Source organism: Sitophilus oryzae, unplaced genomic scaffold (genome assembly GCF_002938485.1).
Source record: "Sitophilus oryzae breed Bouriz unplaced genomic scaffold, Soryzae_2.0 scaffold_1576_pilon_pilon, whole genome shotgun sequence".
NCBI lineage: Eukaryota > Metazoa > Arthropoda > Insecta > Coleoptera > Curculionidae > Sitophilus > Sitophilus oryzae.
In genome coordinates, this window is record NW_022146254.1 from 7,821,090 (window position 1) to 7,879,279 (window position 58,190).

Below are 58,190 nucleotides of genomic sequence, written 5' to 3' on the forward strand. Positions count from 1 at the left end.
AGCGGCAACAACAGTAATACCCCTCACATCGGTAATGGTTTCTCTCCATACATGGATATGAGTGGTAACAATTCCACTAGAGAAAACTACATGGATATGTCAGGGTAAGTTTAATAACACTATAGAAGATGTCCCAGAAATAGCAGCAAGTATTTTATCGGGTGGTAGATCTGGCCAAAAGAAAGAAATTTTCTCTTTACCATTCTTAAAATAAATTAATAATAACTGAGTTATTTAACTTTGAAAATTTAAAAAAATAATGGAATTATTTTGGCACCGGCAGCAATCGATAATCAGCTGCAAATACCAAGCAATTACCTGGATCTCGGCTTGTTTGACGCCCAGTGTTGACACATCGTTAGACATTGACTAGAAAGATTTAAAAACGACTTGGGAAATTCAGATTCAGATAGATCGTTTTATCACTTTACCAAAAACTGCAACTCTACACTTATAACAACTCTTCATTTCACTGCGATTCTTGACAGCACTACGCTTAAATGCCCACGTGTATTTAGCATAAAATACATTAATATGGCATCTGAATTCGGATTATTTTTTGAGAATTTAAACTCCTCTGTTTTTCCCACGCCTCTGTCATCTCACACTCTTGTTTTGTGAATACACACCAAAATAATTTATATTTCTACTTAAGTAATAAAAGTATTTTTAGAGGCTTATCTTACATTCGCCTATTTTTTTTTGTTTTGTCAGAGATTAACTGTTTTGAACAAAATCTCAAATGGACTGGATAACTTCAAATTCAAACAGCTGATCTGTTAAATGTAGGTCAAACGATGACTATTTACATACCTAATAGAGGGCGCTGATTCAAAAAGTTCGAAAAGAAGGTGAAGAAATATTTGATTTATTCAGTAGTGTTCAGTATCATTGGACTCATCGGTGGGAGAAGACTACGTCTTGATGCAATGTCAATCTCGGAATATTTATATCATAAATTAATATGCCACCGCACCGGTTCAAAGTTGTGTAAAGAAAGTTTTTATTATGTAGATATTAATGTAGAGTTGTTTGATATGTAAAAATTAAAATAATATTCTGCGAAAAGTTAAAATATGTGATGCTCAGTTTAATTGTTATGTAGATGTGTACGTGTTTGCTTAAGGATATGTTGGAGAAAATACAGGTAAATTCTGATCCAAAGAGTAAGCACTATGAAAATATTTCGTAATATGGCGAAAAAAAGCTGCTATAATTGTTCATTATTTAGATTTTCATTATTTCAGTTTATTAAACTGTAAAAAAGGTATTTAAAATAGTAGACGTTGCACTATACTTAATAGTAATCTACAATGATAAAAAAATCTACACTGGATAAAATTAATTTAAGAAATTTTAAAAATGTGAACTTAATTATAAACATACAGAATGTAGATAATGTAAAAGGTGGCAACATTGCATTCTCTCGAAGCACTACAAACAAATAACCGGAAACTGAACAAGCGACCCTCAAAAGTTTTTCAATATTTTCAGGAAAATGTCAAGAAAAATATAAAATTTTCAACAGCTTCCACTCATGGGCATATTTCTGAGGTTGACCTATACCGGGTGGTGTATCGTCGTTGGGAACATAGGAAATCCCATGCAAATTTTAAACTGTTTGAATATTGCCTCCCCTATTGATTTTATTATGTAGTCGTAAAAAGATTTTTTAAATAACCTAACCTAACAATCAAACACTAGTCAAAAATCGACATACCTTAAGTTGTCAACGTCGCGTCGTTTTGAAATGTAACTTAATTTTAATAAAATTGTAATACCCAGTACTAGTAATTATTTATTGTTATACACATCAAAAAAAGTGAGCATGCGAAAATGACACTACGCGCTGAAATAGCTTAGACTGTATATCTGACATTTTTCGGTTAATTGCCCCTGAATATTAAAATGTTATTAAAATTAAATTACTTTTGTCAATGACAAAATCATAGTAACCTAAGGTAAGTCGGTTTTTGACTGGTGTTTGATCGTTACCTGTTCGGTTTTAATATAGAAATAGATGAAATATTTCTTAAATTACACAAAATCGACTGGTCCAAAATTGTTCAGATTTGGTTGTATTTGTATATATACCTTTAAGAAATCCATTTACGACTTCTCTGTAAAATCAATAGGGGAGCCAATATTTTAACAGTTCAAAATTTGCATGGGATTTCCTATGTTTCCAACGAGGATGATTCCTATGTTTCGAACCCGGTATATACTACCAGTTAAAATACTTGCACTTATTTTTGAGACACCCTGTATATGTATATATTTTAATAGTTACTTAACGAAAATGAATTACATACAAATATAAATATTACATGTATGTTTTTTCTATTGATTTCACTTAAGGGAGATTAACTGAAATTAGATATTTTTATAACTTTTAGTGTGGTTTAAAGATAGGGGTTCAGAAAAATTATCTATGTACGAAAATAATAAAAAGGTTAAATAAATGTTATTTTTATTTTTTTTCAGATCTAGTCCAGCCCGCAACAGTCCCCGAAATACAATGCCATTAGCGGAATATGCTCGGCTATTTGGAAGGGCCAATTTGCCCGAGAATCATCGCACCAACGACTACGTGGACATGAATCAGACGAGGCGGCGAGCCAATTCGAATTCGTCATCGTCGCGCGCTGTCTCCTCTCCAGGTTTCTGGAACAACACCGCCGACCACAACGCAGACTACCTTGATATGTCCGGAAGAAATCGTCGGCCCGACAGGACAAGTTCATTCAGCTCTCAGATGTCTTCATCGCCCCAATTAGAAACCGCGCCCCAGAGATATATTGAGGCGGAACCTCAACCCTCCTCTCACAATATCGATGGATACGTCAGGATGATCCCTGGAAATATTCAGCATCATCGACAGAGCAGTTTGGATAGCTGCGTGGACCCGCACGGTGATTATTTGAATATGTCCGGTGCGCACTTGAGTGGTGCGAAGAATGCGGATGCAGGAAAGGGAAGGTCGCAACCGAATCCATTCACACGACGTCGAATAATCAAGGCATGAAAAACTCAAGTCCTTTGTCCATTACGTCTTTGTTGGGAGGGAAACTGTCGCCTACCAGTACAACGTCAAAGATGCATCTCCCATTAAGTTCATATTCCAGTCTTCCAAGACAAAAGTCTCCGAGAAAGGCAGCTGTAAGTAATATCATAAATATGAAATGATGACAATTTGAAAAATTGCAATCCGGAATTTCAGGAAGATCTGAAATACTGATACACTGGTTTTTCTAACGAGTATTTCAGAATTTTATATTATTTTTGTCTAACCTAAGGTGCATTACTAGATTTTAAAAACATTTTTTAAAACACTTTTAAATACCGACATATGAAAAAATCACGCGATCTAAACTTTGCTGAAAAACTTTAAAAGAAAGAGGTGTGTGCTTTAACTAGTGATGGGATCACTCGAGCGAAATTTCGCTCGAGTACTCGATTATTGAAATAACCGACATCGCTCGATTGTGAACGAGCGATGCAAGTGACGAGTACCAAGCGACGAAAGCATGCGATCCTAGAATGAAATAAATTAAAATCCGATTTTAATGTGACATACTCGATAAAAAGCGGAGCGAATTTTCTACATACATTGCAGGTAGCAAATTTATACGACGCCGTATATATATTTATCCGTTGCGTATCTGAGAGAAAATTTTACGACCTACATCGACAATGCTTTGAAATAAACTAAATCAAGCGATCAAGCGAATCGTTCGCCGCTTGCTACTTGCCATTCATCACCGATAGAATATGTGCCCTACGCACGCAACTTACTGCTTGGCGCTTGGCGTTAACGAGTACTTACAGTACGTCTGCTGTGTCTATGAAAGGAATGCGGACAAAAAACATTTAAATAAACAGCAATATATTTTATACGTCGACTTGACGAGTCCGCCACCGCAAATCGCTCCGCCCACTCGTTTTATTGGCTACTTGCAAATTTGTCGAATTTTTATTGATGGGACGGGTCGTCTAATTTTTTACAAAAAACATCGAGAGAATATCGTTTCCCCTCTCACGGATACCCCGTAGCTACAGAACGGACAGACGTACTGTACAACAACCGACGCACGGGTGAAAAACCGTATATTTAAATACGAGTGATTCGCTCGAGCGAGCACTCGGTTATTGCATTCGCTTGAAACTCGAGTACTCGATTATTGAAATTAATCAGTTTTCCCATAACTAGCTTTAACTGTGCCAATACAATGAAAAGTTAGTAGTTAGGACGGTTTGCCTCTAGAGGTAGGGTGAGTCAATAAGTACTTCATTTTTTTGCCTCTACCATCCTCTCAAACACATATTGAAATCTTCCTAGCAGTATTTTTTGCCTAAGATATATTCCCGATTGCTACTTTTCAAGTGTAATATGTGTATAATAGAGGGTGTCCCAATATTCCGTGGACATAGAACTACTACGTAATTTTGGAATCAGAATAAGTTCATTGGGCACCTCTATACAGAAATACTTCGTTTGGCCGTTAGAGGACATCAAACTTTAACAAAATAAACACATTTTTTAGGTCAATGTAAAACCTCTGACGAGGGGTAGGGGACTCAAAAAACTCACAATCTTTTAGGATGTTTATTTAATTTGATTTAAAAATTGGGGCGATATGTTTCGGGATTCATTTAATCCCCCAATAGTACCCCAATTTTTAAATCAAATTAAATTTTGAAATAAACATCCAAAAACATTGTGAGTTTTTTGAGTCCCCTACCCCGCGTCAGAGGTTTTACATTGATATGTACTCACACTGGGTTGGAGAACGTTTAGTTTTAGACTTTTTTTAAGCTATTTTAAGACCGATATTCCGATTTGAATGAGATTTGGGGTGCCTATGTTTGGTTAATTGCTTTAACATTTGACTTTCACAAAAAAAACAAGAAAAAGTATGGGAATTGTGCAAACTACCCCCACTCCTACATAATTTTTAGTAGAAATATTTTCCAACTCCACTGACGACTGATTTTTTTCGTAAAACGGTCCTCCTAGTATTTACTACATTTTTTGTTTGCTGTAAAAAAATGTCTATGTCCACAGAATATTGGGACAGCTTGTACAAAATTACAATTAATCCTGACATGACAAACATCCTGAATTTACAGACTAATGGTTCAAAAAGTAACTCCAGCACTAGCTCCAGCGTAACCACTACACCTTCCAGCTCTTCGACGATGTTTCCTCTTAGCTTAAACAGCCCTAGCTCGCCCGCTAGTACTAGCAAGGCCGGTACGCCTTCATTTTCCGGTGTCAAAGTACCCGTATCAATCCTTAGCGTTCCTTACAAGGCTAGCAGTAAGAAGAGACCGGACGAAGACGCCTACGCGATGATGGATTTCGAAACAAACTCGCAGCCTCTGGAGGCGAGCAAAGTGGACGAATCTCCATACATGAATTATTGTCCTCCGGGTGCCAATGCCCCTAAGGCTCCCGTTACTTTAGTATCTCCGTGCGTCGATACAGTGGGAGACTACGCGATTATGAAACCTGGAACGCTGCCAACAAAATCCACGACATTACCAAGAACGAAAACGGGTACCGGCTCGGGATCTGCCTCGCCTTTGTCTATGCATTTGTCAACGGTGGCCTTAACCGACAGACAGAACTTAGGTTTTAGGCCAATAAGAGAAAAGGACGAGAGGATACAAAGTCCGAGACCGGGAGATCAGGTTCCAGACAGACTAAGATTAGGTATACATTCAGAGAGTTGAATAATAATTCTAGATATTAACGTTTTATTTTTTGTTAGATGACAGAGTTCTGGAAGAAGCCAATATGGATGTAGAAGATGACTCCCGCAGGTCAGTTTCGGGGTCAGTCTCTCCAGCTGCCAAAATTTCCAGACCGAACTCTTCCAACTCTGAGAACATTAAGACGCCACTTCAGAGGCCGGCATCCATATCTGGATCGGAGAAGAATTCAAGGCCGCCTTCGGTTTGCTCAGAGGGACTGGCATCACGTCTAGGTTCGTATATAAGAAATTGATATTTTTACGGAAAATTGATTAACTCGTTTCAATTTCGATCTCATTTAATGAGTAAAAAAACGATTTTATATTCTAAAATTATATGTTTAGTCTATCTCTTTACCCCATCTGAATAATACAGTATATCATATCTTATTCAACCATTTCCAATTATGGTGTAGCCTCCCTCACATATTTAGATAATATCTTTGTAGTTGGGCCCATTATTATATGTATATTGTTGACTATGCGGGCCCAAGTTATCCCTGCTAATTCCTAATATCACCGTCCCATCTCAGGTTCGGTCTTCTTCGACATCTCTTAAGAGGGTTCTCCTAATTCCTCGTCGGTACCATGCTGTAATTTTTGTCGTCCGTTCTTATTGCCATTTGAGGGATTTGAGTCTGTGGATGACTCTATTACCTGGGTGTTTTGTCGTATCCACTCTATTCTTTTATGGTCTCTCTTGGTTATTCCCGGCATAATTCGTTTCATTGAGCGTTTTTATGATGTCCGTTTTAAGTGTCCAGGTTTCGCATGCATGGGTCATGACTGGTAGTACACATTGGTCGAATGGTTTCTATTTTAGATAGAGTGACATTCTAGATTTGAATATGATTGAGTTTCTTCCATAAGTACTCCATGCTAACTTAATTCTTCTGTTGATTTCTGGTAGTAGAGATCCCGAGCTGTGTATTAGTTGTCCTAATGTTCTACTATTTCCAGTGTTATGTTGTTTATTAGAATGTCTTTTCTTTCCACCAGTTCCATTACTTTAGTTTTTAGTTTTTGCTAAATTCATTTTGAGACCCACTTTATTGATGGCTGTAATTAGTTCATTAATTTGTGCTTGTAGTTCTTGAGGACTATTGGCAATTAGGACTATGTTATCAGCGAATCTTAGATGGTAAGATATTCTCCATCTATTTTTAGTCATTTGTTGGTCCAGTACAGTTGACGGAATATTTGTCTGTCGTACTCCTGCTTTGCCAGTTGGGAACTCTGGGGTTGTTTTATTACTCTTCTTTCGCTTCTTTGTATATTTTCGCCTGTCCGTACCTTGTTTCGCTAGGGCTTCTATTTTTGCCTTAGATATTTAGTCGAAAGCCTCCTCAAAGTCTATAAAGGCTATGGCTAGTGGAAGTTCATATTCTTTTGCTCAGCTGATAGTTTCTCTTAGTGTATGTATATGATCAATCGTGCTAAAGCCGTTTCTAAAGCCTGCCTGTTCTCGTGGTTGTGCAGCGTCTAGCCTGTTTTGTATTCTGCTGTTTATTATTTTTGTAAATATCTTGTATGTTACCAAAGGTAGGCTTATTGGTCTATAATTTCTGATACCTTCTTTACTTTCTTTCTTATGAATTAGAATTATGTTGGCGCTCCAGTCTTGTAGTATATGTTTTCTCCTTAGACAACTGGTGTATATGTTACAGTTAAAGTTCGATATCCGGTTAATTACAACAAGTTAATGTTTGGGTTTGGTTTTATTTTTGATTGTTTTGTTTTGTGTTATTCTCGAGATTAACTGGGTAATATTGAGATTAACTTTATTTCGGCCCTTAACCGTAACATATATATATGCTAGGATTTTATTAAGTTATCCTACCAGCGTACTTAAGTATTTCAGCTGTTATTCCGTCGTTTCTTGCTGCTTTTCCATTTTTCATATATTGAAGCTCCTTTTCTACTTCTCTAACGAGAACTTATGGGGCGTCATCTTGTGGTAGGGGCAGTCTTTCTTATTCATGTATGTTTTCTGAGGCTTTATATAGATCACAGTAGAACCTTGGTATCATGTTTATTATTTCGTTTTTATCTGTTATTCTGATGGTGTTGTGTGTTAATGCGATTAGCTGCTTCTTTCCGATCATGAGGTATTTTTTAGCGTTCGTATATCTTTTTCTGTTTTCGATTGCAGTTTATACAACTTTTTTATTGTAGTTTTTAATGTCTTCTGCAATCCTCTTTCTTATTGTCTTACATAAGTATATTAAGTGTATTCTATTTACATTATTTATATACAATAAGTGTATTCTATTCTATTTATGTAGCTCTCGGTTTTCATTCCTCTTCTTTTCTTGAGAAATACTTCATCAGTTTATTATCTTTGTTACGCCGCCGCCGCTTTGGGCTGAATACTAAGGGCTGGCAAAGGTTAGTCTTGGGTCGAGATTTCCGTATTTAAGAAGAGTACAATGGGTTTATAATGTACTGAACAAAGAGAGAACAATAAACACGTTGCCAAACGTATGAACTAAACCGAGAAACTGCGCATATTGTTAAGAGACGTGGAAGGGGATATAGCAGATTTGTCGCAGTCCACCGGTCGACCTAATCAGTACCTCTGTCAGTACTTAAAGTTCTAGGGAAAAGTGTACATCATGCGTTCAGCTTCACGATTTAATTACGTCTCGCGATACTTTATTTGTTTATTTATTAATTCGTTGTCGTTGTAGTTTTCCCTATAGCTTAAAAAAAATAAGTGCAAGTTAGAAACACTTGCATTTTTGGTAAAAATAAGTGGAATTGAGTTGGTGTTCGACAGTGGTTGCGCTATTTGAACTCTGAATTCAAAATGAATCGATATCTCAAAATCTATTAAAAATAATTGATTGTAGTTTTTTCAAAAACTTTCATAACATTTCTGCTATATTTTCTTCGCGGAAAATCTTTATAAATAAAAAAGTTACACGATTGCTGAAAATTACTATGCACTAAAAGTAAATGGATGGGTTGTTTAAAATTTTTGAATAGAAAAACCAATCTTATCGATTTTTTCTTATTTAAACATATTGTAAAAGATCCGATCTTCAAAATAAAAAAAAGTTTCAATATCTAAAGTGGTTCTTAAGTTATGGCGTATGTTAAAAAGTTCAGTTTTTAAATTATCGCGATTGCTGACGTTTTATCGTTATAAAAAAATGGACACACTAACGATATATTTATAATACCATTTCAGATGCTCAGAAACATATCTAATGATTTTATCTAGTTATCTTTTGGAAAAAAATTCGTTTAAAAATAAGCGGTTTGGGATCGTGATTTTACTTTACCTGATAGGGAAAGGCGTACCGGTAACGCCGCTACAACACACCGTCGCATTTCTCTCACTCCGACTTAATAATATCCCTATGCGATTTACTTCCACACATGTAAGTACCGACCCAAAAGTAACAGTTGCCAGCACGGTATGCAAATAACTATATTAAATGTAGAGTTACAACAGTATTTATTCTAATATGTTTTTAATTTAATTATTTCTATTTTCAGGTTCAAACTCCAGCGTGTACTCTTCAAGCTCATCCGCCTCGACGGTTGTAGGCGTGCCGACGCTAGCCGACCTGGCAAGAATCGATCAGGCGCACCCCGTCAGGCTACATTATGCCAGTTTAGATCTTACCAACCCCGATCCAGAGGACAGGAAAAGCCCCAGAACGGTGCGAAACGATTCCGCGGCGCCCTCAAACGAAACCACTTTTGTGTACGCAGACATAGACTTTATCAAAAGCGAAGAACTGAGCAAGAACAATAGTGGCAACGTCGCTAGTACTAGTACCACCGTCAAAAACTGAAATTAGGTGCGCTTTTTAAAGTGGCCTAATGTATATGTCGTATACAAATATTAGAATGGTTTTTATTTTAATTATCGTTAATAGTGTCTAAGTAGTGTTTTTACGATTGTAAGTTTTATTTTATTTTGAAATGCCGGAGACCGCTTGGTCTCGGTGAATAAATAAATATAGAACTTTTTAGTAATACGCTTATTAAATTTAATTTTGTTTTTGTAGTTGATTAGTTTAAGGTTAAAAAGCTCTGTTGCCGGGTATAGAATAAATTCTACCGCGTGTTGGAAATGCGCGTGGTGACATAAAGCGTGAAATGAAATTTTGGTATGAGCTTGCTTATTTCTGAAAGCTAAATATCTTTACAGCAACAGTAATAATTGTTTATGATTAAGATCTTTATCAAAGCATTTAAATTAAGACAACTTTCTAAATTAATTGTGGAAGGCTCTATTCCTGAGCCAAACAAGGATAAATGATTTTTTCTTGTCACGTTTTATTTTCTGTTGAAGAATGATACAGGTACTTGTATTGTAACAACTGTTTTTTCCTTAGATTTTTAGAGCATTCAATAAGATAGAATAGTCTTCTTTGGTAAATCGGACTATACATTTTTACCTTTGGAAATTATTTTTATATATCGCTGTTTTAACATTTTTTATCAATTATTTTATTAACAACGTTTTATCGTTGTTTTAACATCTTTCAATGACTTCTAATAACTCAGGCCCAAGCTGGAAGGAACTCCAACAACAAAGTTATTAACATTAGTAAATCTCAAACTGAAATGTCACTTCTGCGCCTACTATGACGGCGTTTCTATTAGATTACACGATATTTCTATATTGTATTTAGGAATAAAAACTAGGAATTACCTAAAACTTGTATCTAATAAATGTAAATTAGTAGGTACATGGTTGATAAAAATCTAAAAAAATTGATTATGCAGCAGAGCTTATTTTAAATTAATTTTTAAACTTCTGTTACAAATAGACTGATAAATTATTACTTAGATTGAATAGGTTTGATTTGAACACATATCTATAAAATATGTAAGTAAAGGAGATTATGCGCAAAAAGATTGTACTTGTTAGTTGTCTATTTTATGGATATGTAAAATTGAGATACAACATCCTTAGAATATTTTTCAGTAAATAAATTTACAAATGGAAGAAAATGTAAGCAACTTTCATATAATTCGTCGTATTTTTACATCTATGTAGAAAAATGTTTATAGTCTTAAATTGTTGTAAACGTTTAAAACATATCATGTAAGTAAAAAGTATCCTATTACAGTAAATTAACTCGATTAATGTAGTAAAATATTTTTAAAAAATAAACTCTTTATATAGATATTTCGAAATTTAGTTTAAGGAAGTTTAGATTTTTTGTAATGTGTGCCTAAAAATTATATAACCTTCATATTGGACAAAAGAAAAAATTTAAGAAAATTCGTAAATATATAAGTCTATAAAAGTAATCCAATTTCAATATAGAGCTAGCTCTTGGTTATATTTGTAGTAATTTACACTGTTGCAATTGGTCATTTTATTATTTCACTTACTAAAAATGTATTGGAGCAAACTTACCCTTAGTGACAAATTTTGATTTATTTTTAGTTTGTTCTAGGTATACGACTTTAATATAAGATGGTAGATAATATCGGGAGCTCTAAAAATTTTCATTGATTTACTACACCCTGTATATTATAGCTTATTATCGTTTTATCAAATATTAACCATTTCGGGTGTAAATTTAGTTGTTTAAAAAAATTAAATTAAAATGAAACATAACAAATATTGTACAGTATTTTATAAACAAAGAGTTTCGAACGCTATATACAGGGTGGTCCGAACTGTATTCCGGAAACTTCGGCAGCATATTCTGCAGATAAAAATAAGTAAAAATGTTCGTATAGATGTATGTCCAAAAATGTTTAGTTTCGGAGATACAGGGTGTAGAAGTTTCATTTTTATTTCGAAACATGTTGACTAAATAGTTATTGGACTGAGATCATAAATTTGAAATGTTTTTGTACCAAAAGTTTAACAAAAACTGTTTTATCATCATTTTTTTGCAGAAAAAGATATGATTAATTTAAAAAAATAAAAATTTCGCAAATTTATTATTTCAGTGAAATAACTATCTACTCAACGTGCTTATTTTTCGTCAATAATGGCATGTATTAACTATTTCCATTCTAAATATCTTGAGAACGGTTGATCGTACCGATTTTTACAAAGAGATATTTTTTACGTAAAAAACCACAGAGATGTATATTTTTTCCCACGGTAGTTTTATACAGGTACGGACAAAAAGTTATTACGCTTCAAAACAGTTAAAACACATGTAGGTGGCGCCCTCTACCAGTAGGAGTCATATTGACATCAAAATCAAATTTCTCATGTCAAAAAACTCCCAGACACCAATTTTCATCTAAATATTGACGTTACTTCAGAAATTATTTGGAAAAAATCGAAATAAAAATGAAATTTCTACACCCTGTATCTCCGAAACTTTATACGAACTTTTTTACCTATTTTTATCTGCAGAATATGCTGCCGAAGTTTCCGGAATACAATTCGGACCACCCTGTATAGTAACATTTTTAAAATTAACTTTAAAATCAAGACGATATTTTTGAAACATTATTTTATCAAAACTTACGGAAAACTCCATGATAGAAAAAAAAGATATTTTATTCTGTTTGAGGGAAAAGTCCAGGTGTATAGTTGAATTATGTTAGAAAAGGTTTTTGTCGTTTTACAATATTAAGAAAATGTTATTAATATTTAAACATAAATCTAGACTAATATTAATATACTATGTGTAATTTTTTATATTAACCTTCGAGGCTCAAGAATGTATTCCTATAGTAATAGTTTTATTTTTTTTATTATTTTTAAGATTTGTTTTTATTTATTTGTATTTCACCTACTCTTTGTTCTCTTTTAGAACACATTTTTTGTTAATAATACAATAAGTTTTTAAGAGCATTTTAGTTACTTTTTCTAAGGTAAATACGTATACTAAGTATTCCATAAGAAATATTATCAAAATTTTGACTTATTGCATTTTTAAGAAAGAAAGTGTTTGACAAATGTTTTAACATATATTTAGTATAAATTATTTATAAAAGAATCAATAGTTCCAAAACTGTTTACTGCCTTCCATATAAATAATAAAATCTGTTTAATAAACTCGTTTTTTATTTGGCTCTATTAGAGCTCTATTAATTGCTCTATTTATTGCCTCTAGTGTAATACTAATAACCTTTAAGTAGTTGTTGAATATACTTGTATATTAACTACATACAGCATATGATTATATTATGTATATTGATGTCCGATTTCGTAGTAATCTAATAAATTATGCCAACAGTACTATTATACACAAAGTTTACAGAATTAAAAATTATTATTGTTACGTTTTTCGTCGGTTCCGTGTGAATAGAAAGTCTAATTTATTTAAACACAATTTATTTTACACTAACAAAACAATAACGATAAAACTACTTAAAGAATTATTTATAACTTATTTACAATTTATCTAAAAGGAATTTATTTTGAATTTAGCGCGGCAACTGTACGCGTCGACCGATCTGTTTGTTTTCTCTCCTCCTCACACACACAGGCCCCAGGCGTCAGTTTATGTATGAGGGAAACAGAATAAATAGACAATCTAGATCTTACTCGAATTCTCTGTCTCTCCAGATTATTCCACTCGCTTTCGAATGTGAGTCCACACGGGTCCGCAACATTATTATTTTTTTTTAATTCTGTAAACTTTGCTCAGGCAAATATTTTGATAAGTTAAATAGAAAAATGTATATTAAAAGAGTTGAATATAGGCATTCGAAATTCCCCCTTAGAGATTCTGGGGATACAAAATTTTGCACAAAGGTTCTTTAAGGCACGAAGTAATAAAAAACAATTTTTGGAAATTTATCCCCTAAAGCAGTGCTTCTTAACCTGTGGTCCGCGGACTCCTGGGGGTCCGCGTGTATGTGTATGGTCGTCCGCCGTCTTATCTATGAACATGAACATTTTAATTAATAACTGAATGCCAGCAAGTTGACGAAATTATCAAACACCACCGTTTGAGGTCATCTTTTCGGGAATATTTTTCAGAACCCGACAGAAATAAAAACTGGACAGCAGACCCTTTCAACGCAGATGTTTCAGATATCAACGGCTTGACAACGGCACAGGAAAATCAATTAATAGAAAACGCACCAATTCAAAAAAACATCTTTACCAAATTTTTGGGTGAATTTAAAAAAAGGTTTTAAAGAAATATCAGAAGAAGCACAGAAACATTACTGCTTTTCTCATCCACGCATACCTCGGTGAAAAGGCATTCTCTACTCTTGTATACATCAAAAACAAATACAGAAACAGATTACAATTGGAATCAGATTTGAGATTACAACTAAGTAAAAACATCAACCCGAATATTACTAATTTATTGCAAGAGAGCAGCACCAACCTTTACATTGATATAGTATTTTTAATTTGTATAAAAATGTATTTTTTTGTGCTAAAATAATTTGTCCTAAAACTTCAGTTTTTTTTTAAGTAGGGGGTCCTTGAAATTGTGCTTGATTTTTTAGGGGTTCTTTTAGGCGAACTGAAAAAGGTTAAGAAACGCTGCTCTAAGGGATTGAAATTAATCGTGATATTTTGTACAAGAAATTACTAAAATCGGTTCTAGGATATGAAAATTTGCACAGAATTGAAAAGCATTTGCACTTAACTGACTGCATAACAGTAAATAACAACATAACTAATAAATAACAGCAATTCTTGGAAATTAATTCCTTCATTTATGGTGATATTAGAAATGAAATCCCTAAAAATCATAATGTCACAAACTAATTTAGATTGTCTGGGATAATGTCTGCTTTAGAACTATAAAATTGTGTACAAAGATTCCTTAAATGACATAATTGAACTTTGAAAAAGCTATTTTTTGGAAATTTGTCCTCCATATATTTAGCCAAATATATAATTAGGCAAATAAAATAAAGTCCTCCTACTCTGGGTGCCCGCTCACCAAGAGATAGAAGGCAATGAAAAAACAATCTAGCTAGAAAAGGAGCGAACACTCCACTAACTGGACCAGAACCGGAACCGTTATATTTTCCAAGCGGAACTCAAGAACCTGGAACACTCCATCCGTAACCTGGAATGGGAATCCTCCAACAGTCTAAGACACTCGAAGAAATTTCTCAGAGCTTACGACCGAGAAAAATCAAAGATTTTCCTTGATTTAAATGAGAACAATCTTCGGATTGTCAAGGGGTTTTTAACAGGACACTGTTTCCTCAGCGAACACCTTAGTAGATTGAAGCTGAGAGACAACGGCCAATGCAGATTCTGTGGGGAAAATGGGGAAACATCAGTACGCCTTATCACTGAGTACGCCGAGACGACAACCGTTCGTGCCATAAACTTTGGTAGGACTGATGCCGCCGATTTCGAAGATGGAGAGCTGACCTCTGTGCAGCCGTCTCAGATTTTTGTCAAGGAGTAGTTTTGTGGCTCTGAGACAGTATGATGAGTTATAACTCGTTATAACTCAAGAAAGGGGAACACATAATAGATCTGTAAGGTCGTGGTGATTACCCCCCCCCCCCTTAAATAGTTACTAAGATAAATACAGTGCATTATGATATGTGCATGTAATGCATTATTCTCAAAATATCAATAATAAAAAAGTGTTGTACTAAGACAATCCGGGGACATACTGTATGATACTACAAAAAGATTGCGGTAAGAACCGAAATTTTGGCCGTACTTAATGAATATTCATGACCAATATAAATAAATTTCACACTACAAAGAAAGTCCTTACATCATAATTAGTAATATATCCTAATTAAACCCAGCGTTAGACAGTGAATGAGTTAGTTGTACTTTTTTATTTTAATTTGTAGAAATAAGGCCGATTGAACGCTAACTATAAAAAAATCGAACTATCTTTCAATATTTAAACTGTACTATCTTCGAAATTTGAATGAAAATTGATATCTGATTTCTATTCTGTTGAACCTTTTCCACACATAAAATTCCAAATTTATTACTTCAGTCGAAGAAATATCTAGTTTACATGCTTATTTTTTATCAGTGATGACATCTCTTGATTATATCGATTCCAAACATCTCGAGAACGGTTGTTCTTACCGACTTTTACTTTTTTCTAAGACCTTTTTTGCGTAAAAACAGTGTGATTTGAAATGAAATGTAATTTTTATTCAAATAACGACCTTACCTTGGAAAATTATATACAATACCTGACCTTACATTTGGAAAATTATTTGGAAAAAAACTAAATAAAAATGAAACTTCTACAGCCTGTATCTTTAGAACGAACAATTTTAAGACACTGTAGATTGTAGAATGTATAGGAGGGGGATTAATCACCACGACCTTACAGATTTATTGTTTGTTCCCCTTTCTTGAGTTATAACGAGTTATAACTCATCACACGGTTTCGGGGCTTTGGCAAAAGCCAGTAGTTTCAAAAGCCAGTAGTCCAGTTTTTGTTGTAGTAGTATCCACAGAGGCCAGCTCTCCATCTTCGACATCAGCCATACCAAAATTTATGACACGCACAGTCCAATAACAATTTCCCCACAGAATCTGCATTTGCCGTTGTTTCTCAGCTTCATTCTACTGAGGTGTTCGTTGATGAGACAGTGTCCTGTTAGAAACCCCGTGACAATCCGAAGATTGTTTTTACTTAAATCAAGGAAAATCTTTGATTTTTCTCGGTCGTAAGTTTTGAGGAACTTTTTCGAGTGTCTTAGACCGTTGGAGGATTCCCATTTCAGGTTTCGGATGGACCATTCCAGGTGTTCAGTTCTGCTTTAATTTGGTTTCCGCTTGGAAAGCAGAACGGTTCTGGCCCAGTTTGTGAAACGTTTACTCCTTTTCTAGCTAGAACGTTTGCTTTTTCATTGCCTTCTATTCCTTATTGAGCAGGCACCCAGAGTAGAAGGACTTTATTTTCTTTGCCCAATTTGTTCAGCTTCTCTAAGCATTCTTTGACCAACTTCGAATTGATGGTTACTGAGTGATCGCTTTTAGTGCCGCTTGACTATCGGATAAGATGGCTATTTCCTGTTTTGGATAGTGCCTATAAAATAAATTGTACGCATGCTTCGATAGCGTAGATTTACCGTAGGTACCCATTGGTTCGGAGTTTTTCGTTTTCGGCCCAAATACTCCTATCCCTGTCCCTGCTTTGGTTTTGGAAGTATTCCTTTACCACGTTATGGTATGGTCTTTTACATACTGAGCAAATTTTTCTCTCTTGCAGTCCTTTTTATTGCTCAATACCATAGTGAGGTGTTTCTTAAATTGTAAATTCTTGGTATGTTATCCACTGGGACACACATTTTAGGACGTACATTTATACGGACTTTTTGCTTATTTTTAACTGCAGAATATGTTGCCAGTTTCCCGATTACAATTCGGACCCAATTAGCATTATTTTTTTCTGAAAAAGTGGTAAAAACACTAAATGCAATAAATTAAAATAATTTTAAACCATAAGGGCGAGAAATAAAAATTTCGTTATTTATTAGCAAAAAAAATTTGATTGTATATAAAAATGTAAGACTCTTGTCTTTTTTCTTGTCTGGTCTTTATAATGCTGGTCTTGGTCTTGCGTCAGTTTTGCACTGTCGGTCTTGGTCTTGGTTTTGCAGATAAAACGCTAGTCTTGGCAAGACCAAGATCAGTCTCGCTCATCACTATTTACGTATTAAAATATAAAATTATGAAATAACCAATGGTCAGTTCAAACGGTCTTAATTATACGACTGTTACACATAAAAAGTGTCTCAAGGTTGGTGATAACTCTTCTCTTTGGTAACTGAAGCACGAACGTACCATCCAACTGTTACATAAGTTATTGGGCATCAAGCATCAACATTTTGGTAACACTCGATTAAGTAAAAGTAGGGTGTTGGCCCCAGTTGGAACGTGATAAAATTATTGTTATTTCTTTTTAAAAAAAATTCGCTGTAGTATTATATGGAAAGTGATGATTAGTAATACCGGTCAAAAATGTCATCAGACCCCTCCACTGCTTAAAAATTAGACAGGTATATAATAACAAGAGTTCTTGGTAAATCAACACTGTCCACTAACGTTTCAAAGGATTACTTTTTGTGTTTTAACAAAATGAATAAAAGAGTAAGTCTATTTGGGTACCTCTATGAATTAATAAGATCTGCTTCCTAATATGTCATATTTTTCCAGCTTCTTATCGGTATCAGTATTATCGCTTTTACCGCAGCATATCCACAAGACAGCCAAAATGCAGCTGCTCCTTCTGTTGCACCACCATCTTCACCACTTATAGGCGTTCGTTTTTCTGCAGCTCCTGATGTTTCCCATATCTCATTTAACTCTCCCCTAGTTTCTTACGGATCATCACTGGCGGAAATTCAACTTCCAGCTGCACCAATTGAACCGGCCAATCTAAAACAAGCCGCTGGACAGTCGGAATATCATGAAGATCAACAACAGGATGCTGGTAAGCTTAAAAAACTAGAAGTATTTCAAATGTAAACAGATACCGGGGGCGTCTCAAAAGTGGCTCACCCCATAACTTTTTTATTTTTTCAGATAATAAAACGAGATTTGGTATGTTAGTATATAACATAAATTAGGATTGACTAACGTATTCAATTGTTTTCGTTGACTTCCTGTTTCGCCGGAAATGACTACAACTTTTGATTTTTAAATTGCACTCTCGGTATGTTTTTACTTTATTTGGTAGAAAATGACATTTTGAATAGAATGTCATATCGTATGTCAACTTTTGAATAAACAATTATTGTATTTTAAATTTCAATCTAGAGTTCCATGGTTATTTTAAAAACACTAATTTTTAATCAAGAAGCATTGGAAAAATAGATTTGATCGTCTAATGTTTACAATGTCTTGTCCTGGCGATGGTGGGTTAAAATATGTCCAAATCGTATTTTTAATCATATCTCATTTTTTTTAAAATGGAACGAGGGTGACTCAGCATATTTAGAAAAATCATTTTTTTACTAATAATTTGATACCACACACTTTTTTTACAACAGGTATTTCGTCTCAAATTGTCGTTATGAACCACATGTTACACTTTCGAATAAACCATATTCGAAAATATCAAAAGTTGACATATGATATGTCATTCTATTCAGAGTATCATTTTCTATTGAATAAAGTAAAAAAATACCGAGATTGTCATTTAAAAATCAAAAGTTGTAGTCATTTCCGGTGAAAAAGGAAGTGACCGAAAACAACTGAATACGTCAATCAATCCTAATTTATGTCATATGCTAACATACCAAATCTCGTTATTTTAACTAAAAAATAAAAAAGTTATAGGAGTGAGCCTCTTTTGAGACACACCCGGTATATATACAGGGTGTTTTTCAATAGTGACTCACACCATATTTTTTATATTTTTAGATAGAAAAACGAGATTTGGTGTGGTGGTATATCAACTTCTCATACTTACACGAAAAAAATATTATGTTAAATTTGAATCTAGAATGTCGCGACAATAAATATAACAACAATTTGACTCAAAAAACCAAGTATGCGTGGTACAAAACTTTTTGTGAAAAAATGTTGTTTTTAAATATGATGATGAGCCACCAGACGTTTTATTTGGAAAAATTGAGTTTTGATTAAAAATATAGTAGGTATAACTATATTAGGTAGATTTTTCACTAGCCAGGAAAAGACACGAAAAACGATCAAATCTATTTTTCCAAATCTCCTTGATTAAAAATTAGCGGTTTTAACCCAGTCAGGGCACTCTAAATTGAAAATTAAATTAGCATTTTTTTTCTAAGAGCCAATGCCAAAACTTGACATATGATATTATGTCATTTAATTCAGAATGTGATTTTCTATCAAATAAAGTGGAAAAATACCGAGAGTGCCGTTTAAAAATCAAAAGTTGTAGTTATTTCCGGTGAAACCAAACCGGAAATTGAATATGCCGGAATGTGAACTATTGCCGGAAATTGAATATGCCAGTCCATCCTGATTGACATATTCAATACTAATTGAATATGCCACAATGTCATATGCTAACATTCCAAATCTCTAATTATCTCCAAGTTATTAAAGAAGTTTATGAAATTTCAAATTTCTTTCCTTTTTTAATCACATTTTTTTCATAAATTAGATAATAAATAGACATAAATTCAAAAAAGGCTTGATTGAAAAATTGTAAATATCCTATTGTGACACTAAAAATGTATTAGCTATAATTCTTTCATTTTTTTTTCAGATAACCAAGCCCAACAGCAACTCCAAATTCAGCAGTCCAACTTACAAAACTCCCAATTAATCCAATCCGGACAACCTCAAGTTGCGCAACCAATGCGGCAAATTCCTCAACCTCAAGTTCAAGCAAATCCCCAATTCCTTTCAATACAACAATACCCATCAAACCTTCAACTGCGTGCCTCTTCATCTGCTCAACCACAACAAATCATAATTAGTCAAACGTTACCCGGGCCTCAGCCTCAAACTTATACACCGAACGTGTACTCTCAATCTACTCCACAGCAACCTCAATATAATCCTCAGTTTACCTATCCGCAAAATACTGTACCACAGAATTATCCCACGAACATCAATCCTTACTTCGGCCAACAATATCCTGCCGCAGCTGATCCTAATCAGTATGCTGGTCAGCAACCTGTAGCTTCATTTCCAGCACAGTCTGTTCCTGCTAGTTATCCAGCTACTCCAGCGAGGACAAACACTTATTTTGCTACAGGACCTTTTGCAGCTCCACAACCTGTGACGCCTGCTCAGTACACTCCTAACCAATATGCTCCTATACAATACGCTCCTCAAGGATTACAAGTCGGATATCCTGGTAATGCAAATGGAGCATTGGTATCTAGGGTGACTTTCAATGCTCCAGGTACTGGATTTACGTATGGATTTTGAATTAAGTTGCTAAACAAATTGAGTAAACAAGTGAATTAATTATAAACTCTGTCGTAAATTGGATCTGTAAATATTGTTCCTATAGTTAAAAGAAGTGTGTATATATTTTAGACTGTTGTACATATAATAAATAATATATTTTTTAAATTGATTTATTATTTGGACAAGAATAAAAAGAGAAGAAAATAAGTTATCCCGGTATTAGTCTAAAAATATTACTTAGCTAAGAAAGCATCTGATAATAATATTGCTACCTCATCTATTCGTTCTTTTAAAACTAACCAGCAATTTTGCAAACTAATTAAAAACGCCTTTATTTTGAAGGAATTCGCCCATTCTTGCAAAATAGCTGCTAACCAGTAAGTAGTTAGTTTACAATCTAAATCGAGCTAAAATGGGTATTTTATTTAAAGAAGGCGTCCATTTCTGTCAAAGACCTGATTTGTAAATTAAAAAATAAAAGAAGAAAAAAAGACTCAAAGTCTCGGTCTCATACATGCATATTAAAACTATAACGTGAGTTTATTTTCCCAATAATATTTCTTTTAACATAGGTTTTAAAACGACACATATTAAGAGTTTGTGCCTGTTAAGTATTTCTGCGTCTCAAGCATGTCACGCCATATCTGATTTATGGGCGTCCTGCGCTCCGATTTAGGGGTAAAAGTATTCCTAGAAAAGCGTTCAAAATCGTAGCTTACAAAAATACAATTAAAATAGCAATGAGGAAAATGCATGTTTTTAAATAATGGTTTTAAAAAATAGTTCATATAATTACAAATTGAACAAAAAACCCGTTGATGTCGGTTAAGAAATGCCTCTAATATAAAATAATTAAATATTGTTAATTTAAATGGCCGGGTAAACGCTCTTTATCGCGCCCTGTCGCTGAGACGTCACCCGCCGTTCTTCTGGTTGAGCGGAGCCAGACGCGTGTTTATTTTACACAGTTTGCTTTTAAACGCTGTTGAATCCGAGTCAAAATTTTAGTTATTTGTATTAATTAATACATAATTAGTAATTAGTGATATTTATAAATAGTAATGGATGAGCGAAAACAGTCGGGAAGTTCTAAAAAATACTGCATGGTTCCCCTTTGTAAAAATACTACTTATACTACGCCAGACAATATATTCTTTAGTGTACCAAAGAATGATGCTATAAGAAAAAAATGGTGCAAGGCCATGAGAAGAGATGAAAAGAAAAACGTGAAATTATCCTCTATTTCTACGATTTATTGTTGTGAGGATCATTTTGATTAAGTTCATATATTTATTATAATATGAAATTTGAATGTACAGGGTTATTCATTATATTTTGACACCCACCTACAGCCTTAACTGCAAGTTTTAGAAGAAAACATTAAATACAAAAGTTGCATGGTTTTTCATATTATACTCTCTTAAAAATAATTCTAGTTATACAGGGTGTCTCAAAAAAGTTGTTCCAGAAAATTGTAGGTTTTTTTCGTGTATAATTTCCTATACCAGTTGAAAAGCGGCCCTTTTAACACTTTGACAAGCTCTAAAATCTGAACCAAAAAAGATCGGGGAAAATGGTTTGCATATTCCTATCTAGTTTTTCATAAGCTACCGAATGATACTAACTTCGAATTTAAGAGGGACAAAAGTTAAACTTAGTGTTATTAGATAGCTTATGAAAAACTAGAGTAGAAATGTGCAAACCTTTATCCTCTATCTTTCTTGACTTAGATTATAGAGCTTGTCAAAGTGTCAAAGTGGCCGCTTTTCAACTGTCAATATTTCGTAAACATTTGAAGATAGGTATAGGATGTTATACATGAAATATAACTAGAATATCTAGAAATTTCCGAAGAATCCAAAAATATATAGGGTGTTTAAAAAAAATTGGCGTTTGCTTATGGGACATCTTATATAATATTTTCATTACTATACGATTTCTTTTTCACTGCTCTGCTCTTTCTATGCTCAGAAGTTATTTTTCCACGTACTAAACAAATATTTTTGTCTCTTTTAACTTCTACATAACCTACAGCATTATCTCCATATACGCCTCCCTACCTGATCTGAAAAATAAGTTTCTAACATTAATTTATAAGTATATAAAAGTTCGTAACAGTAGGTACCTACTTATACTTAAATATGCCTCAGTACTACAAAGAATAAATGTTACATACCTCTCCGAATAAATGTTACAGGGTGGGTCAAATTCGACGCTTTTAAATGGAAACACCCTTTTCTATAGGAGATAGACAAAAACTAATATCGGTGTATGGAGCTAAATTTTTGTCAAAAATATGATGGTGAAAACCGTATATCGATATCAGTTACCGTTTCGGAGTTACGGGGTGTTTTTCAAAAATACGCATTTTTAACAAATCGCTGTAAGTTTTTTGCTATGAAAAATTTTGTATTTTTATGAAAACATTTCCAAAGCACCTTTTTACGTAGAATTTAATAGTTTAAGTATAATTTTTTTTAAATTAACAATTTAAGAATTATCAACAGAAAATTTGATTTTTTATATGGGACACCCTGTATATTTTTAATTTATTGAAAAGAATTTAAAATTACTTTTCCAAAAATATAACACACTTGATATTTTGCTCGATTCCTCTTCGAGATATAGAGTATATAAAAATTCGCCCGCTTTAAATAAGTAGGCTTTGAACGGCACCGGCTGTAATGCAAAAAAATCTAGCTGTGAGCATCAATTAAAACGAAAATAATATTTGCTATGAGAGATGCAAAATTTTATAACAATTTAAAATATATTTAACCAACATCAACAAATATAAACTATATATAATAACAATAAAAATAAATAGCAAATCAAGACATGAGATTTTGCTACAGGTGTTCGACATATTGATCGTCTTCTGTTATGGACAGACGTGGCAGTTTTTGAACATTTCTCGCGGAATTCATTAACTCAGTGCCCTTGCCTCGTAATTCAGCCCAAATAAATTGGAAATTTGTATTTATAAAAGCAGCCAAAATAAAAGCATCGACTTGTGGCAAGTCATCTGATTGTACTTTTACAAAACCGGAATTTGCCATTACTTAAAAAATTCTCAGAACACACAACACACACTAATAATAACTGCACAATAAAAGCATAAAAAGCTCCTTCGATCAACGCTAAAAGCAATAAAAATGTCTTAGTACGCCACCGTAGTACGTACATAAACAGAACACGTCTGGCTCGTTAGTATATTCTGTGGTCTGGCTGCTGCTGGCCATCGCGCGTCGACGAGAACGGCGGGTGACGTCAGACCAATAGAATATCGTTTCAATTCACGAGCCGTCGTTTATGTTATCCATAGTATTTTAATGGCCCGCTTTATAAAATTGTGGTACTGCTTTCAAGAAAAAAGTTTTTTTTTGCATTTACACATATTTATTCTAATAAATTGAACAGTTTCTGGCGAAAAATAAAATATATGCATCTTCCTCATTGATTCACAATGATGATGCTCGTATGAGCGAAACACGTGCCACATAGTTTAGTTTTAAATACATGTATGAGACCGCTACTGTGACTTTTTTTTTGTTCTTTTTTTTCAAAGGGTATTTTATGCCAGTTTACTAAACTGCTAGTTTGGACATTCACTAGGTAGTTTACAAAATCTACTTCAGTTCTTGTTAATATAGAGTTTGGCAATGTATGATAAATTCAACAATAATTCAATTTGCAACATCATGTTAGTGTGCGGTCCTACATCAGTTGTCGAGGAGAGAAGAGCGGAGAAAACAACGGAGTTAGAGTTGCCATCTGTCCTTTTTTGAAAACGACAGTCCTTTTTTGGAACAAATTGTCCTTTTTACTTTTTTGACCTAGAAAGCCCTTTTTATTTACGTACCTAATTTCCCTCAGAAATTATCTACAGAAGCAAGCAATATTCTTTTTGCTCAAATTTAATTAGATATATTATATAACTTATAAATAAATGTTTATTTAAACGTCAAAAAAGTATTAATTTTTGTGACGTGATTGCAAGATAACAAGGCATTTTAACGCCTAGGCATAAAAGTAAAGCACTTTTACGCCTAAGCAAAAGTACGAAAATATACTATTCTAACATAAGGTGTCCAATTCAAAGAGCGTAAACCATAATTTCTCGATACGAAAAAAAAACGGTGTCCAGTTGGCTTGGAAATGAAGATCGATGACATTCTCTATATAATTGTACATAATAAAATGACAGCGATCTTCATTTCATAGTAATCACTGACTCCGTTTTTTTTTCGATCATACGGATCATACGCTTCTTAAGCCAGAAAGTCGAATATTCAAGATTCAAAGAAGTTAAAGTAGAAGAACTAGCTTTCTTTAAATTCTCGTTTTCCCGACGTTACTATATACTAGCTCTTGTACTATTATATTTTTATTAAGGTTAGTTTAAATTTGTCAAAAAAGTATCAAAACGTCCGTTATCGTACGATCTTTCTCCGTTGACGAGCTGGAGTAAAAAGTTTACCGATGAAAAATGGCGCGAAAACGCTTTGACCAATCAGAGCGCCGCGCGCCGCGGTACTATCGAATCAACGGATAACGGATGCATGAACATCAAGCTTTACCAAAAGCTTTACTAAGAGGCTTCTGAATAAATAAATTAATTTTTATTCTGGCCAAAGCTCAGTAATTTACAATTTCACATACTTCCGTTTACGCCATAATCACAATTCGTTTTACTTACGGTACCCAATTTCGTTCATTTTTTACAGTTTTTTGATTACTATTGTAATAGGGGCAATTTTTATACATAATTTAAATCGTCAATTGCTGCATATTTTCATGTACGCCAATGTACGTTTTCTAGTTACATAATAAAGTATATATTTTATTATTTCAATATTTTTTTCTCAAACCTGGCTATACCGGGTTCGTCTCAAAAGTAGCTCAACCCTATAACTTTTATATTTTTTCAGATAAAAAATTTGGATATATAGATAAAACGAGATTTGGTATGTTAGTATGTGACATAAATTCGGATTGATAGACGTATTCAATTTTTTTTCGGACACTTCCTGTTTCACCGGAAATGACCACAACTTTTGATTTTTAAGTAGCACCCTCGGTATTTTTTTACTTTATTCGATAGAAAATGACACTCTGAATAGATTGACATATCATATGTCAACTTTTGACATTTCTAAATATGATTTATTTGAAATTGCAACATGCGATTCATAACGACAATTTGACTCGAAATACCAAGTGTCTGGTACCAAATTATTCGTAAAAAATTCTTTTTCCAAATATGCTAATGAGCCACCCTCGTTCCATTTGAAAAAACTGAGATATGACTAAAAATACGATTTGGGCATCTTTTATAACAGGCCAGGATAAGACACTAAAAACATTAGACGATCAAATATATTTTTCCAACGGTCCTTGATAAAAAATTAGTGTTTTTAAAACAGCCATGGCATTCTAGATTAAAATTTAAAATACGATTCTGATTTAAGCGAAAATGTCAAAAAATACCGAGTGTGCCATTTAAAAATCAAAAGTTGTATAGTAATTTCCGATGAAACAGGAAGTGGCCGAAAAAAATTGAATACGTCTATCAATCCTAATTTATGTCATAAACTAGCATACCAAATATCGTTTTGTTGTCTGAAAAAAATAAAAAAGGTATAGGGGTCAGCCACTTTTTAGACGCACCGGAATCGGTTCTGATTATTTGTCGTGTTACGCATGCGTAGTAAGTCTGTTGTCTTTCAAGTGAATCCCCGACTCTGTTATGTAGCCCGAAAAACGAACGAAAGAAATTTATCTAGAATATATTGAAGAGTACCTTAAAATCTTCCAGCCCTTAGCTTATGCCATCGATATATTACATAGCGATCAAAACACATCACCACTTTTTAATAGACATGTATTCAATGACATCTACCGTATGATCGAAAATAAACGGCGTTAGCGATGGCTATGAAATGAAGATCGCTGTCATTTTATATGTAAATTTATAAGGGAAATGTCATTTCCCAGCCAACTGGACGCCGTTTTTTTTTTCGATCATACGGTATCTGTAAACGATGACATCTATCTATATAAAGTACTACAAAATCATTAAAATTTTATAAAAAAAACAAATTTTTGTGTTTATAGTTGTTCTGAAAATTAACCGTTTTATTTTATGTAGTTTTAGTCTTATCTGTCTATAATAAATTAATAATTTAGTAAGAAAATCGCCTAATTGGTAATACAAGAAAATTAATATTAACATTTAAAAAAATATATTTAAATTGAATTCTGGTTGTCTTGATTTGACGGAAATTATATTGATTTAAGTCATTTTACTGACTTAACTTGCAGATCATCATGATTTAAATCAAAAATATAGACTATAAGTCATAAAAACGACTTAAATAATGTTATATTGATTTAAGTCTTTACAAAAATGACTTGACTTGAAATAAAATTATTTAAGTCAAAGACTTCAGATTTAAATCATTTGAACTTTATGTTGAATTTGACTTAAAATTTAAATCATTTTGATTTTAGAAATGACTTAAGACTTAAGTCTTTTTAAAACTGACTTGTTGCAGCTGATTGCTGTAACGTTTTTACAATAAGAGCGCAGTGATCAGCTAATTAAAGTTCTGTGATGAATTTTATACGTGTTTTTACCTATACGAGTCTTTTTTATACTTATACGTGTCTTTTATTATTTGTTGGACCGGCGCCGGCGACTTCCTCGCTACGCCACTGATTATCAGTAGTATTATCAACGCAACATTATTGCTTCCCTTTATAATTAACTACTACCGATATCTGCATGATAACGGTACTAAAAATTAGATTCGCCCAACACCTGCCCATCGGTACGAGATGAGATTGAACCTGTCCCGTCCACCTGACATTAACCCCAGCGACCTAAACCTCCTAACCCACTTTTCGCATCTTTTCCCACGAAGAAGAAGATCCGCGACGAAAGAAACCGTCGCGTGCCGCGTGCGAGCGCACTGTTTGTTCTATACGGATGAACAATATCCGAGTAATTGCTTCCTAAATAAATAGATTTCAAGGCTGTAGTACCAGCGAAGATGTGGAAAAGGAAAGTGGTGCACGGATGGTGCAGTGCTATGATCGTAGCCGGGATGCTGTGCAGCGCGGAAACTATAAGGAAGGAGAAGAGGGAGGTGGACATTTGGAAAGATGACGAGGGAGAGAACCAAGTAGAGGGACTTGCTGTAAATTTATCGAACGGTGATTCTGTGATTGATATCAATCGGATGCCTAGAGGTGAGTTTGCTAATTCCACCGAACAAGAAATTTTAGTTTATTGGTGGTATCTAGAACTCAAAAATGCAACAAGTCGGTTTTAAAAAGACTTAAGTGTTAAGAGTCTATTACGCAGTACTGTTCGGGTCGCTCTCAGGCGACGGGTAAAGCGGAAATATATATTATATTTTAGAAATCTGCCCCCGGCTTATCCCGATCCTATCGTGTTAAGCTACGTCCAAAATACCATACAAACGTGCTTTTATTAAGGCTTGATTAAAGTTTGAAGAGCCTCAGCATTTGCCAAAAAATAGGGAGCAATTTGTTACAAAACCATATAAATGATATATCACTGTAATCACAAAACTTCAATCTATTGCCGTATTGTAACGAAATTTTAAATTATCCCTTTATTTTCGAGAAAATTTAGTCCAAACATAAGGAATATTTTGTTGATGTTTGACCATCAAAATCTTAAAAATGAAGAAGTTATCTAAAAATGTGCTACAATACGGATATAGTATAATCCTTTATATTTAATGGACTCTTAAGTCATTTCTAAAATCAAAATGATTTAAATCTTAAGTCAAATTCAACATAACGTTCACATGATTTAAGTCTTAAGTCTGACTTAAATCATCTTATTTCAACTCGAGTCATTTATGTAAAGACTGAAATCAATATAACGTTTTTTAAGTCGTTTTTATGACTTAAGTCTATATTTTTGACTTAAATCATGATGATCTGCAAGTTAAGTCAGTAAAATGACTCAAAGTCAATATAATTACCTTCAAGTCAAGACAACCAGAACTCAATTTAGGTACCTTTTTTTTAAATGTTAGTATTAATTTAATTTCTTACTGAGTAGGTATCATATTATCAATTTATTGTAGGTATAGATGAGAATAAAATCACTTAAAACAAAACGATTTATTTTCGGAATAACTAATATAATCAACAATAAAAAAATAAACATAAAAGCATAAAAACACAACTTATATTAAATTAAATTTTGTGATACTTTGTACAGGATGACCCATTTGCGTGTTTAACAGGCTTTCTCGTTTATGAGCAGAAATACAAAGATGTGGTTTTCACATTACTATGTTACTTTTTTGTGAAACTGGAAAAAAATGGTACACACATATTTATCCTAGCCCTCTTAGTTCCTAAAATACAGGGCGAAATTGAAATTGTTGCATTTTTCGACTTACCCCATGACTCGGCCATTATGACTTATGTAAAAGGTGAAAATCGGGCTCCATAGAGATTTCCAAGTAAAATTCAGTGGCGCACCTAAAACCAAGATACGAAGAAGGTCGAAAAATGCAACATTTTAAAAATCGCCTTGTATTTCAGGATCTAAGGAGACTAGGTATGTACTAGTGATGGGCATTACGATTCTTTTTAGTGAATCGAATCACACGATTCAATTTCTCATATTGAATCGATTCCTACGATCAGTGGCGGACTAAGCCTGTCGGGGGCCCGGGGCGGCGAAGCTAAATGTGGCACCCGGTCTTTTTAGATAATGATATACTTCTAATGCACATTTTGTAAAGATGGAATGACGTATGTATAATGGTTGACAAAATTCAAGTATTTATACAGGGTGTCCCAGGCTCAGCGTGCATTAGAAGTTTCTAGAGAACTACAATATCTAGATCAGAGATTTTTGGCACATCATTGTTTCACAACGAGATCTATCGATTAAAAACATTTCCAATATGGCGGCAATTCCGGAAGTACCGGGAAGTACCGGAAGTTGACAGCAACTTTCTTATTTTAAACGGGTGCCCTCATTTTTTACATACTTAAATTCTCTGTAAAATTTTATGAATTTTAATATGAAACACTCTATACCTAACGTTAACTGTTTTTGAGGAAAAAAATATTTATAATTTTTGGACAAAAAAAACATCATGTCAAAAATATGTGTGTAGCCTAAATGTCAAATTTAGTGATTACCACAGCCACTGTACCGTAAAGAGAAGACATGAGGCTATCTATTTTAACAATTAAATTGTGTCTGAATAAAGCATTGCGGCCGAATGTCATATAATAATGGCCGCAGCTGTCATGGAATTGAGCGATTAAAAAATTATCATAAATCATTTTTTTCAAATGGAAATCCACTTTTTTTAATTCACTAGTGAAAAGGCAACTTATGATGACAAAGTGATGGAAATACCGGTTCCACAAATTAGCCGCGTTACTTTCGCGACCGTTCCAGGGAAATACCACTACAAAATATCACGATTTTGTCAGTCCTCCAAGATTCGAGGGGCCCCTTCGCTGTCTCAGACTCGTGGCCTCCGTTATACTAAAGACGGCAGTACTCACCATCATCGGTTAGAAAGCTTGAATACAAGTTATGCTGTGCACTGGTTGTAATTTAAAATGTTTATTCAGTAAAAATAAATAATGAAACCATTTAAATATAACTTAAAAGTTAAAATAAATAAATTCAAGGTTATATTCATAATTATTGTAATCTTTAAAATTATAAAAAATAATAATAATTATTCGATATTTTAAACAAAGAAAATTACCTCTTGATTTAATTTCCTAAATAGAAAATGCCATTGAGAATTACTGGGGCCTGATAATTGATAATTATTTTACATACATATTGTTGCGGACCGGTGTGGACTCGACCTAACCTAACAATATGGCCCGCCCTCGGATGACCTTAACATCGCATAGACACCGCAATGCTTCATTCGAGAAGGATCGAGTCCCACTGGAATGGAGTAGTACATACGAGAACATTCGAAAACCTTCTCTATGCACCTAACGATCTAAAAAGCCGGCGGCCGTGGCCTAGAGAGGGCAGTTATAAATATACCAGTGCAGTTGACGCGCTAAAATTCAAAATAAATTCTTAGTTATAAATCGTTTGTAAATAGTTCTATAATTTTTTTTATCGTTATTGTTTTTGTTAATTAGTGTTAAATAAATAGTGTTTAAATAAATTGTGACTTTCTATCCACACGGAACCGACGAAAAACGTAACAATATATTAATTATTTTGCATACTCCACCTTAGAGGTGGGAATTCTAGTCCTTGGGAGGAACTAGTTCCTTAGTTCTAGTTCCTCCAGACGAATAGTTCCTTGAACTAGGTCTTTAGTTCACAATAGTTACCGACTAACATTGACATCCCCCTTGCTTGATAATGCGTTTCGTTGTCAGTCAGAACTATTCACGGTATGATCTGATGCTAATCTACTCCACCTACAAATTGCTTCATAACTACTGAACATCTTTGACAGAACTGTCATTCTTTGCCAGTTGAATAAAAAATTACTTATTGAGATTTGGAGGCCCCTTACAAGACGGGGCCCAGGGCGGACAGCCCCTTCCGCCCACCCCCTTTAGTCCGCCACTGCCTACGATTCGTTCATTTAAACGAACCACATACACAATTTACGTTTCATAAAAACAAGAATCGTAACTGGCACTACCGGCGATGATTTGGCCGGACATTTTACCAATAATATTAAATTATCAATCCAATTCATATATACTAATTATTAAAGACTTCTTAATATCTATTTAATATTTTTAGAGCCATATTTTAATAATCATAACAATATATTTTTTGCTGATCTTTGTTTAGGGCTTTTGTTCAAGTCTAAATTTTGGTGCCTAACTGTATGCCTATATTACCGCCGCGCCGCGCCGTAGAAACGAACGATCGCATTGTGATCCGATTCAATTCTCACGATTCTTTTTACGGCTCATCCTTCAAATCTTATGGATCCGTGCTGGCCACGATTCAATTGAACGAACCGTATTGTACCCATTAAAGCAATTCTAACGACTCTTTGGTCGAACGACCGCATTGTGATCCGATTCAATTCTCACGATTCTTTTTACGGCTCATCCTTCAAATCTTATGGATCCGTGCTGGCCACGATTCAATTGAACGAACCGTATTGTACCCATTAAAAGCAATTCTAACGACTCTTTGGTCGAACGACCGCATTGTGATCCGATTCAATTCTCACGATTCTTTTTACGGCTCATCCTTCAAATCTTATGGATCCGTGCTGGCCACGATTCAATTGAACGAACCGTATTGTACCCATTAAAGCAATTTAACGACTCTTTGGTCGAACGACCGCATTGCAGATCCGATTCAATTCTCACGATTCTTTTACGGCTCATCCTTCAAATCTTATGGATCCGTGCTGGCCACGATTCAATTGAACGAACCGTATTGTACCCATTAAAGCAATTCTAACGACTCTTTGGTCGAACGACCGCATTGTGATCCGATTCAATTCTCACGATTCTTTTTACGGCTCATCCTTCAAATCTTATGGATCCGTGCTGGCCACGATTCAATTGAACGAACCGTATTGTACCCATTAAAGCAATTCTAACGACTCTTTGGTCGAACGACCGCATTGTGATCCGATTCAATTCTCACGATTCTTTTTTACGGCTCATCCTTCAAATCTTATGGATCCGTGCTGGCCACGATTCAATTGAACGAACCGTATTGTACCCATTAAAGCAATTTAACGACTCTTTGGTCGAACGACCGCATTGTGATCCGATTCAATTCTCACGATTCTTTTTACGGCTCATCCTTCAAATCTTATGGATCCGTGCTGGCCACGATTCAATTGAACGAACCGTATTGTACCCATTAAAGCAATTCTCACGACTCTTTGGTCGAACGACCGCATTGTGATCCGATTCAATTCTCACGATTCTTTTTTACGGCTCATCATTTAAATGTTATGGATTCGTACTGGCTACGATTCAATTGAACGAACCGTATTCTAAGCAGTGAATCGAACGAATGTCACGATTCATTTGTAATACTCATTCGAATGAACGACTCGTTCAATCTTTGCCCACCTCTAGTGTGTACTATACTAGGTGTACGAAAAAGAAATGCTGCTGTTTTAAATTTATCATAAAAATATACCGGGTGCATCTCAAAAGTGCCTGACCCCTATAACTTTTTTATTTTTTCAGATAAAACAACGAGATTTGGTATGTTAGTATATGACGCATTAATTGGGATTGATTGACGTATTCAATTGTTTTCATTCACTTCCGGTTACACCGGAAATGACTACAACTTTTGATTTTTAAATGGCACCTTCTGTATTTTTTTACTTTATTCGATAGAAAATGACATTCTGAATCGAATGACATCATATGTCAATTTTTGACATAGTCACTCAAAAACAAATTCTATTTTAAATTTCAATCTAGAGTGCCATGGCTGTGTTAAAAACACTAATTTTTAATCAAGGAGCCTTAGAAAAATTGATTTGATCGTCTAATGTTTTTTAGTGCCTTATCCTGGCCGGTTAAAAGATGCCCAAATCGTATTTTTAATCATATCTCAATTTTTCAAATGAAACGAGGGTGGCTCATTAGCATATTTGGAAAAAGCATTTTTTTACGAATAATTTGATACCACACACTTGGTATTTTGAGTCAAATTATCGTTTTAAACCGCATGTTACAATTTTAAATAAACCATATGCTAAAATGTCAAAAGTTGACATATAATATGTCATTCGATTCAGAGTGTCATTTTCTATCGAATAAAGTAAAAAAATATCGAGGGTGCCATTTAAAAATCAAAAGTTGTAGTCATTTCCAGTGAAACCGGAAGTGACCGAAAACAATTGAATACGTCAATCAATCCCAATTTATGTCATATACTAACATACCAAATATCGTTGTTTTATCTGAAAAAATAAAAAAGTTGTAAGGGTGAGCCACTTTTGAGACGCACCCGGTATAAAAATCTGACGTAAGCCTTTTATAAAACTTTAAGACTTAAATCTTTTTGATGACTTAAGTCTTTTATAAAAAGATTTATATATTTTTAATGACTTAAGTCTTATCTAAAAAGACTTAATTTTTTTTCTATTTCGGAATAAAGATTTAAATCACAAATCATTTTCAAAAAGACTTAAATCTTAAGTTAACTTTCGAAAAATGACTTAAAATCAAATGACTTAAGTCATTAAAATGATTTAAATCAAAAAAAGACTTAAGTTTTCTGCGAGCTTGCAGTTCTGCGAAAGTGATTTGTGATTTCCTAAAAGAATTAAGTCAATAAACTTAAAGATTTAAGTCTTTTGATAAAAGGCTTTTATATTTTAAGAAGCATTTCTTTTTAAACTGTTGGGCTGGAGCCAAGCAGCAGATAAATCAAAACAACACTCAACTCACACAACCTAACCACTTGCAAATAAAAAGTGAATCAAGTGAATCCCCGCCCCGTTATAATAGCTCAGAAGACGAACGTAGAAAATTAACCTCGAATATATTGAAGAGTACCTTAAAATCCATAGATAGTGCTTACTATTCTATAAATAGTGCAACTCCATCCATTATATACCGGGTGCGTCTCAAAAGTGGCTCACCCCCTATAACTTTTTTATTTTTTCAGATAAAACAACGAGATTTGGTATGTTAGTATATGACGCATTAATTGGGATTGATTGACGTATTCAATTGTTTTCATTCACTTCCGGTTACACCGGAAATGACTACAACTTTTGATTTTTAAATGGCACCTTCGGTATTTTTTTACTTTATTCGATAGAAAATGACATTCTGAATCGAATGACATCATATGTCAATTTTTGACATAGTCACTCAAAAACAAATTCTATTTTAAATTTCAATCTAGAGTGCCATGGCTGTGTTAAAAACACTAATTTTTAATCAAGGAGCCTTAGAAAAATTGATTTGATCGTCTAATGTTTTTAGTGCCTTATCCTGGCCGGTTAAAAGATGCCCAAATCGTATTTTTTAATCATATCTCAATTTTTCAAATGAAACGAGGGTGGCTCATTAGCATATTTGGAAAGCATTTTTTACGAATAATTTGATACCACACACTTGGTATTTTGAGTCAAATTATCGTTTTAAACCGCATGTTACAATTTTAAATAAACCATATGCTAAAATGTCAAAAGTTGACATATAATATGTCATTCGATTCAGAGTGTCATTTTCTATCGAATAAAGTAAAAAAATACCGAAGATGCCATTTAAAAATCAAAAGTTGTAGTCATTTCCGGTGTAACCGGAAGTGAATGAAAACAATTGAATACGTCAATCAATCCCAATTAATGCGTCATATACTAACATACCAAATCTCGTTGTTTTATCTGAAAAAATAAAAAAGTTATAGGGTTATAATTAAAACAACACTCAACTCACACAATCAAGTGAATCCCCGCCCCGTTATAATAGCTCAGAAGACGAACGTAGAAAATTAACCTCGAATATATTGAAGAGTACCTTAAAATCCATAGATAGTGCTTACTATTCTATAAATAGTGCAACTCCATCCATTATATACCGGGTGCGTCTCAAAAGTGGCTCACCCCTATAACTTTTTTATTTTTTCAGATAAAACGAGATTTGGTATGTTAGTATATGACATAAATTAGGATTAATTGACATATTCAATTGTTTCTGGTCACTTCCGGTTTCACCGGAAATGACTACAACTTTTGATTTTTAAATAACACCCTCGGTATTTTTTTACTTTTACCATTTATAATGATATGTTGTCTGGGAACACAATTCCCGATATGTTTAGCATTAAGTTTGGCGAACTTAGGCGCATCTTGTTGGTGCATCAGGAGACAAATCTGGTGTGATAGGTTTCATTGTTTTTTTTATTGCACATTTTATAAATTAAATGTTATGTACTTTGTTACTTATTTACTTTATTTATTATTATATATGTTTTATTTATATTATTTTTATGTACTTTTGTAGTACATGTCTAGTTTTAAGTAATTGTAATTGTATTTGTTTTCTTTAGGCCTTTGCATGTAGCTACCTCAATAGGTGTTTGTAATGAGTAAATAAAATAAAATAAAATAAATTTAAAAATCAAAAGTTATAGTCATTTCCGGTGAAACAGGAAGTGACCGAAAACAATCGAATACGTCAATCAATCCTAATTGATGTCATATACTAACATACCAAATCTCGTTTTTTATCAGGAAGAATAAAAAAGTTATATGGGTGAGCCACTTTTGAGACGCACCCGGTATATCATCAAAATATACCAACGCTTTTTGAAGGATATGTATTCGATGGCAAACGATCTAAACTCTAAACTGTAATGGATACATTTATAAAGTACTACAAAATCGGTTAAATTTTATAAAAAAAAATATTTTTTTGTTTGTAGTTATCCTGAAAATTGACCGTTTTACTTTATGTCCGTTTTAGTAATATTTCTAAATACAATAAATTAATAATACAGGGTGGTCCGAATTGATTTCGGGGAACTTCTACAGCATATTCTGCAGATAGGTATCTATAGGTATAAGTAATAAAGAAATCGGCAATTCGCAATAGAAAGAAAATTTCGAAATGGAAAAAATGCCCTACATGTTTCACCCCCGTCAAATAATTCTTAGTGTTTAGAATATTTAAATGACTTAAAATTATTCAAATTATTCTTCAAAGTTCGCCAAGCTGCGGTACGATATATTTGAACTATTTCTTCAAGAATTTCTTCTTCCATTTGTAACAGAATATTTAATTCATTTTCATATACTATTTCTCGATAATCTCTATCAACATTCATCTTTTTATCTTTACAGTTTTTAATATATCTCCTTGTTGCTTAAAATCTCTCAAACAAATTTTAATTGTTGATTAGCACGGAATAGGTCAATTTGGAAAAAGTACAAAAAATGATTTTTTTTACCAGCCTGTAGTAGGTATTTTACGTTCTACTCGTAAGTTCCCCGAAAGTGTACTCCTCCATCCACAAGTTCCTCCTGTGATAAGTTTTCACCGAAAAAAAAAACAATAACTGAAAATTGATAGTTTATATTATTTTGCAATTAATTTATGATTTCTATTACCAATTTTTTTTGTTTTAATCTAGTATTAAATTTCTTTCCTGTACCTTTTGTGGAAGAATGCCGAGCCCGAGACGGTAGAAGACGAGGTTAGTCTAACATATTTTTACTAACTAAAAAGAACGAAGAAACTGTTTCAGGAATCTGTATGAACACGTACGAGTGTAGAATTCAAGGGGGTAATTCACACGGTTTTTGTGCCTTAGGATTTGGCGTGTGTTGCATTTGTAAGTTAATATTTATTTACTTAATTCCACGCATAATTCTGATTCTCTTTCTTAGTCACAGCAACTTGTAATCAACAGGTCATCAATAATCTCACGTACTTCGCTAATCCAGACTATCCAGACTTTACCACCGGTATGTCCACTTGCCAATTATCTATTAGAAAAGTTAGTCAGGATGTGTCTCAAATTAGACTGGATTTCATTCACTTCAATTTGGTAAGTATAGTTCCTGCACACACACACACACATCTAAAGCAGAACCAACCGCGTAATCAATGGCACGACTGCATTGTGAATGCCCCTTGCTTGTGATTGGTGCATTGATACTAGCCTTCTAGCGATGGGAATACCGGTTCCACATGAGTCGCGTTACAATAGCGACCGTTCCAGAAAAATACCGCGCCAAAATACCGCGATTTTGTAATCGAGGTTCCAACTTCCTAAGTGTCGCTGGAGCGAAGTAGAACGCCGCGCCGCCGAGGTCGAGCGTCGATGCCCAGTTACAGCAGTTACTCGACAGGGAACTACAACTCTAGGAGCGCGACGGTTGGAGCGAACCATAGGAGCGAACACGTCGCCGTCGCCATCGAGATCGCCCGACGCTACGTACAGTTCCAGTAACTATTGTAGGCGACTGTAGGCGACCGACGAAATCGCGACGGCTGGAGCTAAACACGTCGATATGCGGTTACTACGGTTCGCATTTTTACGTTTCCTAGACCGTGAGCGCTACTGGTTGCGCTGACGAGCTAGGAAATGGACCGCAGTGCTAAAGACTCCGTTCCCTAGACAGCGGGCGCAACAATGCGTGATGGCTTGCGATACTCCAAATTCCTGACAATAGGTCATAAGTAACAGTAATAAAAAAATCTAGGTAATAATTTGTTGTAATGCTTATTATTAATTTAATGTGTACATACAAGTACCTAACAAACACCTATTATTTAATAAATATGAATAAATACAGAAATATGTATACATGTAGCACGTTTTAATGTTTACTTCCATGACCGATAGTATTATGATTTAAATGGACTAAAAGGGCTTTTATCTTAAAATCAATGAATATCTAAAAAACAAATATAAATTAGTAACAACCAGCCAATCCCACCAAATATAACCAATGAATTAACACCCTCCAAATAACCACGCTAACCAACCCGCCAAATAACTAAACCAATCTAACCAAAAAGAGTGAAACCAATGCAATCAAATCACGCTATAAGCAAAAATATACAAAAAAAGTTTTGGTCCGGCGTGAGATTTGAACCACGGACCATTCGCTCACGAAGCGATGGCCTCAGTCACGGAGCCACAGGTGCTCTTGCAGAACTGCCTATAGCTAGGCGTTACTTTCCGCCGTACTCTCTGCACTGTCTAGGAAACGGAGTGGGGCCCTGCAGTACATTCCCTAGCTCGTCAGCGCAACCAGTAGCGTTCACGGTCTAGGAAACGTAAAAATGCCTACGGTTCAAGCTAACTTCAAGAGCGATTATAAATTATTTATTTGCAAATTATAAATAATTTATAATTTTGTCGTCATTATGATCGTCGTTCTTCAGTAACAGGTTCCCCATTTGTTGTTGAGCGCGACACGGCGTTACAAAAAAATACCGCTCCAAAATCGCGTTACTCAAATACCAACACATCACTAATTGATACTTTTCTGATTCATAAGCCTAAACTTTAACAACACATTTTTATAATATTTCGAACTGTTTCACGCATCACTATCTCACCGACAAAAGATTGATGACACGCCTGGGGTTCTCGTTAGATGCGGCTAGTCTATAATTTTATATTTACTGTAAATTTATTTCTCTTCAATATAATTTCTATTGTTGTTAGGGTCAGCCAAACAGAAATACTGGAGAATGCGAACAAGATATTTTTTATATGACAGCACCTACCTCGACGAGAGAACTAAAAATATGTGGAATGAATAGTGGACAACACGGTAACTATGAGTAGGCTAAGACTGAGCGCACACAGAAAGACATTATTTTTCATAAAAAACATTATATGTTTCAAAGAGAAGCAAAATGTTTTATTTACAATCAAATATGTACGGCAGCAGATAGAGAACGGTTCGAGACTAAAGTGGTTTTATCATAAAAATGTTGATTGAAAGAATTGGGAAGATATGCAACCTAATGGGCAAATTCCTGACAAGGCTGATGTTGCTATTTGATTTGCCTTTACGTCTCAACTCAAGTGCTGTACGGTGGAGCCTCTACTCGTTCTGTAGCCAACGCATAAAACACTCATTTTCTCTAATTCGGCTAGCGAAGGCATATCGAAGACGTTGTGGAACTGAAAGCAACACTGTTGCAATATTAAAATATGTAATATCTGGAATTACGTTTTACAAAAATATATTTGGCTAGAAAATTCACGTTTATGTATTGAAAATTTATTCGTGTTAAACATGAATAAACAACAAAAATAAAAATTCTTTTATAGGTACTGAATATTTCGTATGTTCGTATAAAGTCGTTTACTTGGTTTTGAAATGCCGACTATTGACATTTGCCATAATATTTTATTAAATAACAGCGATCTTCATTTCCTAGCCAACTCCGATGCCGTTCTTTATTTAATCATATAATATTATACTAAATTGTTTTATGATAGAAAATCCGTATGTACTGACTACCCATTAACGTACTGTATCCAAAATCCGTAAATCTACGAATTAATCCGGAGTTCTGGCAACACTGTCTCCGGCAACCACCCACTCTGTTGACTGAAAGCAGAACTGCGGTACAGTATTCTTTATCCGCTGCGCTGTAACGACTCTCAGCGGCACAGAGCTAAACTAAATCTCGGACAGGTTGACTAGCGGCGACGCGACGGTACCGCCAGCTACATCTCGCACAGGTTTTGTGTCCCGAAATCGCCCGTAAGGTTGTGCACCTTCTCATTTCTTCAATCAACGATAAAACGACGATCCAGCGCGCGACTTTGGTCAGCCTAACTGTGACTAAACGAGCCTAAACCTGTCTCAACGCTCGCGATTGATCAGTGTTAACCTATTTAATTTGCATGGAAGCATCACATGAAAACGCATTTTATCAAAAACGTTTTTAACTAAAACTGATTTGCTCTTTCTGTGTGCGTTCAGTCTAAGATACAATGAATTCTACAACAAAAGATGTTTTATGCATTTATAATAATAATAATAGCTCCCGTATATCGTACATCCCGTAACGTTTAACGCCTTGGGAGTATCAAGCTTATACAGCTTGCCATGCTAGAGCCGTTCGGTATACAAGTAATGTGGCTAGCCTTACGCTTCAACCGCTTATTGTGGATCCTCTGGATTGTGGATCCGAAGTACTCATTTAAGGCTGAGTCGACCTAGGTACCCAAACTATTTTTGTTTTATTAAAAAATAGTCGGCTAATGAAATACCTGCTGTAGGATTCGAACCCACAACCTTGAGATAGGTAGACGAGAGCTGTACCTCTACGCCACCGAACACCTGCATTTATAGTAATATGTTAAATCATCCCTACTTGCTTTGAAGATCCTCGACATCTCCTGTCTGTTTCTCCAGTGGGCATTCTACTTTTCCCTGATCCAGAGATTTAGTACATTACTGGCTCTGGACCAAGATAGGAGACCGATGATTCTTGCCTAGCTAGTTCATCGGCTTTTTCGTTGCCTTTTGCTTTAAATGCCGCTGCGGTCCGGCACCCAGTATAATTTAATTCTGTTCCTTCATGCCAGAGCTCTCACGACGAGTCTCGATGATACCTTTGGGCTCATAGCATCACCCGTTAGACTTCTATAGAAATAGTTTAATTTGTTTTTATAATTGAAATATTGTCTAATTATTTTGGAAAATTCACACATATGGTAATCGCAAAACAATTTCCGATGCACGTGATCAACTTTGAGTGACAATCGACAGCGACAGCGCTGCCAGATTGTGATGGATTTATGAGATAAATCTCAAAAACTTAACTTAAAAGTGACGAAAAAAAAAACTTAATTTAAAAGTGACGAACAATATATTTATTATATAATTTTTTAAAGATGTTTACGTTTTATTTTTAATTTAATAACTAATATTTTAGTAATTAATTGATTTATTTGTTTTATAGCTTATTTTCCTTATTACATATTGGCAAAAACTAGTCCATTATTTATTATTAAGATTATTCTAAGCGTTATTATGGGTTATTTATTTATTTATTGATGTACCATTGCGATCAAAAAAAGTAGTACAACAAAATATTATTTAATCTGCTGGTCTATAATAAAATATTATAATTGCACATTTTTCAAAGGTAGGTAAATTTTTTATACTTTTATTTCGCCACGTATACCTACCAATTATTACCAAATTCATGGTAACGCCTAAAAAGTTAGGTGGTATAATTGTATTGTTTTCATAGTGACGACGATATCCACTTCTCGATATCCTTATAGACCAGGAGTTCTATCTGGGACTACTGTACTAATTCTTGTACTACTTTTTTTTATCGCAATGGTACAATCTTACAACGCCATAAGTGGTAATAACAAGTAAAAGGGTGCTATTAATGCATAAACTAATAATCACAGAATTTAATTAAAACTAACGTAAAAATAACTTTGAAAGTGGTGTAATGTGCTTATCAACCAAACTTACTTCTCTGACTGCAGCCAAGTGTAATAAAGGACCTTTATTGTCACCCTCTCTTGTTCAAAATGGTTTATCAGGGAAGCTACAAGCTCTTTGCTTCGACTGTTTAAATGCTTCAGCATATTTTCAACACATAATTTCAAGAAATGCAATACAAAAAAAAAACTCGAAGATTTGGTTCTTGAAACAACTGTTTGTGCTTAAAAGTGCAATTTTTAAAAAAAGACTATGAAAATAAGGAAAAAATGAGAATTACTCTAGGATTATTGGGATAAACATAGGTATATAAATAGGGAAAAAATGAGAATTACTACTAGGATAATTGTCAAAAAATAAACGACAACCTTGCTGAAAACGGCGCTATGTGACCAACATTGCGATAATAAAATTCGGTTTAAACTAATTTTTGCAGCTTTAATCTAAATAAAATATCTGTTACAATCATTTGCTCTATAAAGTCAAATGAAGAGCTGCTCGGTATCTTAACTTATACAACAAATTTAAACATTTTTGCCAAAATTTCATTTAGTCAGGTTTATAGACTTTAGTGTCAATGTCGATATGATTGATGACGTGCATCGGAAAATGTTTTGCGATTACAATATTTGCAAATTATTAAAACAGTAAAATATACTATAAGAATAAGTCTTAGATCTGTTCAACATTTAGTTATAAATATAACTAAAGTATTCAATTTACAGTTTATTTCGATGTAGAAAATCTCGAGTACGATATCGAGATAAACATGACCCTTGGCAGAAAAGCTGTGACCAGATTTTGGGAAGTTTTAGTTACTCAAATACCCTTCACCGAACGAGCCCCTGTAGGATGTTTACAATATCATCAAGGTTAGTAATTGTAATTATTTTATTGAAAAATTAAGGAAATCTAAATTGAATGCATAATTATTAGGCTCTACAGGAATCGTGCAAACGATGAATTTTGCCGATAACGGTAGACACTTAGCCGACCAAGATTATAACATTTGTATACGACAAGAACTGGATATGTGCAGTATAATATACGAGCCATGTCACGAAAATGCTTTTAGAATAGCACCCAACACAGAAGATGAAGATGAAAATGATGAAGAAGGTATACTATTTATAATACTAAGTCATTTTTATTACGCATAATTTTAGAACCCACAACCAATTATATACAAAGTGTTTCAAAAAACATGTGCCATCTCTCATGGGGAGAATCTTCGCGTGAATCTTCGCGTAAAAACAAGAATTGCCGAAAGATTTATTTTTTATACCAATATGGGTCCGATTCTGCTTTGTTTAATTAAATCTTCATTTTTTTTTCGATTTAGAATATTTTATAATTATAATTATATTATAATTGCCAATAAGAGGAAAAACAGTCAGTGGCGGACATATTTTTTTTAGAAAAATATTCCAGTGACAACCCATATGCACGTCCCTGGTGAATATGTCGACACTTTTTTAGCATTAAAATATGTCGCACTTATAGAAACTTTTACTTTCAAACTTTCATTCGAATCGCATTTGGAAGAAAATTATAATGAAAAATAATGAAGATTTTAACCCCCTGTAGCTACGAATCAAAACGGAATCAGACTTATGTTAATTTGAAAAATAAATCTTATATGAGAGGAATCTCCCCACGAAAAATGGCACGTTTTTTGAAATACCCTGTATTTTTCTATCTTTTATAACTGAGGACAATAGATAATCAAGCTAATATTAAAGTTTCAACTAGCGTCAAAGAGGAGTTAGGTTAGGTTAGGTTAGGCATATATTTTTTGTTAGCGTAGAAGTTTTTAATCCGCTATTTTTTTTATACTATACGGGTGTGCCTGAAAAGTGGCTCACCCCTATAACTTTTTTATTTTTTCAGATAAAAAAACGAGATTTGGTATGTTAGTATATGACATAAATTAGCATTGATTGACGTATTCAATTGTTTTTGGTCAATTAATTTTTTTATACTATACGGGTGTGCCTGAAAAGTGGCTCACCCCTATAACTTTTTTATTTTTTCAGATAAAAAAACGAGATTTGGTATGTTAGTATATGACATAAATTAGCGTAGATTGACGTATTCAATTGTTTTTGGTCACTTCCTGTTTCACCGGAAATGACTACAACTTTTGATTTTTAAATGGCATCTTCGGTATTTTTTTACTTTATTCCATAGAAAATTACATTTTGAATAGAATGACATATCATATGTCAACTTTTGACATTATCGCTTAATAAAAAATCGTATTTTAAAATTCAATCTAGAGTGCCGTGACGTATGTTAAAATCACTAATTCTTAATCAGGGAGCCTTAAGGGAAAAATATATTTGATCGTCTAGTGTTTTTAGTGTCTTGTCCTGGCCAGTTGGAAAATACTCACATCGTATTTTTAGTCATATCTCAATTTTTCATATTGAACGAGGGTGGTTCATTAGCATATTTGAAAAAAGTATTTTTTTACGAATAATTTGATACCACACACTTGGTATTTCGAGCCAAATTTTCGTTACGAACCGCAAGTTATAATTTCAAATAAATTCTATTGGGAGTGTTACTATGGAATACAGTAAAAAAAATACCGAGAGTGTCATTTAAAAATCAAAAGTTGTAGCAACGGTTGTAGTCATTTCCGGTGAAACAGGAAGTGACCGAAAACAACTGAATACGTCAATCAATCCTAATTTATGTCATATACTAACATACCAAATCTCGTTTTTTTAACTGAAAAAATAAAAAAAATTATAGGGGTGAGCCACTTTTGAGACGCACGGTATACGTATAATTAAGAACAAGTGAGGATTACACCAAAACTTCATTGGCATTTGCTAGATAAATTATAAAAACTACTTCTAATATAACTCCTTCTCGGGCGTATTATTTGGCGGGCGCAGTCGGTAGGATTTTTCAAAATGTCTTTGCTAAATAGAACCGATTTAAGGTAAATACAAACCTTCACTCTAAAATATGAATTCGGGGAAAAATGCCGAAAACCTGTTAGAAAGCATACATAACCACATAACAAGTTAGATGTAGGTACATCTATAGTAGAAAAAAAGTGTTGATGCATTCTGATTGATTTGTGTAATTTTCTATTGTATTGTCTTCAAATGTAATTAACATCTTCAAGTTCAAAAATAATTTAGTATCTATTTACCAAACATTACTTGAAGTATATAATTCTCACCTGACTTTTTTTGAACAATTGATAAATGCTGTTGCAATTTTTAGATTCCGAAGCGGATACTAATGTAGAAGAAGGTTCAGGTACGGACGACACAGAAGAAACAATGCGAGCCTTGGATTTGTGTAATGACAAAATTGTTTTGCCATGTGATTCCGAAGACCTCGTAATGGTAATATATATACCATAAGAATACTTAGTAACAAAAATAATTATACAACTAGAAAAATTTCAACCGTGTCAGGCTAAATATTTTCGATAAATATATTGAAAATGCAACACCTGTGGAGGATGCTTTAGTTTTTACTACAGTTTGATAACATTAAACTACCAAAATTCTCAGTTAGTCTACCTTAATGCTAATAAGGTGTTGATGTTCTATTATACAATGTGAGTCTGAAATAAGTGCAAATATTTTCAGAGCTGGTAGATCTCAATAAAAGAAACATATTTTCTCTTTACCGTTTTTCAAATAAGTCCAATATGACCGAGTTAATTTAGTTTAAAAATTTTAAAAAATGATTTTTTGCTTAAATTCTGACAACCACTGGATCTTTTCTGGGTTTTCTTTCTTGTAAATTTAGTAATCTACTACTTAATGTTGCCATATTATCAAGAAATTATGTTTTTTAAATAAAAACTCAAAAAATCCAATTTTTTTCAAAATATTCAACATTTTTTCACGAAAAAATCCTCATAGACGTTTTTGTAGGGTCGAAATATACTACCCCTAAAATATTTGCACTTATTTAAGACTCGCTCAGATAAGTTATTCTGGGTGTTTCATTTTCAATGTCACTTTAGTATAATATAAACAATGTAAGATAATGTCCCTATACCGGGTGCATCTCATAAGTGGCTCACCCCTATAACTTTTTTATTTTTCAGATTAAAAAACGAGATTTGGTATGGTAGTATGTGACATAAATCAGGATTGATTGACGGTATTCAACTGTTTTTGGTCACTTCCTGTTTCATCCGAAATGACTACAACTTTCGAATGTTATATCGCATTTATCATCGGTATTTTTTTACTTCATTTATGATACTCTGAATAGAATGACATATCATATGTCAACTTTTGAAGTTTTCCCATATGGTTTAATTGAAATTGTAACATGCGGTTCATAACGAAAATTTGACACGAAATACCAAGTATGTGGTACCAAATTATTCGTAAAAATATGCTTTTACTAAATATACTAATAAGCCAATCTTGTTCCATTTGAAAAAATTGAGATATGATTAAAAATATGATTTGAGCGTCTTTTAACCGGCCAGAACAAGACACGAAAAACACTAGACGGTTAAAATCTATTTTTCCAAAGCTCCTTCATTAAAAATTAATATTTTTAACACAGCCATGGCACTCTAGATTGAAATTTAAAATACGATTTTTCTTTAAGCGAAAATGTCAAAAGATGACATGTGGTATGTCATTCTATTCAGAATGTCATTTTCTAGTGAATAAAGTAGAAATATACCGAGGCTGTCATTTAGAAATGAAAAGTTATAGTAATTTCCGGTAAAACAGGAAAATGACGACTAAAAATAATTAAATGTGACTAAAAATAATTGTATACGTCAATCAATCCTAATTTATGTTACATACTAACGTACCAAATCTCGTTTTTTATCTGAAAAAATAAAAAAGTTATAGCACTTATAAGGTTTTCTGCCGACTCGTCCCGTCGCGTCGTCTATCGACGAGCGGGACGAGGTTGCCATATTTCAACCATAAAGCTCTTGCCGCGAGTAATAAACAAATTAACAACCTGTATATATATGCATACTTTATATTGATATTTCCTGCAAAATGTAGTACTTTTTATAACTTCGACTTCGCTTTTTCAGCTGTTATAACATATTGACGTAAAGTTTTAAGTCGTATATCTACATGCTCCATCTTTGCACTAATCAAACATCAAACAGACAACAAATTTTGCCTTAATCTAATTATTTGTTTATTATGTACATTATTCTTAATATCATCTAATTGAGCATATCAAAAACCCACAATCCTAATCTAGGATAATTAATCATATTAAGTAAGTAAATATTTGGTATTACTTTAAAATCTTCCGATCGTAATAAAAGCAATATTAGAATCACGTATTTTGATTATTTGACAATCGTAAAATACTTTAGGATGATCTCGTAATATAACGTTATACCAGTCGGCAATTATATTCTTCTAACTTACTTAAACTATACTTAGGGCTCGAACACACTGACGACCAGGTCGCACCGGCCAGGACGCTGCTAAACCATTAAATCAAATGATACAGCGCACACTAACGTCCTGGCCGTCCGTTGGTCGTTGCGACCGGTAGACTGCACTAAAATATTATTATTTTCTGCTGCTTGTTACCGGTTTTCTTCCAAATTAATAATTTTTCAGATGAAATCCCTCAAATTCAACGCACAATATTTTATTTTCTATAAGATATATTGTTTTAGTGTAGTTTTTGCACATGTGCAGAAAATCCAAAGAAATAGTATACAGACTGGATCAAAGGGAAACTTAAATCTAGTCCATTTTTTATCAAGGGTCGATTCTATTAAAAATTCAAAACATTTTTATATGACATACTCTATTTATGGTTGGTATGATACCTGTTATTATACCTTCGAGTTTCGATGTTAAAAAATAAAAAAATCATATTATTTAAAGTTTTTCTACAACCACTTGTTTTTTTAATTAAATTGTTTTTTTTTAGTTGTACTGTAGTCATGTACAAGGAGGAGAACTGTATTTTAAATATTATATTTAATTTAACGTTTTTCAAACTGGACCCTGTTTGAAAAGTTAGACTATATTTCGACTAGGTACATTATTTAAAAAAAAATTAAGAGTAAAAGTAACTTAAACATTCATAAAAATAGAAGTATTTACTGTTGTAGATTCTCAGTAACAATAAAAAAGAGGAATTTATATTGTAAACATGGAAATAACTGGAAGCTAAACTTTCTACCTGCTTATATTTAGAGCCAGTGTCTGACGACCTTTTTTTTACGATGGCCCTAACTGTGGCCATAATATGTTTACTTCTAAAGTCTATAAGAGCCATCAGTAGAAGTCCATATCAGTAGAAAAAAGAAACAGAATATCTCCCTTTTTGTCGGTCGTGCGTACACAATGCTTTTTGTTCGGCCTATTTGTTCTGCTTGTTAGTGCGCGCTCGGTTCGTTCGGGCTAAAATGCTCAAGTCTGGACGCACCTTTAGGAACAATACTGTTTTTGTCTTTTATTGATATAATGCTGAAGATCTCATGAGTTACATGTCTTACTCTACACATATTAAATTACATAGACGTAGGATGTAGAATATTCTGTTATGAAACGACTGATGGAATAGCAGGCATCGCGGATTTGAAAAACATGGAAATAACGACGTTATCGTGTAGTCGGGGTTGGAGATTTTACTTACTCCATACCACACCAGTTAAGTATTTATTAACGAAAAATCCACGAATATTTTGAATGCATTATTTAATATTAGAACATTATTTAATAAGCTCATGAATAGCAACTTTGCTTTTTAGTTAACTCGGATATTTTAACATTTCTGAAACTTAATTCTTTCTGAAAAAATATTTTCTAATTGGTAAAACGTAAAAAATCGTTAGATCAGACAACTCTGTTGAAACTAGTAGTTCATCTGGCCGCAGCTGTAAACGCAATGCATCCGGCCAGCCGACGACCTGGTCGTCAGTGAGTTCGAGCCCTTTAATTCACATCAAAAATCATATAAAAATACTTTAAGTTACTTCCAAGAATATTATCTTCTTAATATTTTAAAAAACTTTTTGGACGAGTGTTTTTAAATCACAAAATGCATAATTTTACTAAACCAAAATTAACACCAATATTATCAACTTAACAATCTATAAACCTATTTTCTATCTCTAATCACGACTACTATTTATAGTTCTTTGTACTAATGATTTCTTGTTTTTCTTTCAGCCCGAAATGTTAGGCATGACGCCGTCTACGTGTAGTTTAACACATTGTGGTTCAACCTTATGCCCTTCCGGCAATTCGCCCTGTAGGATCGAAAGCAGCATCACCCCTTTTACTATAGGAGTACATTTTGGACATAGCGTTAAAGAAACATCACCTGAAGAAAATTTGGGCATGTGTTTAACGTATGAACAAATGCCATGCGTTACTTGAAAACATCAATAAAATAACTATTCCTTTACAAACACGTAGCTACGGGCAAGAATAAGTAACAATTCAAGACCTCCACCACTGAAGTCCCGGAATAACATGATTTTTTATGGACACAACGTATGTTATATTTCAAAAATTGAGAGGCGAAATACTTATATCAGTTAATCGAGCATACTTTATTTCACTTACCCTTTTTCAAAAAATATCATTAAGATATTTTTAATTGTTGTAAAATAAAAAACAAACTAAATTAGCCTTCATAATTTAAAATTAAAAAATAATTTTAAATTCCGATGCTTAATTGTTATAGATATTATACAGAAATTTGTTAATAACAAAAATAAAATTAATTATGCCAAAAAAATTGATTACTAAGCTGTTATTCTCTGTACCTAGATAATAATTTAATTGAATGGCAAAGAGGAACCAATCAATTAAAGAATATCTTTAACAGAGTTGAAAAATCAAGGTCACTGTTTTAATCTGCCCAGTGAAAGAATATTGACACTGTAGGTAATGACAGTAACAGCAAATACTCACCTGTCATTTTCATTCAGATGTATATCGTATTTTCTCTCATTTTTTGGATATCGTCTATCAATAACAGATATAACTGTACATAAAGTACATATCAATATTCATTGTAAAAACATAAAAACAATAATATAAATTAAACAAATTCGATAGATCGTGGATAAATATAAATCCTAATGATTCTTCTCTTATACCGATCTGGTCATCGAAACTGCGTAGTCTGAGTTTTAACAAATAAGAGAGTCATGTAGACAGCTTAAATTAAAAATCAAATGTATTAAAAAGAGATAAAAGTTAGGGTGATACATTTCTTCTATACGGTATTGCCGGATTTTGGCCCCAACCATTACAATTATGCTGTCTCTAAAGCCCAAAAATTTTCTCAAAATCCTCCAAACGAACTCCAAAGAGCAAGCCTAAATCTTGCAGCGCGCTTTGAAATGTTCTGAAGGTACTGTCTGACATTCCCAATTAAAAGCGCTCTGACAGTACAAAAAAGTAACGGTTCTTTCATCTCTTTGAAATGTATATGCTATGGCTAAAATGGATACTTAGCTAGTTGTCAAACTAGCCAGCTATTTTGCAAAAAGCGCTCGTTTTGTGGGTTAGGTGTTAGTTTGCGGTGTTTGTTGTGTTGTTTGTTTGTAAAATAGCTGGATAGTTTAAAAACTATACAAGTTTCCATTTTAGCCGTAACATATGTATATAAAGCCATCATCAAAATCAGCATCAGCACTGTCTAACAGAAATGAGCATACTGAATAGCTTAGATACATTATCTTCGTTTATTATTTTACGTCTCGTGCGAATCGGCAACGCTGTATGCCGCTTTTTATTTTGTCTATATGTCTGTCAACTGGTCTTATATATTTATCTCTGTCGTATGCATTAAAGTACAGACCTGTTGTACAGACCACGGAAATAAAGTTACCAGGGCTAGTACCGTATGATCGAAAAAAAAACGGTGTCCAGTTGGCTGGCAAATGACGATCGATGACATTTAGCATATAAATTTACATATAAAAAGCCAACTGGACGCTGTTTATTTTTCGATCATACGGTATTTTTATTAAGGTTAGATTAAATTTGTGAAAAAAGTGTCAAAACGTCCATTATCGTATGTTATGTAGGTTTATGTAAAACCACGGAGTTAATTAAAAGTAAACTATATTATATTCAAATGCACTCTGATCACACACTGGATATACCAAAACTTTTTATTAAAATCCCTCTGCTGACATCAACTTTAGAATTTTAATATAAGTTGACTAAAATCTACAAATGAATGAATATTGAGAGTGGCATTGTTATGTTTGATCTGTCATTTTAGTTCGTCTATTTTTTGGCAATTTTTTTGTCATTGTCTGTCGAAATCGCCTCTCCATTCATTGTATAAAATTCCTAGACAATTCTAATGCAAGCCTATAACAAGGTAATACATTTTCTGATGGCTAAATAAACTGACAGATACATAGAAATGAATTTTATTCTACTTTAGAAAAATATACTCTACACAATTATGCATATTAAATACCTACAAATAAAACATTTAGGAACTTACTTACACAAATACACTAAATACTAGCACACGCTAGTTAATCATAAAACCTCTAAAATATATATAATTCTAAATAGAATTTATGGCATATTCAGTCAACTTCTGTAGAATCTTGAGGTTGTCCTTCACTGAGGCATTTATCTTGGGATTCTTCTTGATCATTAGGAGCCTGATCTTCTTTATAAACAAAATGAATATATCTAAAAATAAATAACACAAGTTTGGACATAGTCATTTCTATATGCCGACAGTGCATCACAGCGGTTCATCAAAAAGTCGTGGCACTTGATAACTTGTAACGAACAATTGTTACAATTTTTCTCCAAAAATGAATCAATTTTTCAATCAATTACATAAATGCATCTGCTTCATCGCCATAACATTTTCAGCATTACGGTGTTGCCGCCAAATTTGAAAATTAGAAGCACCTTTGTTATATTTTAAACTCGGCACCCGGTATATTATTATAAACTCAACTCATTTGTATTTCTTATGCACTGTTGCCAACTTGGCAGTTTTCCCGCTAGATCTAGCGGTTTTTTTTCGGTTTAGCGAGAAAAAGATTCATATAGTGGCTAGCAGTTTAAATTTTTGAATAAGAAATAAGTAAAATTGACACAAAAATTATTACATAAATTGCAACATGCAACTATTTTTTTGAAAGTTTGCACCAATAGTCACGTAATTATCATATATTCTTAAAGTTTCGTTACATCTGTCTCATCACGTGATGAGAGCCTCACCAAAAGATTCAAAAATAGGCAATATGACAAAATTTCAGTTTCAATATCGCTCCTAGTGGGTTCTAGCGGTTTTTAATAATCGAATCTAGCTAAGTAACCTTAGTAAGAGTAGTAGCCTTGTTTATATAATCAAGGGTAGTAGTAATCTAACTTCGAGTGTTGGCAACCGTGTTCTTATAAAAACATTTAAAAAAATAAAAATTCTCAGCGGTCGATCAGCCACTGTGTTCCCTGAACGCGCACATAGTTTTATTTTAAGAAAATGATTACAAACGTCAGATAGACATTAATTGTCGATTTATAAAATCATGGCACATCCACACTATTTAATATACTTATATTTATATTTGCTTTTTCATACTCATTAGTTTTTTAGTTATTATAAACTTCTTATCATGTTAAACAACTTTATAATTTCGCATTAATCCTTTGCAAAATAAAAATAAATACTAAAAACATTCTTCAGGAATAGTATAAACTGTCTAATTATTTAACACTTAAATCTCCTTCAACCTACATCAGTTTTATGTTTATGACAGTCAAATTGTATAATAATATGGCAATTAAACCTCATATATGGTATTCAAACTATATTTAAAGAAAAATTAATTGAACTGAGAACGTTGATTATCATGCATCCCTTATCCGACGATACGATGATACGATATTAATTTTATTGGTTGAATTTAAAAACTTTGGAATTTAAAGACTTTGAATTTATTGCATTTTCAAGCCTCCATTTATCAGATATGCGTTGGTGTCAATTTATATTTTCATTTCCATAACGATTTCGCTGTTTTACTTAAACAATACGATCGAAAAAAAAACAGCGTCGGCGTCGGCGATGGCTATGAAATGAAGATCGCTGTCATTTTACATGGAAAAGTATATGGGAAATATCATCGATTGTCATTTCCAAGCCAACTGGACGCTGTTTTTTTCGATCATACGGTATTTTTATTAAGGTTAGATTAAATTTGTCAAAAAAGTGTCAAAACGTCCGTTATCGCATAGATAATTTTTTTTTAACAAGTTAGCAACAAGTTTAGATTGGAAAGCCCGTAAAAATTTTGGGTCGCGAAATTACTCGCGAAATTATATTGGGTCGCGACCGTTATACGCGATCTGGCGCTACTATAGCGGTCGCTAAGAACAACGATAGAACAACGGCAAACAAAAACAGAAATAATTTTCTCTTGTCAAAGTCAGAATCTTCAAAGTCGCTCTCATTAAATTAATTCCGAAAAGTGTTTATAGCGTCCATTTTCAAAGTAATTATTGCTATCTTGTGAGTTCAATTCAAGTTTTATTTACTCCAACCGGTGATAATTGTGAAAAAGTGGCATTAAAAACTTAAAAAGCTGTGCTGTGAACTGTGAACTGCAAAAACCATCGTGGATCGTGGCATAACGTCGGTTTCCAATATTTCATAGGTATTTCATACATGCGTCCTTATATAAAATAAAGTTTCTTGTATGCAACACACTGTATTTTATTTATAAAAGTAAACGAAAATAATAATAAATTTGAATAAACAATATTTGGCGATATAATTCCGGAAAAAGCCGAACCGCTCCGAAATTTTCAAAAGTTTTGGGTCGCGACCGTTGCAAGAATAGCGCCAAATAGTGTTTACATTGTCCTTATGGGCACTTTCCAATCTAAACTTGTTTCATTTATCTATGCGTTATCGTACGAATAGTTAATTTATTTTAGCTTCCTCCATTGAAGAGCTGGAGTAAAAAAAATACGGCTGAAAAGTGACGGCGAAAACACTATGATTAATCAAAGAGCCGTCGGACCATCGTATCAACGGATAACAAATGCATGAAAATCAAAAGCTTAATACTATATTATAGGTATTATTTTAAAGAATACTTACAACACTAAAAGAAATACACCAATTTGAGAACCAATGGTCAAATAAAATATAGCCGCCGGATGCGATGTTATAGTAAGACTGTACAACTTACTGTAAAGAACACCAGATATTATAGGAATAGCATTATCCGCCACACCCAGTACAGAAAAGGCTTTGCCTAAAAATTATAATGTATCAATACTTTAAATGTCTAATACTTAAATGAATAAATCATAAAGGCTCAATCTTTACAGTAGATATATCAATAAAAAAATATATCAATTTAATAACAATTAATACAGCATACCTTTTTCTGATATGTGTATAATTTTAGAAACCATTGACCTTATTACTGGTGCTACTATAGGACCAAAAGCAGCAAAGACACCACCTATAAAACAAATACATAAAAACTTACAAAGATGCCTACTATCTAAAATTTATTTACCAATATAAAATATCCATGTGTCAATAGCCGCAGCATAAAACACCCTTGCACAAGAATGAGCAAAAGCTCCAACCATGACAATTATGCTGTCTCTAAAGCCCAAACATTTGCTCAAAATCGGAACTCCAAAAAGCAAGCCTAAATCTTGCAGGGCACTTTGAAATGTTCTGAAGGTGCTGTATTGACTGACATCCCAATTAAAAGCTCTCTGACAGTACAAAAAAGTAACGGTTCTTTCATCTCTTTGAAATGTATATAAAGCCATCATCAAAATCAGCATCAGCAATATTCTTCTTTTCTTATTTTCTCTTCTTTTAGACAGTGTCTTTACTGTGTCTACGACATGATTATAATCGAAAAAATCTGTTAGAATGTTTTTAACTTCCATAAGGGGCTTTTGGTTAGCTGCAGTTTGCCACTCAAGCCTCACAAAAGAGTACAGAATGGCAGCACCAAGTAAACTTGCATTGATTATAAACATTATTGTATAGGATTGATTCACTTTACTGTATATAAATGAACCTAACGCAATTCCTGTTGGCATTGTAGCTAAATAGCATACTTCTAGTAATGTGACCCTAATAGTACGATTCTCTTTACTACTGACATCTACTAGATAAGTAAAGGCTGCAGCAAAAATAGCCACATCAGCTCCTAGAATAAATTTAAAATCATTTACCTATGAATGGATTAGATTTTAATACGGTATCACGATTATACTAAATATAACTGGGCTTTACCTGTAATTGTCATTGGTAAAGTTGCTGTATAAACGATATACATGACAGGCCAGTCAGGTTTTAAGGAATTTACTACAATCATCACAGAATAATAAAGTTTTCCAATTAGTCCTATTATAAGAGGGAGTTTTCTACCACGTTTATCAGACCATGCTCCCATAAAGAAAGCTAAAATAATTTGGCCTGCGTGACCGGCTACATTATTCCACAATATAAAATTAGATACAGTGATCTAAAAAAAATACAAAAGTTATATAAAATAAAACTGGGATAATCACCCTACTATAGTTTTATTTCTTACTTGAACTTTCTTATTTATATCTGAATACTCTGGTTGGCTAATATTTCTGCATACGGTTTCATTGTAACCGTGGTCTACTCTGCAAGCTTTGTATACAAAAAGTGACTGTTCTATAACTGAGGTGATCATAAAAGCCATCATATACAGTGTTAATGATGGCTCTACTGTTACATAACTTAAGTAGTGGCATATTCTTGAGCATATATTTGTAGAAGTTGGCGATCTTCTTGATAGCCTATCCATCTATCAGAAATAGCTTTAATACATTTTCTGAACGGTCGCTCGGTTAGACGAATAATAAAGTAATCCTTCGGAAGCATAATCATGTGCTAGTTAATATAAAATTATTTTTAAATTAACTTATCAAGTAACAACACTTTCAAGCCAATATTTGTAGGTATCTTTAGTAGCCCTTTAGTAGATTCCTAAATATTGTAGAATAAACATAGATCTGCATTACTATATAAATTAATATGTTATTATTTCCAGAGCATACAGAAAATATGAAAAATAATTAAAATTAAAAACTATAAACTATTACTTCAAAAGTTAGGTTATGTCATTTGTCACTTTTGAAATTTCTTTGGAAATTTCCAATCAAGAGCACATGTCCATCCTGTCCTTGAATTATTTTTTAGAATAAAAAATGTAATTATCTTTCCTTAAGAAGTTCGGTTTACTATCACACGTGAAAAAAAAACTACATACCTTAGTTTGACGAGACGTATTATTCAAAAGCTAAGCTCCCTCTTTTTAACTGGTTTTATTGCGTAAGGCCCTTTTATGTATTCTATAAAAACCAGTCTAAAACTCTATGATGAAACATTTTCTGTTTCTGTTGACAATATTAATTATAAGGAATATTTACATCATGTTTGAAAATTAATTTACTACCTATTACACCTATTTTATATTTTATTAAAAATATATCGACTTAAGACTTAACACTATCACAGAATAGGTAGTAAATAATAAATCACTAACTCACTAACCCGTTCTATTTAAAAGATTAATTTAAAATGATGAATGAAATTAGATTAGAGAAATGATTCTAAAAACAACCATGTGCAATGTGGTTTTATATTGTAATCAGTTATAATTAAGCAGCTAGTTAAATACCTATACTACTTATGATATCAAGAAAATAGTCTTGTGAAAACAATTTAGATTATATAGCCAGTAATAATAATAACAAATATTTGAAAGCACAGCATTAAAAATTGTTATCTATTCAGCTGCTATTCAGAAAAACAAGAGCAATATACAGGGTGTTTCTTATTCTATAGCAAGGAATATACCGTATGATCGGAAAAAATGGCGTTCAATTGGCTTGAAAATGACGATCGATGACATTCCTCATATAATTTTACATATAAAATGACAGCAATCTTCATTTCATAGCCATCGCTGACGCCGTTTTTGTTTTGATCACATTGTATAAGAATGAGAAGAATGAAGACATATCTTAGACCTTTCTAGGTATGTAGGTTGTTATTTTTATTTCATTTATTTGGGAAACCCTTATTTATAAATAACTGTTCTCAAAAATTGTTATTGCTTCCATAGAATAACAGGTCTGGAAGTACCGTATGATCGAAAAAAAACGGCGTCCAGTTGGCTGGGAAATGAACATCAATGACATTTCCCATATAAATTTACATATAAAATGACAGCGATCTTCATTCCATAGCCATCGCTGACGCCGTTTTTTCTCGATCATACGGTAGCATATTAAGTATACCATTGTTTATAAACTATAAACAAGGATTGTCGTGTGAAATCGGGATAGCAGAGTTAAATTATCAGATACAACTGTTGTTACTTGAGGTTGTTACTTCCCAAAAATAACAGGCACAAACATAGCTATGTAAATAAATAACAGTGCGCTGGCCCGCTAATATACAGGGTGGTTACACAGGATATTCTGCATATAAAAATAAGTAAAAAAGTTCATATAAATGTATGTCCTAAAAGGCTTAGTTTCGGTGATACAGGGTGTAGAAATTTAATTTTTATTTCGATTTTTTCGAAATAATTTATGAAGTAACGTCAATATTTGGATGAAAATTGGTGTCTGGGAGTTTTTTGACGAGAAATTCGATTTTGATGATTCAATATGACTTCTACTAGTAGAGGGCGCCACCTACATATTTTTTAACTGTTTTGAAGAGTAATAACTTTTCGTCCGTAACTGTATAAAACTACTGAGTAAAAAAGTACACATTTACGACGATTTTTACTTAAAAAAGGTCTCTTGGTAAAAATCGCTACGAGTAATGGTTTTCGAGATATTTGGAATCTAAATTATCAATACCTGTCATCATTGACATAAATTATTAAACATATTGACTAAATAGTTATTAGACTAAAATCATAAATTTTAAATGTTTTTGTGCCAAAAGTTCAAGAGAAACTGTTTTATCAACATTTTTCACAGAAAAATTTATGATTAATTTAAAAAAAAACAAATATTTCCCAAATTTATTATTTCATTGAAATAACTATCTACTCAACGCGTTTATTTTTCGTCAATAATGACATGTATTTACTATTTCCATTCTAAATATCTTAAGAACGGTTGCTCGTAGCAATTTTTACAGAGAGATATTTTTTACGTAGAAAATCACAGAGAGGTATATTTTTTCGCTCGGTAGTTTTTTTTTACAGGTACGGACAAAAAGTTATTACGCTTCAAAACAGTTGAAACAAAACAAAAAAAATAAAAAATTCCAAATTTATTATTTCACTCAAATAACTAATATCCTTGTAATATCTACTCAACGTGTTTATTTTTTGTCATTATAGTGACATGTTTTGACTATTTCCGTTCTAAGCGTTCTAAGTACATATCTTCAGAAGGGTTGCTTGTAGCGATTTTTACCAAGAGACATTTTTTACGTAAAAATTAATGGAAATGTATATTTTTTCACTCAGTAATTTTATACAGGTAAGGACGAAAAGTTATTACTCTTTAAAACAGTTAAAACACATGTAGGTGGCGCCCCCTACAAATAGGAGTAATATTGACATCAAAATCAAATTTCTCATGTCAAAAAACTCCCAGACACCAATTTTCATACAAATATTGACGTTACATCAGAAATTATTTGGAAAAAATTGAAACAAAATGAAACTTCTACACCCTGTATCTCCGAAACTAAGCA

General features: G+C 33.3%; 4 protein-coding genes across 11 annotated transcripts in view; 3 read left to right on the plus strand and 1 right to left on the minus strand.

Annotated features, from left to right (window-relative positions):
* The window catches only part of LOC115879307 (insulin receptor substrate 1), a 205,095-nt gene extending 193,609 nt beyond the window's left edge, over positions 1-11,486 (plus strand). For 6 of the 7 annotated variants that reach the window (XM_030896060.1, XM_030896058.1, XM_030896059.1 and 3 more), the window contains 3 exons: positions 5,131-5,716; positions 5,775-5,990; positions 9,261-11,485. In XM_030896060.1, the coding sequence (XP_030751920.1) occupies positions 5,131-5,716; positions 5,775-5,990; positions 9,261-9,562 (1,104 nt within the window). In that variant the 3' untranslated portion in view covers positions 9,563-11,485. Of the gene's footprint in view, positions 1-5,130; positions 5,717-5,774; positions 5,991-9,260 lie in introns of all 7 variants that reach the window. The other variant, XM_030896056.1, reaches the window with a different exon arrangement.
* A 6,056-nt stretch (positions 11,487-17,542) lies between these two features.
* Positions 17,543-20,641, plus strand: LOC115879367 (putative uncharacterized protein DDB_G0294196). Its single transcript, XM_030896149.1, has 3 exons — positions 17,543-17,757; positions 17,824-18,100; positions 19,865-20,641. Exons 1-3 carry the CDS (start codon positions 17,746-17,748, stop codon positions 20,533-20,535), a joined length of 960 nt encoding a protein of 319 aa, XP_030752009.1. The 5' UTR covers positions 17,543-17,745; the 3' UTR covers positions 20,536-20,641.
* Positions 20,642-27,487: 6,846 nt separating this feature from the next.
* LOC115879289 lies at positions 27,488-49,089 on the plus strand. Its single transcript, XM_030896037.1, has 9 exons — positions 27,488-27,771; positions 36,659-36,721; positions 36,773-36,859; positions 36,915-37,075; positions 38,708-38,816; positions 42,194-42,340; positions 42,405-42,587; positions 44,712-44,836; positions 48,632-49,089. Exons 1-9 carry the CDS (start codon positions 27,573-27,575, stop codon positions 48,839-48,841), a joined length of 1,284 nt encoding a protein of 427 aa, XP_030751897.1. The 5' UTR covers positions 27,488-27,572; the 3' UTR covers positions 48,842-49,089.
* Positions 49,090-50,843: 1,754 nt separating this feature from the next.
* LOC115879271 (proton-coupled folate transporter) lies at positions 50,844-56,172 on the minus strand. Of its 2 annotated transcripts, none has more exons than XM_030895985.1 (8): positions 55,921-56,172; positions 55,735-55,861; positions 55,027-55,269; positions 54,726-54,957; positions 53,986-54,639; positions 53,845-53,928; positions 53,559-53,715; positions 50,844-51,133 (listed from the first exon to the last, which is right to left on the minus strand). In XM_030895985.1, exons 3-8 carry the CDS (start codon positions 55,267-55,269, stop codon positions 51,025-51,027), a joined length of 1,479 nt encoding a protein of 492 aa, XP_030751845.1. In that variant the 5' UTR covers positions 55,735-55,861; positions 55,921-56,172; the 3' UTR covers positions 50,844-51,024. The 2 variants fall into 2 exon arrangements, with proteins under 2 accessions (XP_030751845.1, XP_030751846.1); XM_030895986.1 differs by having other exon boundaries at positions 56,019-56,161.
* Positions 56,173-58,190: the final 2,018 nt, after the last annotated feature.

Bases quoted from the DNA above. Each gene is read 5' to 3' on its own strand.
- LOC115879367 (XM_030896149.1), top strand. The intron at 18,101-19,864 runs GTAAGCTTAAAA...TTTTTTTTTCAG, and splicing joins AGATCAACAACAGGATGCTG to ATAACCAAGCCCAACAGCAA.
- LOC115879289 (XM_030896037.1), top strand. From the start codon at position 27,573: ATGTGGAAAAGGAAAGTGGTGCACGGATGGTGCAGTGCTATGATCGTA. The intron at 38,817-42,193 runs GTAACTATGAGT...TTCAATTTACAG, and splicing joins AATGAATAGTGGACAACACG to TTTATTTCGATGTAGAAAAT. The intron at 42,588-44,711 runs GTATACTATTTA...TGCAATTTTTAG, and splicing joins AGATGAAAATGATGAAGAAG to ATTCCGAAGCGGATACTAAT.
- LOC115879271 (XM_030895985.1), bottom strand. From the start codon at position 55,269: ATGGATAGGCTATCAAGAAGATCGCCAACTTCTACAAATATATGCTCA. The intron at 54,958-55,026 runs GTAAGAAATAAA...TATTTTTTTTAG, and splicing joins ATATAAATAAGAAAGTTCAA to ATCACTGTATCTAATTTTAT. The intron at 51,134-53,558 runs GTAAGTATTCTT...ATTTATTTTTAG, and splicing joins GGTGTATTTCTTTTAGTGTT to ATATATTCATTTTGTTTATA.